Source organism: Cajanus cajan, chromosome 11, assembly GCF_000230855.2.
Source record: "Cajanus cajan strain Asha chromosome 11, NIPB_CcT2T_4, whole genome shotgun sequence".
Classification (NCBI taxonomy): Eukaryota; Viridiplantae; Streptophyta; class Magnoliopsida; order Fabales; family Fabaceae; genus Cajanus; species Cajanus cajan.
The window spans coordinates 33,265,875-33,337,963 of NC_138527.1; the positions used below are offsets into that span (position 1 = coordinate 33,265,875).

General features: G+C 34.0%; 6 protein-coding genes across 6 annotated transcripts; 3 read left to right on the forward strand and 3 right to left on the reverse strand.

Annotated features, from left to right (window-relative positions):
* The first annotated feature begins 13,165 nt into the window (after positions 1 to 13,165).
* Positions 13,166 to 14,414, forward strand: LOC109789115 (Tetratricopeptide repeat (TPR)-like superfamily protein). Its single transcript, XM_020347997.2, has 3 exons — positions 13,166 to 13,692; positions 13,779 to 13,951; positions 14,018 to 14,414. The coding sequence occupies exons 1-3, from the start codon at positions 13,234 to 13,236 to the stop codon at positions 14,127 to 14,129; spliced, it is 744 nt and encodes a 247-aa protein (XP_020203586.2). The 5' UTR covers positions 13,166 to 13,233; the 3' UTR covers positions 14,130 to 14,414.
* A 1,850-nt stretch (positions 14,415 to 16,264) lies between these two features.
* On the reverse strand, positions 16,265 to 19,513 carry LOC109789120 (serine/threonine-protein phosphatase 7 long form homolog). Its single transcript, XM_083066433.1, has 5 exons — positions 19,068 to 19,513; positions 17,652 to 18,497; positions 17,475 to 17,563; positions 16,979 to 17,380; positions 16,265 to 16,873 (listed from the first exon to the last, which is right to left on the reverse strand). The coding sequence occupies exons 2-5, from the start codon at positions 18,475 to 18,477 to the stop codon at positions 16,433 to 16,435; spliced, it is 1,758 nt and encodes a 585-aa protein (XP_082922559.1). The 5' UTR covers positions 18,478 to 18,497; positions 19,068 to 19,513; the 3' UTR covers positions 16,265 to 16,432.
* Positions 19,514 to 21,011: 1,498 nt separating this feature from the next.
* On the forward strand, positions 21,012 to 26,851 carry LOC109789118 (RNA-binding (RRM/RBD/RNP motifs) family protein). The gene is made up of 6 exons (XM_020347999.3): positions 21,012 to 21,783; positions 21,891 to 21,949; positions 22,559 to 22,628; positions 22,753 to 22,878; positions 22,976 to 23,104; positions 25,994 to 26,851. The coding sequence occupies exons 1-6, from the start codon at positions 21,106 to 21,108 to the stop codon at positions 26,426 to 26,428; spliced, it is 1,497 nt and encodes a 498-aa protein (XP_020203588.1). The 5' UTR covers positions 21,012 to 21,105; the 3' UTR covers positions 26,429 to 26,851.
* A 3,399-nt stretch (positions 26,852 to 30,250) lies between these two features.
* Positions 30,251 to 33,346, reverse strand: LOC109791330 (SNARE associated Golgi protein family). Its single transcript, XM_083066434.1, has 4 exons — positions 33,015 to 33,346; positions 31,224 to 31,494; positions 30,969 to 31,139; positions 30,251 to 30,674 (listed from the first exon to the last, which is right to left on the reverse strand). Exons 1-4 carry the CDS (start codon positions 33,212 to 33,214, stop codon positions 30,549 to 30,551), a joined length of 768 nt encoding a protein of 255 aa, XP_082922560.1. The 5' UTR covers positions 33,215 to 33,346; the 3' UTR covers positions 30,251 to 30,548.
* Positions 33,347 to 46,404: 13,058 nt separating this feature from the next.
* Positions 46,405 to 48,111, forward strand: LOC109791328 (inositol-tetrakisphosphate 1-kinase 1). The gene has a single exon (XM_020350617.3). The coding sequence runs from the start codon at positions 46,597 to 46,599 to the stop codon at positions 47,716 to 47,718; it is 1,122 nt and encodes a 373-aa protein (XP_020206206.1). The 5' UTR covers positions 46,405 to 46,596; the 3' UTR covers positions 47,719 to 48,111.
* A 16,747-nt stretch (positions 48,112 to 64,858) lies between these two features.
* On the reverse strand, positions 64,859 to 66,641 carry LOC109791329 (transcription factor MYB41). The gene is made up of 3 exons (XM_020350618.3): positions 66,278 to 66,641; positions 65,277 to 66,029; positions 64,859 to 65,175 (listed from the first exon to the last, which is right to left on the reverse strand). The coding sequence occupies exons 1-3, from the start codon at positions 66,541 to 66,543 to the stop codon at positions 65,145 to 65,147; spliced, it is 1,050 nt and encodes a 349-aa protein (XP_020206207.1). The 5' UTR covers positions 66,544 to 66,641; the 3' UTR covers positions 64,859 to 65,144.
* Between the last annotated feature and the right edge of the window lie 5,448 nt (positions 66,642 to 72,089).

Genomic DNA, 72,089 nt, shown 5'->3' on the forward strand with positions numbered 1-72,089 from the left:
CTAAAATAAATGTTGTGGATGTAAAATTAAAAAATTTAAAACAAAAAGTTAAGAATATTTTAAATTTTTAATATTTTTTTTAAAAGGAGGTGTACTTATAAAAAAAAAAGAAGTGTATATATTATGAACCTTAACAGCGTCCCTCCGACCTCACTCTTTTCAGAGCCCAGATAAATGGGCTTCCCTAAGCCCAATTGCATTATCAGCATCTAACACACAAGATACTAAGCCCCAACAAGTTTGACATAGTTATCCTTATCTTAGAATATTATTTTTTCACAGCAGGGGAAAACCGGAAAAAACATGAAAAAATTTAATTCCTAAATTGCTCTTATCACGTTATCTTAGTTTTTATAAATTATAATATTATAACCCTCTCTTTTATTATTTTAATCCTTATTTAAGAAATAATATTTATGTTATCTAATTTTTGTACTTACATTATCATTTAAACGGAAATTATAATACGAAAAACCGAAATGAAATAAAATAATAATATTAACAGAGATAAAAATAATAAATAATTTTAAGAAGACCAAAATAAAATAAACATAATTTTACATGACGTAAAAGTTTATTTAAGACAATACTAAATCATGACTCCACCAACACGTCAAATTTAATTGAAAGGCATCTTTGAATCCACACTTATGATACACGTGTAAACATGCATTACACCAAAATCGATAAAAATAATTAATTATTATTATTATTGTACTAGTAAGCACCCTTTCGGTTATGCAATAGGTCGAAAGGGGCACCCAAACTAATGAAACGCACCAATTGGCACCCCTTCGGTCGAACAATGGGCCGAGAGGGGGGCCCGAACCAAGAAACCACACCAACTGTCCCCTCAGGACAGGAAATAGACCGAAAGGAACGCCTTAGCCGAATGAAACACAACACCCCTTCGGCCCCATGCTTGGACGAACACCCCTTCGGCCCCAAGCTTGGGCGAGCACTCCTCGGTCTTGTGAGTAGCCAAAAACCCCGAGAAGAGGTATGAAACTATTCAAAACACCCCTTCGGCCCCAAGCTTGGCCGAATACCCCTTCGGCCCCAAGCCTGGCCGAACACCCCTTCGGCCCCAAGTCTGGCCGAGAACCTGAAGAAAGAGCCTATGATAAACACGTGGCAAACCAACTGCCTACTTGGCATTAATTACCATACTAGATTAAGACAGGATTAAGGTTAAATCATGTATTACCCATTTCCCAAGGATGAAGGCCCATCAGGCCCACATATGTCACTATAAATATACAGGTGGTGTGACATAAATGAGGTACGTTACTATTCCCACCAGCACATTTATTGCTCTAAACCGAACACTGACTTGATCGTCGGAGTGCCTTTGCAGGTACCCTCCCCACCCTTCGGAGTTAGTAATTCGGTCGGCACGGAAGACTCGGAAAGACTTGAAGGCAGCTAAGAAGCAAGGAGACAAGTGTTCTCGAACAGGAACATTTTGGCGCCCACCGTGGGGCCGAAGCTAGAACGGTTTTTGACCCCGAAGTTAGAGCGGTCTTCGACCCCGGAGCAAGATGGTACTTACGAGAAGTCAGCAAGAGAACGTTGCCACAGAATACCCCTACGGGATGCCCCGGGACAATCCTAGGCAACAAGCTAATCAGAACGAGGATGGAATGGAAGAGTCATACGTGGACCGATCTCAACAGCCTAATCCGTCGTCGGCCATCGAGCAACTGAAGGCCGAAATGATGGAACTCAGGAGGCTTCGAGAAAAAGATGCTCACGAATTATCGGCCCTGAGAAGAGAAAATGCCGAGCTCAGGAGCGATAATCGGACATGGCACCCGTCGCACGATACACGCAACCAGTCGACCCGGGACCAAGGTGAATCGTCCGGATGGTATAAGGAAGTCAATGTTCCTCGCCCATCAGGTGGACCAGCGACAACGCAAGACCAACAACGAAGACAGGGAAGGACTCCATTCACGCCAGAAATTGCTGGGGCTCGTTTACCCGACAATTGGAAAAACCTGACCTGGAAAAATACGACGGAACCACCGACCCTGAAGAGCATTTGGATGTTTTCGTCACCCAGGTCGGCTTATACACAGACGAGGACGCTATTCTTTGCAAAGTCTTCCCCACATCCTTAAAGGGACCGGCACTCAACTGGTTTACCAGGCTTCCACCCGGGACCGTGGACTCTTTCACGTCCTTGTCTTCCCGCTTCGTGATACAATTCGCTACGAGCCGTCCGCACCAACTCACCTCGATCGCGTTGGTCAACATTCGCCAAGAGAAGAAGGAACCTCTTAGAACTTTCATGGAGAGGTTTGGAAAAATGACACTATCTATTCGCGATTTGGACCCAGCCGTTGCCATGCATCACTTAACCACAGCATTACGACCTGGCCCATTCGTCAATAGCTTGTGTAAAAAACCACCCCGAGACCTTGACGACCTGAGACAAAGAGCCACGAAATACATGCAGATGGAGGAATTGGCTGAGTTTAGAAGTCAAAACCGACCTGACTTGTTTCTCGCCAAAAAAGAAAGTGACAAGGAGCTCCCCAAACCTCGTCCCCGAGACACCACCAACCGAGAGAAGAATAACAGAGGTCCAAGGTACATGCAATACACGCCGCTTAACACGAGTAGGGCCAAGGTGTTGGAACAGGCGTTAGCCACGGAAGTACTAGCTGTTCCCCGAAGAGCCATGACCCCGCCTCATGCCAACACATCCAAGGCGTGTCAATTCCACGGGAATAGAGGACACACTACTGAAGAGTGCTCCGCCCTTCGGGATCGTATTGAGGATCTCGTTAAAGCCGGACATCTCCAAAATTTTGTTCGAGGAGATAACAGGAGAAACAGTTATCGTACAGGCAGGGAGGAGGACCGAAGAGAGAATCGAGAACGAGCACCCCCAAGGCACCGATCCCGTGAACGCAGCAGGTCTCAAGAAAGAAACACTCAACAGCGAGACCGAAACCAACCCAGGCGAGTTATAAACACCATTGCGGGAGGCTTCGCCGGAGGAGGGAGTTCTTCCTCGGCCCGGAAAAGACACCTAAGGGCAATCAAATCGGTTAACACCATAGGACGGGCAGCTGCTATTCGTATGCCCCCTATCACATTCACTGATCAGGATTTTCAAGGCGTCGACCCAGTGCAAGACGACCCCATGGTCATCAGTGTGGAAATTAATAACTGCATTGTAAGAAAAACTCTCGTCGATCAGGGAAGCTCGGCTGATATCTTATACTGGAAAACTTTTGAACAGCTCGGCATCCCCGAACAGGAATTGACGCCTTACGATGAACCTTTGGTGGGATTCTCCGGTGAACGAGTGGACACAAGGGGAACAATAGATCTGTACACCTATTTCGGAGACGACCAACAGAGACGAAGGATAAAAATACGGTACGTTGTGGTAAGCGCTAACACGTCGTATAATATCCTCTTAGGTCGACCTTCCCTGAACAGGCTTAGAGCCATCGTCTCTACCCCTCACTTAGCAATGAAATTTCCGTCGGAAGAAGGCAAGATCATTACACTGCACGCCGATCAAAAGACAGCCCGCGAATGTTACCTGGCTAGTCTAAAGGTACAACCAACTCCGAAGACGACCCGACGCCGAGACGTCAATGTCATTGGAGATATTGGTCAATGCAAAGTGGAGGACTTAGAACTTGATCCCAGAATAGAAGACGAACATAGGGTTGAGCCGACGGAAACGACAGTCCCTTTCCAGCTCGGGAAGGTGGAGGACCAAGTTACATACCTAAGTTCCCAGTTAACAGATGACGACGCGGAAAACATTAAACGAGTCCTGTTGATGTATTCAGATTTGTTCGCTTGGACAGCAGCCGATATGCCGGGCATCGACCCTAGCTTCCACTGCCACAGACTCTCGGTTTGCCGGGATGCCAAGCCTATCGCCCAGAAAAAGAGAAAAATGGGGGGAGATAGATATCAAGCGATAAAAGAAGAGACTGCCAAATTACTTCAAGCCGGATTCATAAGGGAGGTCAAGTACTCCACATGGTTGGCCAACGTGGTGATGGTTAAGAAATCCAATGGGAAGTGGCGAATGTGCACAGACTACACAGATCTGAACAAAGCATGCCCAAAAGATGCTTACCCTCTGCCCCACATCGACGCATTGGTCGATGGAGCGGCCGGCCACCAGAGGTTAAGTTTCCTAGATGCATATTCGGGGTATAATCAGATACCGATGTACCCCCCCAGACGAAACCAAGACCGCATTCATCACAGACTCAGCTAATTTCTGTTACAAGGTAATGTCATTCGGCTTGAAGAATGCAGGGGCCACATACCAGCGCCTCATGGACAAAATTTTTTCTCAACAAATTGGGGCATGTTTGGAGGTCTACGTGGATGATATGGTGATCAAATCCAACTCCGCCGCTGATCATTTAAGAGACCTGAAAGTGATTTTCGACGAGGTAAGGCGGCACAACATGCGATTGAACCCAGCTAAATGCACCTTGGGAGTAGCAGGGGGAAAATTTCTCGGTTTCATGTTGTCAAAAAGAGGCATAGAAGCCAACCCGGATAAGTGTCAGGCCGTTATCAATATGAGAAGCCCTCTTAATGTAAAGGAAGTGCAACGCTTAGCCGGACGAATCGCCTCCCTAGCCCGATTCCTGCCCTGCATGGCTGACCGATCCAGACCCATTATGTCCCTACTAAAGAAAGCCACCAAGTTTAAGTGGACCGATGAATGTGAATCCGCTTTCCAAAACTTCAAAACGATACTAACTGCTCCACCGTTGCTTGCCAAACCCGATCCTCAGCTGGACATGATAGTGTACCTTTCGGTCTCAGATAAAGCCATCAGCACTGTATTAGTGCAAGAAAAAACAGAGCAAAGGCCGGTATACTTCATCAGCAGGGTCTTACAAGAGGCCGAAACGAGGTATCAACATCTCGAAAGGACCGTTCTCGCCCTTGTGCATACAGCCAGGCGTCTCCGACACTACTTCCAGAGTCACCGGATACTGGTCCGAACAGATAGCCCCATTGCAAAAGTCCTACGAAAGCCCGAATTGGCCTGAAGGATGGTTGCTTGGTCCATCGAATTGTCGCAATTTGATATTCGTTTTGAGCCAAGGGGACCCATCAAGGCGCAATGTATGGCCGACTTCATCAACGAATTCACTTCGCCGGTAACTCCAGAGCCACACTTATGGACACTACACGTGGACGGATCGTCCAACCAACACGGCAGCGGCGCCGGTATCATTTTGGAAGGACCGGGGACAATAATAATAGAACAATCATTGCAGTTTGGATTCAAAGCCTCTAATAACCAAGCAGAATACGAGGCCCTTCTCGCGGGACTAAGGTTGGCCGCCGAACTCGACATCACTAAGCTCCAGTGCTTTAGCGATTCACAAGTGGTAACCGGGCAAGTTAACGGCACTTTCCAGATCAAAGATCCGACTTTGCTATTATACTTTCATGCTTTCCATAAGCTAAAAAGCAACTTCGAAGAGGTCCGAGTCACGCACACTCCCCGGGAACACAACCTTCGGGCTGACCAACTAGCTAAACTCGCTAGTAGCAAGAAAACCAGCCACTTGCGTAGCGTGATACAACAACAGTTACTTAGCCCGAGCATTAATGAAACTGAATGCCTGAAGATTGATCAGGGAAGCCCGTGTTGGATGGACGCCATAGTAAACCACCTTCGGACAGGGGAAGTGCCCGAAGACCCCCTAGAAGCGAAGAAAATGAGGACCACAGCCGCGCGGTATACGTTGATTGCCGGAGAAATGTATAAGCGAGACATTTCCTCCCCCTTGTTGAAATGCCTCACTCCCGAGCAGGCAAACTATGTTCTCCGAGAAATTCATGAAGGAGTGTGCGGAACTCATTCGGGAAGCCGGACTCTCGCAACAAAAGTGATTCGGGCCGGTTACTACTGGCCCACATTGAAAACCGATTGTGCTAAGTTTGTACAACATTGCAGGCAATGTCAACAACATGGACCTCTGACGCATCAACCTCCAGAGGAGCTCCATCCTATAACCACTCCATGGCCATTCTCTGTTTGGGGCATGGACATTCTCGGACCATTCCCGCCGGGTAAGGGACAAGTGAAATTCCTGGTAGTGGCAGTAGATCACTTCACTAAGTGGATCGAAGCAGAAGCGTTGGCTAATATTACGGCCAACAATGTCCAAAAGTTCTTCTGGAAGAATGTCGTCACACGTTTCGGAATTCCATACGCCTTGATAACGGATAATGGTCTACAATTCACCGATCGACGCTTCAATGAATTTTTGACCGAGTTAGGTGTCAAACATAAGATGACCTCGGTCGAACATCCCCAATCCAACGGGCAGGCTGAAGCGGCAAACAAAGTCATCTTAAAGGAGTTAAAACGACGACTCGGACAAGCTAAGGGATCCTGGCCGGATCACTTACCGGACATCCTATGGGCATACCGGTGCACCCCACAGAGTTCAACCAGAGAGACCCCTTTCCGGCTGACCTACGGCACAGATGCAATGATCCCGGTTGAGGTGGGCGAACCTTCGCTAAGGCGAACACAGTTCGATGAAGACACCAACCGGGAAGCACTCAACATTGAGATGGATTTGGTGGAAGAGATCCGAGACCGAGCTCTCATCAATATGGAGGCATGTCGCACCAGGTTAGCAAAGAAAGTTCGAACCAAAGTAAAACCAAGGGAATTTCAAGCTGGGGATCTCGTGTGGCGAACTACCGGAGAAGCAAGAAAAGACAAGGCTCAGGGCAAACTTGCACCTAATTGGGACGGCCCGTTTCGCATAATGCATAACTTGAAAAATGGAGCCTACAAGTTGGAAGAGCTCTCGGGAAAAGCTATTCCCCGAACATGGAACGCAACGCATTTGAAACATTATTTCAGTTAAATAGTATGTAATTGTTTCGGTGTACTCTTTTCCTTCCTCAGGTTTTGCCCTCTATAAAAATGTGAAAGAGGTTTTCCTGGGAAAGGTTTTTAACGAGGCACCATATCAATGAAACAAGCTCTTTCGAATCATTCATTTGCCCAATTTAATTACAAGTTAAATCATGCATGCCCTCCCGAACTACCTCGTTCGGCCAAGGACGAAGTAACATACCCTCCCGAACTACCTCGTTCGGCCAAGGATGAACAATCAACTCCCTCCCGAGTACCTTAACTCGGCCAAGGACGAAGTAACATACCCTCCCGAACTACCTCGTTCGGCCAAGGATGAACAATCAACTCCCTCCCGAGTACCTTAACTCGGCCAAGGACGAAGTAACATGCCCTCCCGAACTACCTCGTTCGGCCAAGGATGAACAATCAACTCCCTCCCGAGTACCCTAACTCGGCTAAGGAGGAAGTAACATGCCCTCCCGAACTACCTCGTTCGGCCAAGGATGAACAATCAACTCCCTCCCGAGTACCCTAACTCGGCTAAGGACGAAGTAACATGCCCTCCCGAACTACCTCGTTCGGCCAAGGATGAACAATCAACTCCCTCCCGAGTACCCTAACTCGGCTAAGAACGAAGTAACATGCCCTCCCGAATTACCTCATTCGGCCAAGGATGAACAAGCAATTCCCTCCCGAGTACCTTAACTCGGGCAAGGACGAAGTAACATTCCCTCCCGAACAACTCGTTCGGCCAAGGATGAAAAAACAATTCCCTCCCGAGTACCTTAACTCGGCCAAGGACGAAGTAACATGCCCTCCCGAACTACCTCGTTCGGCCAAGGGTGAACAATCAACTCCCCCCCGAGTACCCTAACTCGGCTAAGGACGAAGTAACATGCCCTCCCGAATTACCTCATTCGGCCAAGGATGAACAATCAACTCCCTCCCGAGTACCTTAACTCGGGCAAGGACGAAGTAACATTCCCTCCCGAGCAACTTGCTCGGCCAAGGTTGAAAAAACAATTCCCTCCCGAGTAATTTGCTCGGCCAAGGTACGAATGAAGGAACAATGTAAATAAACAAGAGTAAAAGGAAAGCCCGAACGGGAACTAAGATTTCATTCAAGTTAAAAACGGCACTAACGGCCGGGGGGGTACAATCAAATTTGGCTCATTCGGCCTAAGGAATCAAAAAAGAAGAACAAAAGTATACCCTATCCCTATACATCATCAACAAAACAGATGTATCAAAAAGACGAGAGCCGAGGCCGCCTAATCAGCATTGGTGGTCTGCTCGGTCTCGTCATCATCATTCAGAGTGGTCCCAGGATCCTCTGCCGGGGCCGATCGGGGAGGCGCCGCATCATCTGGCTCAAGGTTATCCGGCGCCTCGGCAAAATCCATGAATTCCCCCTGGAAGAAGTCCTTGCTCAATTCGAAAGAAAAGTCAGGGGGAAAAACGCCGAAGTGGGTTGCCTGCCGAACGGCATGCCAAAACCCCTCCTCGTGCTCCTTCACGATCTTGCCTTCGCACTCGGCCCGGAAGGCGGCCATAGCAGCTTCTGCCTCGGCCTTGGACTGTTCCTCCCGAGCAGCAGCCTCTTCCGCCTCTCGGACTCTTGCTTCTTCAGCCGCCAAGGCCCGAGCCTCCATCTCCGATAAAGCCCCTTTCAACCGGGCAATTTCAGCATCGGAGGCAGCCTTGTCACTTGTGAGCGCCTCTTGGGCCGAGAGGGATTCTTGAAGGGCCGCCTTAGAGTCCTCCAAACTCTTCTGGAGACTGTGCAGTTCGCCCATCGGCTCCAAAGCCATCTTTCTAAAAATAGCCGTCGCCCGGACATGTAACTCACATGCCATGGCCCATCGCGCCGAGGGAGTGGCCGCGTCCAACATCACGTGACCTTGGGCAGACAGAAGATCTGACGACATCATCCTTGCCGGACGGATCTCCTCGGACAAAAAGTCCTTAGCCACAATGGCCGAAGGGACCGCCAAATCCGACGAAGGACCTTCGACCCTGCGTTGCTTTGGCCGCGAGCCTTCCGGGCCAGCCGCTTCAGGTTTCTTCTTCCCCTTGTCTTTTCTCTTCCTGCTCTTTGGATCGGGAAGAGCAACGACAGGGGGCGTCGGTCGGGGGGCCTCCATGACCTGTGGCTGAGGATCAATCGAGACACTACGATGATCTTCGGCGGAGGACCCAGCCGGAGCCTTGTTCCTCATCAGTTGCCGATAAGACAAGCCTAACCCTTGCTGCGCCATCCAACCTGCAAAAATACAACAAGTCACAAATCAACCTAACAAGCACGAGCAACAGCAAATAAAAACACCACATACCCTCTAGCTCAAAACGAGGCCGAGGCGACTTGGGAAGCAGCACCAGGAACCGAGCCGGGATGCACTTCGGCAATCCCTTAAGAACGCTTAAAGCCGACAGCTCGGCGTCGGTCATCATATCCTCAGGAAAGTCATCGTACTTCCGAGGCTGACGAGTCCAATAGAAGGGGAAAAGAGGCTTCCCGTCGGCATCGTAAAAATAATTTCTACCGACTACAGGGTCTATGATCACCTTCACAAACCCTGCTTTAAAGCCCTTAAAGGACGATGTGAAGGGCGTCAACAACGGTCGGTCAGGATTCCGAATCAGCGACAACCACTTCACGGTTTTATTAGACGGACGCGTACAGAAAAAATGTAAAAATAAACCTACAGTCGGCTCTACATAATGATATTTACATAACACCCGAAACGCTTGCATATAAGCCCACGCGTTCGGGTGCAACTGGGTCGGAGCTACGTTTAATACACGGAGGACCCCCATCTGAAAATCATCAAAAGGAAGCGACATCCCTAACTCCCGGAAGAAACACTCGTACATGTAAAAGAAATCCCCCTGGCCTTCCCGCTTAGCAAGGAAAACCAGATCGAGCTCCCCAGGGCCTTCGGCCCGGCATCGTCGAAGCATGATCGGATAAGGGTCCCAACCTTCCCATCGGCCCAACGTGCAAAGGCCAAGGAGGCGTATCACGGCGGCCCTCTCATGAAAACGGGAGAAGTAGGCCGCCACTTCACCATCAACCCAGTCGTACCCGGGGACCTCACAGGGGGGAAATTTTTGCCTATAATCCCCGGGACTCATTTCGGCATCAGGCAATTCCGACCCAGAGGAACTCCCCGAATCCCCACTTCGCTCGGGGCACGACTCACTAAGACCCCCAATCGCCTCTACTTCGGCGTTAAACGCCAACATCTCGGCATCCGGATTTTGGGTCGATCCCCCCTCGCTGGCCGAGGACCCTGACGACAATGTAACACCTTCGGTGGCCATTATCACTAAAGATCAAAAAACAAAAACCAACCTTTTGGGAGTGTTCGACTCAGTGAAGAAAATATACAGAAGCCGTGTAGAGAAAGCTTGAAAAATGAAACCCCACTTCAACACTTTATATAGACTACTCGAGGCCACCCAAAAGGCTCACAATAAATGCACCTGAGCCCCAAAGGACACAACCCTAGGCACGAAACCCAAAGACGACGGTAACATGCAACGGTCACTATCTTGACGACACAACTCCCCAAAAATGCAAAACCCCCTACGTTCTAAACCCTAAATCTCCCCGAGCCTCTAAGTATAAAACCCCTTCGTCTTGCATCCTTGGGCTTGGGGGGGTAGTGTACTAGTAAGCACCCTTTCGGTCATGCAATAGGTCGAAAGGGGCACCCAAACTAATGAAACGCACCAATTGGCACCCCTTCGGTCGAACAATGGGCCGAGAGGGGGGCCCGAACCAAGAAACCACACCAACTGTCCCCTCAGGACAGGAAATAGACCGAAAGGAACGCCTTAGCCGAATGAAACACAACACCCCTTCGGCCCCACGCTTGGACGAACACCCCTTCGGCCCCAAGCTTGGGCGAGCACTCCTCGGTCTTGTGAGTAGCCAAAAACCCCGAGAAGAGGTATGAAACTATTCAAAACACCCCTTCGGCCCCAAGCTTTGCCGAACACCCCTTCGGCCCCAAGCTTTGCCGAACACCCCTTCGGCCCCAAGCTTGGCCGAATACCCCTTCGGCCCCAAGCCTGGCCGAACACCCCTTCGGCCCCAAGTCTGGCCGAGAACCTGAAGAAAGAGCCTATGATAAACACGTGGCAAACCAACTGCCTACTTGGCATTAATTACCATACTAGATTAAGACAGGATTAAGGTTAAATCATGTATTACCCATTTCCCAAGGATGAAGGCCCATCAGGCCCACATATGTCATTATAAATATACAGGTGGTGTGACATAAATGAGGTACGTTACTATTCCCACCAGCACATTTATTGCTCTAAACCGAACACTGACTTGATCGTCGGAGTGCCTTTGCAGGTACCCTCCCCACCCTTCGGAGTTAGTAATTCGGTCGGCACGGAAGACTCGGAAAGACTTGAAGGCAGCTAAGAAGCAAGGAGACAAGTGTTCTCGAACAGGAACAATTATTTTTTATCTAAATCAACTAAAATAAACATGAATCCAAACACGTTCGAAGAGTAAATAAAAATTGAATTAGGATTTTGTTTTTTGGGTAAAAAATTTAAATCAAGATAAACGACGTAAAAAAAACCATGGTCCAAGTGGCACTTGTTGGGCTTATAGAGTCTTTATCACGTGAGATGAGACGGGCCTGTGAGTACACGTGTCACCCAAATGGAGAAACATCCCGTGGGCTGGGGCTCACTTTCCAAAGTGAATTCATGCAGAAGCAATGAATCGTTAAATAATTTAGCAACTGTATCTTGATTAAAGAAAATCAAGAGCCTCTGCATAATTTAATTTAATATACATCTTCAAATTTATTTGTTAGTGGTATGATAAATTTTAATTGAGATTTAATAATATATTTACACTTGGAATATGTTAAATTTCATTCTGTCCAAAAACTAGAAAGAAAAATCTAATGTATTTATTTATATTATATTATATTATATTATAATTATGTTATCTTGGATAAAAATCAAAACAGGCACAAACAAAGAATATGAAAGGAGATGAACCTTATCCTAGTTGGTCTACTGTTAGAAAAGCAACTAGTTTCCTTTCTAAATTGACCTTTTCTACTCAATTTGTCTGTATTTCGGACAAAACCATTTTCTCTACAAAACCATTGGAGAACATAGGAAACCAACCACTTGTACCACCCTAACAACGACATGCGGAATCTCGCACTTTTCTATTTTTTTTATATAAAAATAAAAAACAATCACAATAAAAATTAAATCTACATCTCCATATTTGTAACTATTTCAATCTCTCCATATGGAATCACTAGATTCTCTCGCACTTTTCTGTTATTACAAGTTTCTACACATTTCTTTCCTTACAAAATTCTTTCATCAAGAGGTGGACTTTATAATTTTTTTGACGAATACTCTGTTGATTATACAGAAAAAACAAAACATATTAAAAAAGTCTACTTATTTTATCTATTGGCAATATATATTATGTATGCATTGCGATTTAATTACTATAATCGCTGTGTAGAAACATTAAGTTTGGTTAATTAGCCCAGCAATCAATATATAACCTATACGGTTAATTACATTTTTATTTCAAATCAAATATTATAGAAACATAAAGTTACTACCGCAACAGAATTGTTGGGAGAATTTCTTTGTTTTTTAACGAGCACTGTTGGTACATTTTACATCAATAAAAATCCGTTTATTTTGTTGACTAAAAAAGTGTAGTATAATTGGCAACACAAGACTTTACTATTTACAAGTGACAACATAACTTCGGAAAGCTCTGATTTTAACTAGGCAGAGGAAATCAGTACATACTTAATTCGGCGATTAAACATTTGTAAAGAAACAATTTCGATTACAAAGATTAAAAAGAAAAAACAAATCGTGCCACTCATCGACAATTCTACTCTTAATCACGTGATTCTTTATCTACGTGGCGTAATATCTTCACTAATCACGATTCAGGTACTTCCTGTGATTCTACTTTTCAATCGCTATTTTTAATCGATTATTGTTTGCATTCGTTAAAAAAAAAAAAAAAAAAGTGATTAAACAAAATTGAAGGTGCCTTTTCGTACGAATGCGTGTATTAATTAAAAAAAAATTATTAAATTGTAATGCTGGAGTGGGGGTGCACGTGCACAGTGGACGCGTGTCGTAATCTGGTTCAGAATTTGGTCAACCCTAGGATCTGATCCAACGGCGAAGATCAGAGTAAAAATTACGTTGGTTTATCCATCAGCACCACGCAATAAATGAGTTGGTTGAACACCTTTTTAGAAGTGAGGGGTGATCACTCTTTCCACACTCAACCTTCTCAGACTCAAAAAAAATAAACTATGCGAGCTTCTCTAATCCGAACCGGCTCCGTGCTGGTCCAGAGCCCGGTCCACACCGGTTCACCTCGAGCCCTTCTCACGCGCCAAGCCTCCTTCGCCGGCGACAACAACCACGCTCATTCGCCCAAGCTCTCAATGCATTCCTGCAAAGCCTCGTCGGACCGCGCCGCCGAGAGTTCCGCCGTTCGCCGGGATCTCAACCGAACCGGATCGCGATCGCGCTCCTTCCCGCCGATCGTACCTGAAGAGGAGGATCTCCTCTCCGACGCCGCTCCGCGCAAGGCGAGGCACGTCGTTCAAGGATTCGGAGGCGACGGCGGAGGCGATCGCGGCGGAGCGACTGTCACCGGCGGGAACGGCGGCGAGCGGATCAGAATCGGCGCGTACTACGAGGAAATGTTGAAGTCAAACCCGAGGGATGCGCTTCTGCTGAGAAACTACGGCAAGTTTCTTCACGAGGTGCGTGAAACAAATTAATTAATCATTCCACAGAAACAAATGAATGAATGTTTAGGAAACATTTGAATTTTGACGCATGCATGCAGGTGGAGAAAGACGCGGCGAGAGCAGAGGAATATTACGGAAGAGCGATTCTGGCGGACCCTGGCGACGGCGAATTGCTTTCGCTGTACGGAACGTTGATTTGGGAAACGCAGAGAGACGAAAAGAGAGCCAAATCTTACTTCGATCAAGCAATTCACGCCGCTCCTCATGATTGGTATATATATCTTACATTTTAGCCAAAAAGGGAATAATAATAATTAATAATTTGTTTTATATGCAGCACGGTGCTGGGATCGTACGCGCACTTCATGTGGGAAGCAGGGGAGGATGATGAAGAGAAAGTTAACGGAGGAGTGACGGCGACGGCGACGGAGATGATCGCGTGTAGTTAGGGGGTTCGAGAATGGCACCTTAGTGTTATATATATATATCTAACTATAACAACACGATAGATAGCAATAATAAATGGTCTTGTTTGTGTTGGTGTGTCTAACCCTCAGCTACATACAACAAAGGCCATACACTAGAAACAACTACCTCTACTACCATGTAATGTAACTTGTTTCTACTTCTACATCTAAATGTAATGTTTTGCGCTATTTCGTTCACATTTATCATACATAAGTGGACGGAGTTGTAAAGTTTTGTTAATGCAGTGCAGCTTTTCATTGTCTTCAGTACCATGTTCCAAGCTCAATTTTTCTCAACTCTCAACTTGATGTGTTGAAATAAGTGTTTTTCGGTTGGAAGCTGAAATTAAGATTTGCCTATTCACTTTCTGCAATTGTAGTGTGCCTCTTTCCCGCAATTTCGTCTCTGAATTGAATTCCTTGGTTTGGGAAAAGCTTTTATTTTTGTTCACCAAACAGAACACACTTGAGGGTAACTTGGTAAGCATGCATGGATTTTGAAACTGTTGTTAATGGCTCGATGCCTTTACCTTTTAACATATTAATTGCAAAATTGAAACTCCCTTTTTTTGAAGCGCAAATTCAAACCAAATTTGGATTAGGGAGTGGCTTTCAAGCTGATTAGCTAACATAGTGACAGTAACATGCCTATAAATTATGGATTTTTTTTTTCTCTACCACATTATTTATTACATAATTTTTTTTTATAAAATATGGACTATTTTCACCTGAAATCAGTCTAGGGATGATTTCTATGATAAAATTGGTGAATCTCTTCTGCTTGGCACGTTAGTCGTGTTGAAATAAGATAGTACTTATAAAAGAGATTTTGATGTTAAAGTTAATTTTAAAAAATGTGTGAATTTCGTATATATAATGTACGTGTATCTTGGTATAAATTAAGATTTTTTTTCCTTAAACGAGAATAGAGTTAAGCTGGGCCTATGAATGACTGGGACTTAATGGACTGTGGCTTGCATGTTGGCGGATGTCATGTAACTTAGTTTGGGTATCCGACATGGATAGTACATGTACCTTTAATTTATTTATTTTTCAATCAAATGTCAGGATGATTAAATTGGGCCTACCTTTTGTACAATTGAACAGTAAACATACTACCGTGGAGAGATCTTTTCGGAAAATATCTGCCAAACTGAGGCTCTCCATTCGTTGCAGCTACAGTAGATTAATTGTATGACCTTGGTGACCTTATGGAAAATAGGAAAATGTTTAATTGTACACCCAGATTGATGTCTTTGTCTGGATTAAAAAGAGATAAAAATAAAAATATAATTAGTTATATGTTGATAATAATTATAAAAAAATAGAATGTTAAAATTACATTTTTTATTAAATTTAACTAATAAAAAATATAACAAGTAGAGTGCTAAAAAAATTGTATTATAGCAGTTTAGCATTGATCTAAAATATTTTTGCCTTCATGTTTAGGTTTTTTGGCTTGAATAAATAATTTTTTTAATATTTTTAGAAATAAATTGTTTAAAATTTAATTTACTAAAATAAATTATTTTAGTCAAGTGAATATTTATAAGTAAAATGTCAATAGGAATGACGTCTTTACTTTACAAGGAAGATGTCAGTACAGTTAACGTTTTTTAGTTGAAGATTATTATACTAAAAATGTCAGTATTGTTGACATTTTCAGTTGAACAAATAAATTGTACTTAAAACGTCAATTGTACTGACAAAAAATGACAGATCACATTCAGTATTCCTGACACGTGAACAGTTAATTTGACTAATTATTTTTATCTTATTCATTCATTTTGTCGATGAGATTTGGGTCGTCCATTTTTTACAAACAGAAAATTATAAATGACAAAACATATTCAGAATTCCTAACACGTGAACAATTAATTTGACTAGTTACTTTGATCTTGTGCGTGTATTTCGTAGGTCGAATCTAGGCCTTTCATTTTTTACAGACAGAAATGACAAATCATACTCATGATTCTTAACATGTGAACAATTTATTTGACTAGTTGCTTTGATATTGTGCATTCATTTTTTACATACAAACATGACTAACCACATATATAAGAACTTCGAGCTAGAAATGGGGAGAAAAATAAAGAGAACACAACAAATTGTTGAAGTAATCAAATATCAAAATGAATAACATAAATTATAAATTATAGTTTGTTACATAATTTAAAGTATAAAAAACAAAAAGTATAAAACAAATACAAATGAATCATCTCCTAGGCCTCCATCGTGAATTTGTTGAATCATGAGGTGTTAAAATACATTCACAGCCATGATGTCTAACATCCAGATGAAGGTAGTAAATGTGTATCAAACGGAGATGAAACATTAGCAGCAGAACTAGGAGTTTCAACACTAGTATCATCTGCAGTATATACATACGGATTAAAACCCCCGGATGGTGTCACTGGATAAGCGTAATAAGTACCCGCAGGGGGGTCATGTGATGGCACAAATACCTCTATAGACTCGTGCTCTACACGCCTACGTCGACGTCCAAGGCCACGACCCTCTTGTCGGCCTGCCCCAATATTTTTCACAACAACTGGTTTAGACTCATCTTGTGATGGTGTTGGAGCACCTATAGAGGGATATTGAAGTCGGTGGAATTCACCGAATACCTCTAGGCAGTTAGCAAGATTATCAGTCAATTCTTTCATCGAAAAACTACTTCTAGGTTCTGTTTTAGCCTTATGATACATTTCCTCAATAATGTCCTCCTATACATAAAAAAAATGTTAATTTTACATGTTCAACGTGATATAAAACACAAATATAAACCAAAATAATTAATTACAAAACATTTATTGTCATATATGACTTACCACATAACCTTGTTTTGCAGTAATGTGCCCAATCCAACGTCTGGTGTGTCTTTTATACCACACCATGTACTCTGAGTTACTACTTAAATGTGTAGTAGTACAAGAGTCTTGTGTCCAAATACAGTCTAACCTTGTTTCCCACTCGTGTACAAAAATAGCATGTTGAACACGCCAATCAATATCATCTTTACCACGTAAAGTTAGATCATGCAAATTATCTGGTTGACGTGGAGGACGAGGAATGTGTTGTACCATGCCAAACTGACGCATCACACGGTCAGGATGGTGATACTCAATTATATGAAAGTCTATCAACGGCACTGACGCCCTCCAAATATTTGTGTTTTCTACACAATATGATGGTAGAGAATAAAAATATTGAAAGTATGGCTGCCAAACAAACTGCATAAAAAAAAACACAAAAAAAACTCATAAATGAATACTAATTTCAACATATTCACTTTAAAACTGTAAATAACAAAAGCTTTCAACATACATCTTTATCCTTCATCTTATCTAAAGCATCGCGAATCTGAACAATAGTTTTCTTTTGTTCTTCTCTTGGTGCATGCAAGGCACTATTCCACTTGAAAATATGAAAATAACAAATTAATTAAAAATGTTATTCTAATGTTAAATTAATATTTAATAAGACAATTTAATTTAAAATATTACCTTGCACCTAATGGAACGCCAACAATATTTAATGGTCTCATTAGGGGTGCAAAATATGGCATCCGATACCATGCCCACAACTGTAGTAGAACACATGCCCCACTAATTTCCTTATGGTCATAATTAGTGGCAACACACAATTCTCTATATAAATCAGCAAGCACGGCTGATCCCCAACTTAGTTGCCCACATCGATCTAAATCTGTTAGCATGACCAAATATCGCATTGGTACTAATGTTGAAGACTTGTCAGAAAAAAGCATACCTCCAAGCAATCGCAAAATATAAGCTCGGGCATATCGTTCCATTTGTTGCACACTGTGCACATGCATGGAAACATCCGAAAAGTATTGATCAACCCAACTCATCTTCAGCCTTCCACCTTTAATTGCATTTGTTGGTGGTATAATTCCCAATAAATCTTCAATAAGTGAAACCCATCTATATGTCGAACAACCAGTAATTGGGTCGCCATGTACCTTAAGACCAAGCAAAACTGAAACATCTTCTAATGTAATTGTACACTCCCCAAATGTCATGTGGAAAGTGTGAGTTTCGGGTCTCCACCGCTCAACTAATGCTGAAATTAAGTGGTGGTCAATAGGAAAGTATGACATCTCAGCCACTCCCAACATCCCCGCTCGTGCAAGAAAAGGTCTAACTTCGTTAGGAATTGACCCATCTCGATGGCCACTTTTGGTAGCTCTTCTAATACGAAGAACTCTATCAGGCTGACCATTCCATATGTGCTCAGAGACGTGAATTGATTGCATACTCAACAATGAATCATTAATGGGTCCCGGATTAACTCTTTGATGAGGCATTATGAAATTATAACTATTAACTATACAATATTCACAATTAGTAAATCAAAGTTAAAAAGATAAATAAATATTAAATTAGTATATATACACACAAATATCAAATATAAACTTCAAGTATATAAATTAATCAACTTTATTATACAAAATCAAGAAATACGTACATAAAATTTAAATAATAAATATTGAAACCCCTAAATAATAAATAAATAATTAAACTTTAAATAAAATAATCTTATACTACAGCACAAAAATCATATAATTAAAATCATAAAAAAAATTTTAAAACTTCAATCTAATTTAAAAAAAAAAATTATTGTAAATTAAATTATATGCCACATATGACATAACAAAATTAATTCTAAATCCAAACTACAATTAATCACTTTTTTTTATCTCTCAACATGGACATCAACATAAAAAAAAATTAAAATCATGCAAAATTAAAATTATTCACTCTTCTATTTCTTAAGACTTAAAAAATCTAAATTTCTAAAAATTTGAATAACAAATTTTTCACATAAATAAATCTAAAGGCTAAAATTATATATATAAAAATTCAAAATACTAATATTAAAAAATAAAAAACTTACCTTGTTCTTCTTCGCACAACTCTCCTTCTCTTCTCTCACACTCAAATGTCTTCTTCTAATTTATATTTTCTTCTTCGCTCGCGGCCGATCTTTCACTTACTCCTTCTCTTCAATTTCTTCTTCTGCTTCCCTCACTCGTTCACCCTCTTATTTAAAGAGGCAATCGGGACTCAGAAGCGTCACTCCAGCTGACGCTTTCTGTTCAACACTGTGGCATCCTTGGCATCTTCTGAAGCCTGCACCGACGAGACCGGACGTGAAGGAGGTTCAGAGGGATCAGAAGCACGTGAATAAGGAACACGCCAACCAAGGAGGCGCAAGCTAGAACTCAAGCATATCCACGATTTTTCTATATATTTTTCCAAAACGTCCGCGGCTCAGACGTTTTTCCGTTTAAAAAATACTTTTTTAATTTATTAAGGTTAAATGCCTCATGTTTATCGCTTCAGCACTTTTGTCGTTGCAGCTACAGTGGCTTAAGTAATTCTACAACTATTGACCTTTTAGAAAGAAAAATGCTTCATTTTCCGAAAATTTGTTGTGAAATTTAATCCGATTAAATAAAAATTAATTTAAATAATAAAATTTTAAATTAAATAATTATTTTATAATAAATTTATTTAAAAATATTATTCAAAATTTTTTTCGAAATATATAACAATGCTCTTTGGAAACAAAAGATACTAAAGTGGCCCTCTCCACTGTGCATCTATGACTATACAGTTTCGTCCTTGCTACACTCATTTGTGCGCTTCTCCTTGCCAGATTCTAACTCCCTCTTGTCATCTAGACATTCACACACCGTTTGGTTGTGTGACTAAATTTGGCAGAAACAAACATTGTTAAGTGTTGTGATTTTGTTCTTTTAGGAGCATTTGGTTACTGGGTAGTGGCTAAGAGTTGGAAGATCTCATCTTTTTCTTTAAAAACTTGTGGTTCTTATTGGAGATCAAGGAAGTGCAAAATTAAAACTATTTGTTTTAAGCCTCTGTTTGCCTTAACAAGTATCATCTTTTCAAAATGAAATGTATTTATTTTGAATTGTGATTTCTCAATTTTCCATAACTTGCACATTTCTTGTAATTTTATATATATGAGGCTATGAATTCGGTGGGTTCCTTTTTTATCTCTTTACAAAAGGTAGTTAATATTTGTTATTCGCTGAGTTTGATGTAGTGAATGAAAAGTGAAAAGTGTTAGCCAATTACTTAAATTTGAATAAGCAATGAGGACGTATCCTTTATTTTAGGAAGTAAATTTACTTGGTTGAATAATTTATATTTTAAATTAAATTTTAATGATTTAATTATTCAATTTAAAATTCTTAATGTATAGATTAAATCTGTAAATTTTTTTAAAAATTTAAAAATTATTCGATACTTTTGTTTCATTAATTTAAATTAATATATAAAATAATTTTATAATTATCTTTTAATTTGAATTTTATTTATTTCTTATAAATTAAAATTAGATAAATAGTAATTAGTAATTATTTGTTATTTTAAACTTATTGTGATATGTAATGTTATTTTTTTAAAAAAATATTACTTTTTAAATTTTATTTTATTTTCAATCAAAATTTAATTTTTAAATTTTAAAATAAAATAATATTTTATAAATTTTTAAATAATAACACATAAAATTTTAAAATTATATTGACCTATATATTTAAATATTATAATTTATTAAATTTTAGGTACTTATAACATAAATTTTTATTGCGTAGAAATTATTAGATAAGATTTTAATTAAGTTATTGATAATAAATGGACAGTATGGATAAGATATTCCAATCTTAAATATTTTTTTTGTAATTTTTTATTAATAAAAAATATAACCAAAATAAAATAATGATATATATATATTTATTTATTTATTGTGAAAATAAATATCTAAAATTTCCTACCTAGCAATTGCATTTACGGATTTACGGATTTACCTTCCTTGCCTCCCTTAAACTGATTTTAGGGTTTCTTATTAGAAGAGCTCTCTGAGTCTGTTTCTGGGAACAGCTCCTCCATCAATTTCCAATTCACCAATGGGCAAGAAGAAATCTAAGGACTCGCCCCAAACCGACACCGTTTCATCCCCTTCCAGCATTTTCACCAAGCTCTTCAGCACCGCGCCGGAACAAAGCACCGCCGCCTCTCTATTTTCCGACGACAACCCTTTTCGGAGAAAACCCGCTCCACTTTCCGACTCAACCAACCACACTGAGAGCCCCAACAACGTTGCCCCCGTGAACCCCGATGCCGATGAAGAGAAGAAGCGGAAGAGGCACAAGGAGAAAGCCCCAACCCCACCCCTCGATTCCGATCCCGTAATCGAAGTTTCGAAGAAATCGGAGAAGAAGAGAAAACGCCTTTCCGATGAAGGAAGGGAAAGAGACCCTAATTTGGCCGCAGAAGCTATTGGGAAGAGGAAAAGGAAAAGGGACGAAGTTGAGAAGGAGTGGGAGGAGAAGAAGTATGGGGCAGTGGAGAATGGCGCAAATGAAGGGATTGAGAATAAAACGGTTGGGAGCAAGAGGAAGACGTTGGATGATCCAGCTGATATGATGGTTTCAAAGGAGGGTTTTGATGATGAGGATAAGCTTTTGAGGACTATTTTTGTTGGGAATTTGCCTCTCAAGGTGAAAAAGAAGACTCTGTTGAAAGAGTTTAAGAAGTTTGGCGAGGTTGAGTCCGTGAGGATTCGTTCTGTCCCAATTCAGGATGTAGGTTTTTCTGTTCTTATGTGCGTGTGTTTTGTACTTTTGAGATTTCAATTTTTTCTGGCGGGATGTAACTCTATTTATGTTTGTTTGTTTTTGTGATGAACCAGACCAAGAAACCAAGAAAAGGAGCTATCCTTGCGAAGAAAATAAATGATGCTGCTGATAGGTAAAGATTCTGAATGGAATGATAACTGGGTATTGAGCTATGACTTCTCCGGATATTGTTAATTGTTTGTAGAGAATGTGGTTATTTTGTATGGGTTTGTTTGGATAAGCTTTTCGAGAAGCATTTCTGAAAGATAAACATAGGAAGAAAATTCAAAATAAGTTTTTATGTGAGTTAAACCTCGCTTATGCATAAGTCAAGGATGAGATTTTGGAAAAGTTAATTGCAAAGAGTTTCTACAAATTAGCTTATAGAGAAACTTATTTTATTTTTCTTTCTTATTTTGCTTTCCTAGAATTGCTTCTGGAAAAATTGGCCAAACAAACCATATATGTTATTCATTTGATCTGGAATGATTCTATGGGAAATGGTTAACTCTGCTTATTTTGGACTTGGAGAAATCGTTATGTTTTGTTTAATTATTTTCAAGGAGAGCTACAAAATTTCCTTTCATGTATTTTATTTTGCAAGTGAATTTTTTTTTTCTTTTTTGTTTTCAGTGGTCTAAGCCTTGTATTCAGTCTGATATTCTGATAAGATTACTAGCATTTTTCTGTAAATGATACCGTTTTCCACATGTTTCTAATTGAAAATTATTGTGTTTTGCAGTGTTCATGCATACGTTGTTTTCAAAACTGAGCAATCGGCCCAGGCTTCTTTGTCGCACAACATGACACTGGTATGGCCCTGTTTCGCTAATTTGGGTTGGAGTGGATCAAATATGGTGTTAACCTTGTATATTTATTGTGAAGGTTTGCAGTTGACATTTATTTAAATGTTATCGTTTATTCATATGGCTGTAGGTTGAAGGAAATCACATTCGTGTTGATAGGGCATGCCCACCCCGCAAGAAACATAAAGGGGAGAGTGTTCCACTTTATGATAATGAGAGAACTGTTTTTGTTGGCAACCTACCATTTGATGTGAAGGTGTGTTTCCAGTAAATAGTTTTATATTTGTGGTGATGAGGTCACAGAATTGCATTATTGTTGTCTAATGGATCTAACATGTGATCCTTCTATGCAGGATGAAGAGGTGTATCAGTTGTTTTGTGGTATATCCAACACAGAATCAAATATAGAAGCTGTCAGAGTCATTCGAGATCCTCATCTTAGTGTTGGAAAGGGTATTGCCTATGTTCTGTTTAAAACAAAGGTATGCTGTTCAGGTACCCGAATAGTTACTTACGTTTTCGCAAAATTTCTTACACTAGGTTCTCTACATATTTAGCTCATATATGTTATAATGATGTTATCAAGTACTTTGATAGTTTGCTTTCGTTGGTGAAATTAATGGAGCTATTTGTGGTTGATAAGGCCATAATGGCTCATTTTTTTTGTTGGAGAAGCCATTGTATTTGTATGATTACTTTTAAAATTGCATGTTATTTATCTCTGAAAAGGAGATATTTTGTGCTATAACCTGGATCATAAAGATTAAAATTGACAGTTGATTGATCTTGTGTTGAGTTTTTGTTTACCTACTGTGGTACGGGTTGCCTGCTTCATATATTGTGGCAGGTCTATAGTGTAACTAGGTACACATCATTTTTAAAAGATACTTTCTTTCAATGTTAGTATTATTAGTTAGAGGCTGATATGTTCGTAGTTATTACTATTGCGGGGGAGCATTGCAATGCAGCCTTGGGTCACTATTCATTTGCTGTCGCAGAATGTTTTGAAATAGCTAGAATATCAGCTGCCAATCATGCCTGCTATCATGGAAATGTGGCATTTGCTTCTGCTGCAGTGCTTCCTCATTCTTCACAGGGCAATGTTCCCTATTTAGCATTTTGTTTTTGTGCATCATTGGAGCCACTTTTGGGGGTATTTTTTTCTTCCATTTCTCAATGTTTTACATCAGAAAACCCATGTGCTTCTGATTTGAGAGTTGAGACTAAACAAACCTTTCTTACACGGATCCAGCTTTCTGGCAGTGTTTCTGGCCAGCTCAAAGCACTCTGGGTGTTGTCTACTACCAAACATCTTATGCATTACCTCATAACCTTCTGTTGGTCTCTATTCCTTGTTTCATTCCGTTTTTGTTTTCTGAGTGGCTGGGTAGCCTCACGTGTCCTGTTTTCTGAAGCTGTTTCCCTACTTTTATAAGTGGTCTCTATTTTGATTCTTTTACATTTATATTCCTTGACTTTGGTTGTTATGTGTTCAGTTTAGAAAATAACTGCATTCCTTTAAAAGACCTTGTTTTTGGACTATTAATTAAAAATGCTTAATTTTAGGTCATTTTCTTATGTTTATATCATACATAAACAACACCAGTTAAATAATATATAATATATAAAATACATTATATCGTAATAGATGTCATCACACAATGTGTTAACCCAATATAGCAGTTTTGTATCTGCGATTGATAATTATAATATGTTGTTATGTACAAGACTGGAGCTGTAACAGTTAAGCTGCATTTTACACTGTTTTAAGTCCATATGATTTGAAATTCTGATTTTGGCCCTCTGTTTACCCGTGCCCTATTAATAAGTAGCAAATATTTAGAACTTATAGATATTTTTATTAACAGACCTAACAATGGGTGACACCCAATAAGACATTTTCTTTCAATGAAGAAACCTATATAACTTTGCAAAATTAGCGTGGATGGACTTGCACATGTTCTTTAAAATTTGATCGTGCAATTAAGAGTAAACAAAAAAATGTGAGAAAAACTGGTTACTTATGGAAAAATTAGCATAATTTCAATACACGTTCCATTTTATATAGCTTAAGTCGGTGATGGGTGATGACCCTCAATTGGCTTGCATAGCTCAAGTCCGATACCTCTGGTGAGGACTGCTGACCTTTCAAATGTTGTTTAGTGTGTGTACAAAAGGAGCATTTTAGTAGGGGTGTTCGAAAAAAATTATTTTGAACTGAATAATTTATTAGTGAACTGAACTAAATTGATCTTCAAAAACTAAACTACTTTTAAAGATTAACTGAACTTTTTTTTCATGTTCAGTTTATAAATCAAAACTGTTCCTTCATTGTTCAGTGCACTGTCACTACATTTTTACATTCTCTTTAAGAACAGTGTTGTATTCTCTGTTTCCAAAACCGACTACTTTTTTCAATATATCGTCCCTTTAATCTCAATTTGTATTTTTTTCATTTCAATTAAAATTCTTCTTCCCCTTCCCCATTCATTTATAATTCATCTCACTTATCAATAATTAGAATTTCAATAAATTACTAACCTTCAATATTATGAAATAGATATGGTTTACTTTTATTATAATTCTGCCAAATTATTATTTTCAAAAACAATAATATATTAGGAGTATTCAATTAAAATAAACATTAATAATTTTCTTTCAATAAAATTGCCTCGAGAAATTTCTTGCATTTGCCTAATAGAGGATTTCGAGAACACTGCACTTATAACCATACTTTTATTCTTTATGTATTACTTTTTTTCCCACTGCTTCATTTTTTAAAATAGAAATTTAATCAAAATTTGTAAAACTAATACTGTTATTTTATAATTATGAAGAAATTGTAAATAGAGAATTTACAGTTTGGTTTAATCAGCACAAATGAACCAGTTAAAAAATGTTCAGTTCAGTTCAGTTTTAAATATAAAACTAGTTCACTAAACTGTAAACTAATTCAGTTCAAAATTAAAAATAAATAGTTCAATTATTTTTATTTTTATTTTTTATTTTTTATTTTTAACTTTTGTTCAACTCGGTTTAGTTTTCTTTCTTAACTGAACTATGAGCAGCCTTACATTTTAGGGTAGGATATGTTGATTGCTAACTTGTGATAGCTTTTCTTTATGCAATGAATTATTCTTTGGTTTACACTGTTAATTCATCATGTTTTCCTGGCATAAAAGCACAGTGTCGTGTTGATATTCAAATTGGTGTTTGACTGGGAATAAATTGAGACTTGTTTGGTTGTTGTTATGAAAGGTAATGTTATCGCACGTGAAAAGAAAAAATGGCATAAAGAATGTTTAATCTTCTTTCTGTGTCTTATCCCCAAGAACTCTTGATTAATATTTATTGATGTCTTGTAAATGCAGGAAGCTGCTAAATTTGTTGTTAAGAAACGGAACTTGAAGCTTCGAGACCGAGAGTTGAGACTCTCTCGTGCCAAAGCAGATGCTACCCCATCGAAAAGGCCAAACCCATCATCATCACAAGCTCCTAGTACCCCTGCAAAGAGGTTGGCTGTGGCTTCAAGGTCTCCTTCAAGCAGTAATAACAGATCAAACAGAAAACCCAATACATCTTACCAGGGTCTACGAGCAACGAAATCTGATGTGCACAAGAAAGTCCCTGGAGGAGAAAAACCAAAGGAACGCAAGACAAAAAGACCTACAGTAGCTGCCAGAAAGGCCAAAACAAAATTGCTCAAGGAGAATGGTCCACCAAAACAAGCAGGGGTAAAACGCAAGCTTGATAGTCGTACTCCAGACAGTTCCCTACGTAGCAAAAAAACCAAAAAGAACAGGTAGCATCTTTAGCTTTAATCGTTGATCAGTGGATATGTGCACATGGAGAAAAAGAATTTCCCAACAGTGACATGGGTTTAAGGCAATGGAAGATGTCTTTCGACATTGTTCAGGAACATTTGGTGGTGAACGGTGAAGAAGGGAATTCAGATATCAGTGACAGGGAATACAGTTTACTCATTCAAAGATATTTAACATTATCCTCTCTCCATTTTGTTTTAAATTTATGTAATTTTAGTTTATACTATGCTTTTATTGGTAGGTTGTAACTTCCACAATTAGGCCTTGCTAAGGCTTGTAGCATTTCCTGCCTTGGAAGCATTTGTCAATTCTTTCGCTTAATTAAACTTTTTTTTTTCCTTTATATTGTGTTCTATACTTTAATATGACAGTGAATTCAGGTGGATTTAATTTTATCATTTTATACATTGTGGTTTGGTAGGCAATGAAAACAAAACTCACCTTCTAAACCTATAATTCAGTTACTTTTACTTTTATTCTTTATTTCCTTACCCATCCAAAGATAGAAGAAAAAATATAATTAAGGCACTGGCGCATTGCTTTCCTTTTTGTTTTTTATTTTTCTTTCTTTCTGGAAGAGGCGGACATAGGACATAGCTAAGAAGAAATATGAAAGGGATAGCGGTGTATAATGAAGGGTTAATTCATGCATTTGCAATTCATAAATTAGAGCCTAATCAATTTAGCTATGCAAAGCAAGGGACTTTTAGTTTTTAGTATCTTTCAACCCTTTTTTGCTACCTGCTTAGGGCCCATTTCTCACCGGTGATCCTTAATCAAGAAGCATATAAAACTGTAAAATGAGGCACTCCGCAAGATTTTTGACAGTGAAAATGCAAGCGTATAAAACTGTAATGATGTGATACCATCTCAACTAAATTAATAGTGCATTGAGATATTAAGCCCGTAAGAGAAGTATCTATTGGATGCAAATGATCCAACAGCTGCCTACTTGTATGAGTAGTGAAGGAACGGACTAGGGTCATTAAATTGGAGGATCTCCAACTAAGAAATATCAAGTTGTTTTCTTTGGAAACTGTACTGGTGGGTACCCCTTCGGTCACGAAATAGGCCGAGAGGGGTACCTAAACTGATAAAACGCCCCCTTTCGGTCAGACAATAGGCCGAAAGGGAGGCCCGAACCGAAGAGCCACACCTATTGGCACCCCCTCGGTCAGACAATAGGCCGAAAGGGGGGCCCGAACCGAGGAGCCATACCAATTGGCACCCCCTCGGTCAGACAATAGTCCGAAAGGGGGGGCCCGAACCGAGGAACCACAGCACCCCCTTCGGCACCATACCTAGCCGAACACCCTCTCGGCCTCAGGCTAGGCCGAACACTCTTTCAGTCCCTTAGGAAAGACACCCAAAGAGAAGTGGTTACTCAAGAACATCCTTTCGGCCCCAAGCTTGGCCGAACACTCCTTCGGCCCCAAGCTTGGCCGAACACTCCTTCGGCCCCTAGCTTGGCCGAACACTCCTTCGGTCCCAAGCTTGGCCGGACACCCCTTCGGCTTCATGCTTAGCCGAAAACATAGTGAAAAACCCATGGTGAATACGTGGCAAACCAAATACCTACTAAGATACTAATTACCAGGCCAGATTAAGACAGGATTAAGGTTAAGTCACGTATTACCCACATCCCAAGGATGAAGGCCCACCAGGCCCAAACATGTCACTATAAATATACAGGTGATGTGACATAAATGAGGTACGTTACTATTCCCACTAGCACATTTATTGCTCTAAACCGAACACTGACTTGATCGTCGAAGTGTCTTTGCAGGTACCCTCCCCACCATTCGGAGCTAGTATTCGGTCGGCACGGAAGGTTCGGAAGGACTCAAAGGCAGCTTAAGAAGGAGTAAGGAGACGAGTGTTCTTACGCAGGAACAGAAACTATACAAAATGCTCGGTATGTGTATTTGGATTACAGTTTACGAAATGAAATTTGGTTGAACTTAACTCTACAAATTTAAGCTTAGATAAAAGTAGGTTTAATGTAACTTAATTTATCTTTGAATACTTTTATTCTAAACGTACATTTATAAAAATGAAACTTGTTTGAGTGATATTAATTAAAAGCAATTTCAAATATATAATTATTAAAAAGCATATGAATTTTATACCGTAATATTAATATTATTTATTTTATTATTTTTAAATATACTTGAATTAATAACATGTTATTATTACATTTAATAAAATTGATTCTAATTTTATAAAAAAAATTAAAAAATGTGAAAATATATACATGAAAGTATAATTTTAATTAACTAAGCACAATATAAAAGACTGATGATGGATTGTTTCTTATTATTATTTTATACAATTAGAATAACAAATTCAATGCAATTATTGAAGCTAGCAATTAATTCTTTGTCTTCTACATGGGTGTCCAGTGTACTGATATTTTAACATTTATTATTATATTTTGATTGTACTAATACCCGAATGTATTAATGCCTCCTTTCATCCTGTCCAAGGTAAAAGCAAGGAATCGAAGCTCTGAATTGATCGGCCATTTTGAGATAAATGATGTTCAACTCAACAAAAAATAAAAATTGTAAAACATACCGATGTCATGTTCAATGAAGATTAAATCGTTGATTCGAGGATCCAAACACAACCAAAGTCACTCTTAGAAGCTTGGAATAATGGTGTTCTTGGGCTTCACGATTCACGAAACCCGTAAGGGCTGCTCAAATCCGTAGACTTTCCAAAAGGTAAGTGAAAGATATACATTGTGAGAATAAAATAATTCACAACTTCATAATTATGAAGACAGTGTTCTAGAATATTTTTCTTTTATAAGCGATGTATAGACGGGACTTTTGTTTTCCTTATTTTGTAAGTGATGCTTACATGCAATAAGTAATATATTGTCAAGGTGAGTAGAAGACAAAAAGCGTATCAAAGCTTCCAAGCTCAGAAGGAAGTTTCTACAAGGCGTTAAGGCTTTCATTAAAAGACATTTCCGTAAGATCCAACAAGTCTACCGAAGCAACAATTTGTTGTCTTTCACGAAAGTGCAACTTTGGAATCACTTTGTATACTACAAAATCACGTAATTAACGTGGTTTTAAATAAATGTTCGCATGCATGTTAGGAAAACCTTATCAAGTTTTACCATTAACTTGCTATTTTAATATACCATATCAAAATACAAATCCCTTCACCTCAAAATCAATTTCATTTAAAATTAATTTTGTAAATACTTGGCTGTTATATCCCTCATTAGAGAAATAGAACAGCTTCCAAAACCACTCTTTTGAACAAACCCTATACACAAATAGTTAATAAGAATTACATCCTATTTAATAATAGATAAAACTTAAAGTACAGTTTTTTAAATGTAATTAATACTGTTTTCTGAATAGTCAAAATTTTACTTTGATATTATACATTTACATTTAATATAAGTCTCACTAATATATATATTTACACATACTAACAAAACAAAATTCCAACCTTGATTGAAAAATAATATCAATCACATAAAAAATACTGTACCTAAATTTTGCTCTTTAGTAACTCTTTTGTTTTTGTGATTTTCAATAAATCATAATCAAGAGGAGTGTTGATAATATACTTCTCTCAACACACTCACATTTATCGGAGAGAGTGTAATAAAAGAAATATATTAAAAAGTGTGTGGCTGACACTCTTCTACTTCATTGTACCATCTGCCACCAGTGCACATGGTGCGCTGATTCCATGGACGTAATATTGTAAAACACTCTGAATAAGTGATGTGCATGTTTGCAACCAAATGATAGGAAATATGAGGATTGACTATGCATGTTAAAAACATGACAAAGCAACTACCATTCAATAAGTGAATGTTTTACACATCAACTCATGAAGAATGTACATAACTAATTCAGCCAAACGTCGTTTCTTGCCACTGGCATAGAACCGACCAATCATATCCTTGTCTTGAACTACTGCAGCTTCAAAATAAATCTATTACCAGAGAACCACAATGCAATCGTTTTTTTTTTCCCCCCTTTTTCTTTTTAAGATCTGTACAATACTGAACTGATATTAGCTGTCAGGAGAACAAGGGCTTCATTCACAAAGATTCTTGGCCTCTGAAATGCTATGACTCGTTCTTGCTCATTAGTGTAGGTGTAACTGAAACAACACCAATGAGGAACAAGGTAGCAATTGAGTTGAAATCATAGAGATCCCCAACGGATTGTAACTCTCCAAGAGCCAAACCAGCCTGCATAAGAAAACCAGAAACTCAAACACAACCACATTGACAGTTGAAATTCTAATTCTCATGATTTATTTTAAGATTTAATAATTAATAAGACAAAAACTCATCAAAATGTCAAAATATTTCGGCTAACATGACCCTTTTCAGAAGGGAAAGGCAGAGAATATTATCCAACATAGGTATAGTAGAATGTGAACGTTATTTCAGTTTCCAATTCAGATTAACTTATGATTTGCAGAGCCAAAAGCTGAAGTGCAAAAACAAATACTTAGAATAATTATTTTGATAGTAACATACCTTGACTGTGACATAAGCAGCAGGAATCAGTCCAATAACAGTTGCCATGAAGAAAATATGATAAGGCACATCCACGATTGGTGAAGCAAAATTAATAAATGTATTGGGCAGGGTCGGAGTCAGTCTCAGAAAAAGCATGTAGTTCAACAAACTCTTTCTTCTTTTAGCCACCTGATGATAAAAAATAGAAATTTAGTCCCATGTGTAGATTGGACCAGATAAGATCCAATGTGATGTGAAATTAAAATAACCAACCTGTGTTTGGAAGAATTTCAACTTTTCAGGCCAGAGAGAGGAGAGAATAGGTCGTCCAATCAGTTTAGACAGGAAGAAGCATGAAGAAGCTCCTGCTGTGGCAGTGAACACAACTAGAGCCACACCTTTAAAGACTCCAAATAGTGCTCCAGCCAGCAATGACATGAACACAGTCCCTGGAATCATGAAAGTCTGCATGAATATATAAACCACGCAGTATCCCACCAAGACTTGTGCAGTGTAGTCACTTGTATAGCTCTCAAGGTTATCTCTACAAAATAGATAAAAGATAGATAAAGCATTGCAAAATTTATACTGTCGACTTCCCACTCTACATTCATGTCCACTACATTCCAATTTCTACAGAAGCACAAACATTTAAAATAAAAAAGTGGTGAAATTAAATCCACACATTGAAATGAAATGCAAAGTCAACACACTATCTAAAAACATAGTAGAGTCCATCATTTAACCTGATCCCATAGTAGATCAAATAATTGAGAAAACAAATATTTGTTTTGTTAACCCTGGAAGAAATTTAGAAGGCTTTGTGTCAGATAGACGCTTCTTCTCCATTTAACCACTCCAAGTGATGGCATTTACTATTGAAGCATTGGTCCAACAATACTTGCACGAGTTGTGATCTATCTATGGAGATCGTAAGGTAAAGTGCTCCTCTCTTTATGCCTACATCCTTGATGCAAAACACACCCCTTGCGTACATTGAGCATGTTTGGATAAAATTCTAGAAGGACTTTTAAGAGTTTTTATATTGAAAAATATTTTTCATTTTTAATATAGAAGCTTTCAAAGACCCTTCTGGGTATCCTAAAAGGCTCATTATCCAGTAGGATGCAAGTCAAACAGAATAAGAGGGTTACACAGTTCACAGTGCTCCCTCATAGTGGGAGGGAAGATGTATGCAGGCTTACCCTTGCAAGTTGCAAGCAGAGACAGTCTTAAGGATTTGACCCGTGACATCCATTTCACAAGGCAACAACCATACCTTGCACCAAGGCTTGTCCTCACAAGTCAAACACAACGGAATTATAAAAAATACATCCTGCAAGTCACAGCCGCAAAGCTGAAGAGTTGGTTGGGGTTGCAACTATTTTTTTATTTATTAAAGATGGAAACAAGTTTGTCAAAAAAAAAACGAAAGAAAAAGATGAAAACAAGTTAGAACCTAGGACTAACTGTAAACTACACAAAGTTGTCATTAATGGAACCCTATACCAGAATAGCACGTGAACCCTCAACCAATATACACTCGCAAGTAAAAATGCCAGCTTGTTGACTCAAAGCACAATTCCCAATTAATTATTATAGCACATTACCACCTATGAATAAAAACAAACCTAATATTCTCATACTCACTCCAAGCTGCTGGATCCACCGAAACCCAAATACCCTTTTCAGATCTGGTTTTTTCCGAAGAAAAAACAAAATTAAAATTGGCACTTATATTTACAAAGAAACCTTATGCACCACATTCCCAAATGATGATTTCACGAAATCATCATCATCGCTGACTGAAATCACAGTTCCGGGTCAGATCTTTTCAATGAACGAACCCAAAACGACAATCAGAACATCCATTAAACGTCAATCACACTTGAAACTTATTAATCGTCGCGAAATTGACACACCATTAGACAACAGAGAAGAGTAGGGAATAAAAAGTGATGGGTATGACCCAAAAGCGATAACGATGTAAAGGTTGTATTTTTATTTATTTTTTCACATTCACTGGTAAAATAACAAAAAGGGTACCGTTGATTTGAACATTACCGTAGGAGCTGAAGGTCCTGGAGGGTGCGGGGAAGCTTAAGGAAACTGTAATCAGAATCGGGCATGGTGAGGTAGACGCAGAGAATGCCTATAACGAAAACCATAGCCACCATTGAAGCCACCGTTGCTTCCCAAAAGGTCAACGGAAACTTGGACGGCGCCGGTTGGTCCACCACCGTGGTGACACCCTCCTTCTCCATCTATGTTTTTTTTTTTTTTTTTTTCTGGGACGAGCCTCTTTCCTCCTCTTCTCTGCCTTATCTTCGGGAGAGAAAGAGAAAAAGAGAGAAAGAGAGAGACAAAGACAAGAGTTTTACAGAGACAAAGAATATTGGTGGTTGGAGGAGTATATGTATCAAAAGCAACCAATCAACTAACTCATCTTTTTTGTATTTTTAAATTTCATAATAATAGCATTTTATCATGTGTAATTTAAATAACAATATTTATTTTATTAACTAAAGTTTAAATTAAATAATATTATTTTTATATTTAAATTTTAGTTATGCAAATTACATTTAATTTTTTCATGAATAATTAATATAATGATACACATATATTTTAATTTTTTTTATAACTTTTATAAGAAACTGAAATTTAATTTAAAAATAATAGTGAAAAAATATATTAAGAGAGATAAGATATTAAGTAAAATCCCTAAAATATACTCTTGTTGATTAAAAAAAGGTTTAAAATTTTAAAAATAATTTTTAAAAATATTCTCATATGATTATTTTAAAGTTTAAATATGATTTTAGTCTTTAAAAATAAAAAAAAAATTAATTTTGATCATATCATTTTTTTCTTTTAAAAATTTGTAAATATTATTTTTGTTTTTATAAAATATTTTTCATCATCATAAAATGAGTAGATTTTAATTTTAATTATTATAAAAAAGATGTTTTTTTAATTTCTCTAAAATCTAAAAATTATTATTTTTGTATGAATAACTATGAGACCCCTTCCGTTTTTCTTTCTTCCCAACTCCCTCCCCACTCACTCAAACTCTCTTCTTCCCTCTAAAATCTTCATTTGGCTGATCATTCTCTCTTTGCTTGGATTCAAGGTGCTGATACCTAGTGTTGGGTTGAGCTGAGCCGTGCGGAGTCCCCCTCAAGCTTATTCTTCTTCTTCTTCATCATTCTCTTCTTCCCGAAGTTCGGAGCCGTTGAACCGAGGTAAGGGAAGTTAGTCTTTTGCTGTGTTTGGCTGAAAACGAGTTCTAGGAACTCCTTGATGGTTTGATTGTTTGATAAATTTGAGCTGAGGTGGCTGTTAAAAATGGAGTTTTGGGTTTCGAATGGAGTTTTGGGTTTCGGGGTTTTGATGAAATTTTGGGGATTCTTGATGGTTTGTGATTGCATGTTGAAAATGAGGCATTTTTCGTGATGCTTGATGAAAATGGAGACTTTTGGCTGGATTGCATGTTGGTTATTTGTTGATTTTTGTAGATTTTGGGCAAATTTTCGAACTTGGGAAAGTTGTTGCTGAGCTTCGCGCTGGGCGCAGTTCTTCGCGCCAGGCGCGAGACCATCAGGGGCTCCATGTAGGCAAGCTCACCGGGCGCAAAGGTGTGTGCACCGGGCGAGCTTGAGAATGGGGGCCTCTAGATGGCCCACGCCGGCGTGACCTGGACCGCGCCGGGCGCGATATCAGTTGTGCTATGTTTTGGGTTTTCTGGTGCTGCGCTGGGCGCCACCATTGTTGAGCTGGGCACGGAGACTCCTTGGGAGTCTCTGCCAAGAGGGCGCTAGGCGCAATACAAATTACACCGGGTGCGAGACCTTGGTAGGTCTCTGCCTTCCCCACGCTAAGCGCGGGTTAGGCCACGCTGGGCGCGGGTTAGGCCACGCTGGGCGCATGAGACTCCTTGGAGTCTCTGCCTGGGCATGTGCTAGGCGCAAAGCTGAATTGCGTCAGGCGCGTGAGAGCCTTGGGCTCTCTGGTTAGGTCACGCCAGGCACGAGTATTCTTGTGCCGGGCGAGATGGCCCCTGGTGCTCTCTGGTTGTGCCACGCCGGGCGCGACCATGAGTGCGCTGGGCGCGTATGATGATGATGATTTAGATGTTGATAGTTGTTAAACCTTGCTGAAATTGTTGATAGATGTTGTTTTACGCTGAACTAAACTGAAATTGATGAATATGATGTGCTGACTAGATGTTAATGCTGAAAGATGATGTTAAGCTGTAATAGATGTATATTGTTGTGCTGAGCTGTGCTGTTATTGATTATTTTAAATGCTGATTTATAATATTGTTGTGCTCTAGAATGATGAGCTAAGTTGTGAGTAGTAAGCTGTGTTGGATACTACTTAGCCGTGTTGGATACTACTTAGCCATGTTGTATGCTGATTTGTTGTGCTGTGTTGTGAGCTGTTTGGCTGTGCTGTATAATGCTGAGTTATATGTTGTTATAGCCGCTAAGTTGGTGCTGTTATTGCTGCTATGTCGGTGTTGTTATTAGCCACTATTGTGGTGCTGTTATTGTCGCTATGTCGGTGCTGTTATTAGCCACTATTGTGGTGCTGTTATAGCCGCTAAGTCGGTGCTGTTATTGCCGCTATGCGGTGCTGGTATAGCCACTAGAGTGGTGCTGTTATTGCTGCTATGTAGTGCTGAAATTGCCGCTTTGCGGTGCTGATATTGCTGAATTGTTGTGGTGTAGTATAAGCTGATTGATGTGCTGATAGCTGTAGTTGTTTACCATTCATATTGCTATATATGTATGATGATTTCTTTTCACTAGCTTACCTTTTTGTTGTCTCCATGATGTTTGGACTGCGATGATCATACTATGTATGGGAGCAGAACATGGATAGGTTGGTGGCTGATGGTGAGTCTGTAGCTGGTAGACAGAGTTGATCTTCTAGGATCTTTTGATGTTTAACTACTTAGTGTAGTAGCCTTTGTTGTATTTTGTACACTTTAACTCTATCCAGACTTAGATCATGTATATGTATATATTCTAGACCCTATATGTATACACTTGTTCCTTTCTGTGTGGTGTTTCTAGTGTGCTGTGCGGTGTGTAGTGACCAGCTGGGTTGTTACAATAACATTCATTTCAAGGACCATAAGATGTCATACATTAAAATAATATAATTAATAGTCATGAGTAATATCTAAAATGATCATTCAATATTTTAATAAATAAAATAATTAGTTAATAATGATTATTAAAACACAATAATTACAAGTTTAAGAGGAATAAAAATCAAAGTAAAATTTTTACAAGAAGTAAAATTAAAGTTTGTTCATTTTGTAGAGACTAAAATTATATTTAAATTATATTTTAATTTAAGGAGTAATATGTGTAATGCACATGATAAATGTTTATTTTATATATTTATAATTTTTAATAAATAAATATTTTCAATATAAAAAATATATTATAAATAAAAATTTTAATAAATAAATTTTTAATATATAAATTATATTTTAAACTCATAAAAAATTTATATTATAATATAAAATTATTTTTAGTTATTAAAAATATCTTTAGTTTAATGAACTAAAGGCTAGTACCATTTATTATATTGTGAGTGTCATCTCATCTAAAGGATTTTGACATAGATAAAAATCAAACATGAGATACATTGAATAGATTATGTGAGTGTATCATTGAATAGATTATGTGAGTGTATCATTGAATAAATTATGTGAGTGTATGATGCCTAATTATATACTAATGCATACGGTTATATTGAAAATTAATTTAAAACTAAAATTTCAAATGATTGAGAAAAAAAAATCTTAAAAATGTTTACATTAAAAAAAAAACTAAAAATGATTTCATTTAAAAATAATTTTTAAAATTATTCTCGTTTAATATAATTATTTCATTTTATATATAAATATAATTTATAACTATTACAAAGATTAAGGATGATATTCACCTTTTCTTTTCAGAGATATTTTTTAAGGTGCAGGGAGATTTCTTCGACGTTGTGTTTTCAAATTTTTTTAACTTCTTATTTCTTTTAATTTATCGTTTTAATTTTATTTATAATTTTAATTTTAATTTCAAAGTAACCAAACATTTTCATTTCTTATTTAACCTCCCTTCTCTTTCTCATTTTATTTTTTATTTTTTAATAGAGATACAAAATATCTCTTTTTCTCTGACTACTTAAAGGGAGGATATAAAAGATATAACATAGCAACTGCATAGACAATTGGGTACTTTTAATCAAAATATAAAATTTTTATTTTATTTTGGGAGGAAATATTTATCGAATTTGATTCCATACACAATACAAAGACTTTTAACTTGTCGATCATTTTTTTACAGAACTTGTCACTTAATCAAAAATATTGTCATACATAAACTTTTGGGGTACTTATTAAAATTCAAAATTATCAAACTTATCGACCCATAATGGAATCACAATGTCAAAAACAATTTTGTATCTATAAATATTTTGTCAAAAAAATTTAATATAAAAATATTTACACCGAACGTTTAAAATAAATTCATTCTTGTATCTATAAATATTTTGTCAAAATACTTCAAATCTTATTCTTTCATAATGTCATGTTTTATTAAGGAAAGGTTTTCGGATAAGGTTGAAGTATAGAAAAGGGATCTTATTATTTTAAAATAACAACTAGAGTATTTTTTATTTTATTTTCCTAAGAGACGTGTCTTTTGAACAAAAACAACATTTAAATCATTAATTGAATGTAAGTTGTAAGTTTGGGAAAAAAAAAAATAAAGAAAATGGAGATTTATTTATATTGTGCTTGTGCAGGTGAAAGGCGTGGTGGGCCCCATAAAACGGGCCAAATGGTAAACCCCATATGGGTGAGTTAATTTATTGTTTTATTGTTTATGTGGTTGGAATGGAACATAACATGGTGTGTTGATTAAAAATGTGAGGTGTAGTGACCCTGAATAAGCACGTGGGGAGTGTGAACATGATGAAGGGTAACCTAATTATTGAATTGAAGGACACCCAATGCGGCATTAGTAATTAGTAATGTTCTTCACGGACCTTTCTCTATTGTCTTCTTTCTCACTTGTCCTTTTCATCTTCTCTTCACCTTCCCTTCAACTTCTCTCTTTCCTCAAATAAACCTTTTTTGTTTCTTTTCTAAATATTTCTCCTAGGAAGACTCTTTTGTTTCTATTTATTTATTGTGGATGTGCTCCAAGGTTTATGTTCCAAAGCATATTCTCTCTTATCAGCTTTACATTATCTCATGCATCATGTTTATTGCTAAAATAAAAATAACATTTAAATAATGATATTATTATCATGTTGATAAATGTTTTGGTCTTAAGTCACTTCCTAATGATGGTATGGAAAATGGTCTATCATCACCACATTTAAAACTCTATTTTTTTTTTTGAGTTTCCAAAGAGATATTAATATTGATTTAGATCGATGAATGATTATCTATTATATAAAAGTAATTTCTGTATATTGTAAAATTGACTTGTATTATTAACACTATGATTTTGTACAGCTGAAGATCATCTTTAAAAGTTTTGGTTTGAATGAAAAAAAGTGTGCTTATCCAAAAATAAACTCAATTTTAAGAGCTCGTCTTATGAGCTCAACATAAAAGATTATACTAAAAGTTCATTTTAAAAAGTCGTCCCGTAAAGATTATTGCAAAACTTCAATTTAGAAAGATCACCCTAAAACGTTATGTAATATAAAAAAAAAGTATATTAACAAGAAACTTATATAGTTAATGTCATTTTAGAATAGAATTATTAAGTTGATGGATTTTTGACATTATATTTTGCTTGCGTTTGGTATTTCTTATTTATGAAATTATTTTTTTTATAATTTGATTTTGGTATGCTAATAGAATAATATTTTTAAATTATTAATTAATTAAAAAATACTTTGTATACGATTCTTAACTAATTAATTAATACAAAAGTTAATAATTTTTTATTATATGATATTGGATAAGAATGTAAAAACGTCATTATATTTCAGTTTAGTTATATTATGTTCTTATAAACTTTTGAAAAAATAAGAAATACTTTTTTAAAGGATTTAATGGTAATATATTGATAATATAAAGAAGTTTTACACATTTATCTCATCATAATCTATATAAATGATAAGTTTATTGGATTTCATAATTATTAACTTAAAAATTATACAAATTGTAATTTTTAATTAGTTAACTTTGTAAATCACGGCTAAACATTCTATCTTTTGTATCATTCACCTAATAGATTAATCAAAGTGTGAAAATGAAAAACAAACCTTGTTAGGTCCACAATTCGTAAGCATTGAAAACATAAGAAACGAATTAATGAATAATTACTGTACATTAATGCAAATAAATTAAGCATTTACCACGGAAAAGCAAAACACTTGCATCATCATCAAAGCAAATCTCTAAAAGCACATATTAAGTTAAAAAATACAAATTTATCAAATTAAAATAAGATAAATGAATGAATATATATAGACGGATTTTATTCATGAAGATGCTCATTCTTGCTGAATCCACTCCAAGCCAGCCCCTTTCACATTGGTTCAATAATCCATATATTCAGTGAATAAATAAAGGATCAGCTTTCATTGGGTGTTGAACTGTTGATATTGATTATTGAACAAAGTCTTTCTCATCTAATAAAAAATACGGTAGCGGATCCATGGAGAACTTTATACATAATCATAATGTATACAAATTGTATAAATTATGCAAAAAAAATAATAATTATTATATATTATCATTATATAAAAACAATTCTATGTCTTATAAAATATTTGTTCATCTATTAAATGCATTGTTTGAGATTCGAATATTGCATTGAACATGCGACCTTTTAACAAAATTATATTTCAAGATTCCTGTAAACGAGACCTAATCAAGTTATATTATTACATTCTATTTAATATAAAATAATAATCTGTTAAGTATTTTTTAACTTATTATGTACGGTTGATGTAAAATAAAACTTATTATGTAATATATGTACGCACACACTATTGGGTTTTGATTTTTTTTTTTTATATTTATTTTTTTATAATTATAGTATTAATATGAAATCTCCATCATAAAAAATAAAGTTTAACATCTATAAAAATCGTAAATATATATATAATAAATATTTTTTTCTAAATATTTTAATTAAAGAACACAATCAACTATTATTTGTGGCAAATGATAGTTAAATTTTGATATAATAGCCCGTACAATATTTAAAAGTAAATATTTAAATCATTTCTATAAACATTTAAAGACATCATGTAATTTCTTTTTAAGAAAAAGGAAAACATTTGTATATTAATTTAGTATTGTTTGATTGACAACTAATTTAATTCCAGAGTACACTAATTGTGATTTAAGTTGAACGTTAATTGTTTAGCTAATTAATTTGTTTATAATTAATTTCTCCAACATATCAATGGCGTTTTACCTAGCATATATGATTTGGAATGTCATTTATATATTTTTTTTTATCATTTTTAAGTACTGAAAAAAATATTAATATAGTTCTTTATATATTTTTATTCATCAAGTTAATTAATCGATAAATTAATGATTATTTTATATTATAAAAGATTGGATGAATGTACAAATCACGATCTCTTTATATTAACAACTTTTTATACATAAAAATTAAAAACTAACTTGTTTCTTTTTCTATGAATATTTTTTTATTAATAACTTAATGAAATGTTAGACATTTTAAATGATGCAATTAATAGGTGGTAACACCGTAATTTTTTTATTTTTTTTTATCTGTGTGGCTCATAAAAGTTGAATCCTATTATATATTTGGTATTTTTTAAACTAAGGTGGAGGAGACTATTGTACTTTCATGTGTAATAGTCTAATAGATAAACTTTGGTTCAATTATGATGGTTGGGGTCCACCTATAATGATGATTAAAAACATGTAGAGTAAGATGCGCTCAATGACATCAACTCTTGTCTGATTTAGCGGTTAAAACGAAGCAAGATAGCAACATAAAGTGTATTATGGTCTCTTTTGAAACAATTAACAAAATGATTTAGTTACCATGATGTCTACTTTCATTTTGTTAAGAAAATAATTGATTTTGAAATAATAAATTTTAAAACTTTGCTAATAGTGAGACATACATTTAAATATATCAAGTCATATTCATTTTGAAATAGTCACTCGCACGATATATTTAAACACATGTCATATTATTATTATAGTATGATAAAAAATTATTTAAAAAGATATATATGTATGATAACTAAAATTGAAAATGGTTAAATGTAAATATTATTTAAAAAACCCTCAGAACTGTTTTAGAAAAATATTATTTAAAAATGGAAACTATTGAGGCTCTCTAATTGTTGAACACTCACATATTTAACTATTTTTTTAAAACAAAATAATTTAATACCTTTTTTTTACGCTAGCTTATGATAACTATAATTAAAAAAGTCCACTACTAATCGTTTCTTCGGTCCAATAACTGTTTGTTTAATGGGTTCAAAGAATCAAAGGTTATGATTCACATCTTACGATTTTTCTGATCACTATATGTCATTTTAATTTGCAGGTTGCTGAGGGATAATGGGCCGCGAGTGAGTACTATTATTGCACAAGTAGTGGGCCTATTGGGTTCAAGACTCTAATAACAATACGGCTCATGATATATATACCTCTTTTTTTTAATAAGTACACCTCCTTTTTTTAAAAAAAATTTATAAAATATTATAAACTTTTTTAAAAAAATTTAATTTTACACTTTCAACTTTCAATTTGCTACTTTCTTCTTCTTATTCACATATTTTTTTTTTCTCTTTCAATTTTCATATATTACCAAAATAGGTGGGGTGAAGGAAAAATAAGGGAGTGCATGTAAAAATTGAAAAAATGAGGAAAGATTTGTTAAAAAAAAATACTAAATTAAATGTTGTGGATGTAAAATTAAAAAATTTAAAACAAAAAATTAAGAATATTTTAATATTTTAATTATTTTTTTTTAAAAGAAGGTGTACTTATAGAAAAAAGGAGGTGTATATATCATGAACGTAACAATACTGTTGATGGAGTTATGTTACATTGGGCTGTCATATGAAGTTGGGCACCTTTGTTTCCAAGTCTGGAATGCGTTGGGCCTGGGTCAATTACATGATGTACTAATTTTTTAAGACACGAGTGATATATACATCTTTCTCTTTTAACTAGTATTTTAGTGTGATATACAAACATATTTATTAAATTTAATTAAAACTTATAATAAATTATATATAAATAAATATTATGTTTGAATATATAAATTATATTTAAAGTTTGTATAAGTAGATATTTTTAAACACATAAATTATATTTTAAATTTAGGATACATAATTTATGTTATAGTATATATGTTTTTCATTTATTTCAAAAATATTAATATTTATTTTTATTAATAATTATGATAAATAAAAATTAAATTAGATAAAAATTTTAAAAAAATTATGCAAAATATTTAGATTAACATATTTTAAAAACATTATCGCATAAAATAGCGATTTATGTTTAATATATAAAAGTTTAAAATATTTTAAAAATTTTAAATATATTAATTTTGAGATTGAATTTTGATACTCCTGTACTTTCTTTGGATGCATGTATAAAAATTAATAAGGAGAAATATATACAATATTAAATATAATATTTAAATAATCACAAAATGAATTTGTCATTTATTCAAGTGGAATTAAATTCAGTTTTTTTTTTTAAATAAGATCTAGAATTTGAATTTTATAGTTAGAAAAAAATATGATTAAGAGTGGAGATTTTATTAAAGATAACCAATTAGATTTTCGATAGAAATTAATCATCAATAATATAAGTAGATATCTTACACCAATAAATAGTTAAAAAAATATTCAAATAATATCATTAACTATCATATATATATATATATATTATATTTATTTACTTTTCCATTCCTATTTTGTGTTGAATAAATATTCATGTTTTGTTTCATGTTAAGAAATTGAGTTTTAGTCTAAAATTGACTTAAAGTTGAAGTTTAAGAAACTTTTAAGTTAGATAAAAAAATTTCAATTGAGTTTTACTACTAATTTACTTTTAAAATAAAAAAACATAAATCAAATTAATTTTACAAACAGGCAAATTATGCAAAGACTAAAGAAGACATTATAGAATCTGCTGTTACTGTAATACTTTCTAGTGATGGGGAGACAAAGATTGGTCCAAGTGATGGTGACCTAAATGGTAGCCAGAATATAAAGATATTTATCTTTTGGCTACAAACATTGGAAGGATCAATCTCATTTAACTTTTTATAGGTGCTCTTCACATCACAGGACCAGTTATATTGGAAGTGGCAACTTGTACGTGCAACTGATGGGAAGCACCTTTTACCATATTCGCATATGATAATGTATGATTTTTGCAAAAGTATCAGCAACCACTCATTTTTTATCGTTGGTCCTTTCGAGGCTTTAAAAGTCACCCTATGGTATACATCTACTTATGTTTTCGAATATTCAATGCTTAGATTATCAATCCTTGTTTTTCACAGTTGGAAATAATAATATTTATACGCAAATCAAATAAATCACACTATTCTTGTGTTTTTTTAAAATAATTACACTACAATAATAATAACAATATACCATCTAATTAGATGAATGAAAATGTCTTATATATTCACTTAATTATATAAGATTTAAGAAGGGACAATTGCAGCGATTTTAAAAAATTTGATCTGACGAATAAATTTGTATTGCTAGTATGTGATATTTTTCTCAATATATTTTTTTAAAACTAATGGTACTATTATAGACTTTTTCATGATGAATGGACATTTATATATAATAATAATAATAATAATAATAATTTAAATTATTACAATTTGGGACTTCCATCCAAAATGATTTAAACGGAGTTAATTGTTGGCCACGTGGATGTCAAGTGGATGCCACGTAGATGCCATGTAGATGCATAGGTGGATGCCAAATTTCTTGAATACACATAAAACCAGAATGACCCGTTCTAAAACTATAACGGCCCGTTCTGGTTGCACTCTTTGTGTGTTAATTTTGTACCTGGAATGGGCCGTTCCAGATGCAAAATTAACACACAATAGTGTAACCAGAACGAGTCGTTTTGGTTCCAGCATGCAAGGAAAAAAATCAAGATACAAAGCATTTCAAACACTAGATTTGGTAATATTGTCATTAAGGACGATGCAGTGTATCACTAAGGACAATGGTAGCAGGTTTTATTTCATTGTTAGTCAAACTGGAGTGAACCACTTACTACCAAATTGACACTATACAGTTAAGGATGAAACGAAACGATGTTTCCCCCTGAAGTGATTGACGATGTACCCCAACAATAATAACGAGGAGGGTACAACCTGAATTTTTGTGGTTTAGGGTTTCCCTTCAGCGTTACTCAGATGATTTCCTTTCTCAGTAATTTCTTTGAACTTTTTAGTATATATTATGTTCTGAATTTTTATTTTCAGTTTTTGAACCATGTTTCTGTCTTTGAATTTATGATATGTTATGAATTTTTATTTTCAATTTTTGAATCACATTGCGACATTTTGGTTAATGCATGCTTGAAGTTGGCGTTCTGAAACGGGCCGTTCTGAATCCGGAACAGGCCGTTCTGAATCCGGAACGGGCCGTTCTGAATCTAGAACGGCCCATTCTGATGCACTCATGGTGTGTTAAATTTGTATTTGGAACGGCCTGTTCTAGTTGTAAAATTAACACATAACGTGTGAAAGCAGAACGAGCCGTTCTGGTTTCAGAACGGGCCATTCTGGTTTCAGGTGTATTCATGAAATTTGGCGTCCACCTATACATCTACGTGGCATCCACCTGACATCCACGTGGCTAACAGTTAATTCCGTTTAAATCATTTGGAAGGAAGTCCCAAATTACAATAATTTAATTATTGGAAATCAAATTAAAACAAAAAATTAAAGTGGAGCTAAACTGAAACAAAAAAATATTATAAGGGACCAAATAAGGATTTTAACCTAATAATAATAAACACTATTTTTGTCCCTATTTTTTAAGATATTTTTTCCACTCAATCATAAATTGGAAAAATGTATAAACAAACATAAATGAAGTAGATATTCTATTTTTGTCTCTATTCTTTTTAGATGTTTTTGTCTACTAAATTATACAATAACTCTCTTCTAATAATATATTTAGTAAACATTTCCTCTATATTTTGTTATAAAGAAAAAGACACATTTTTTCTTAAATTTAAGTGAAATTTAATTATTTTTTTTATCATTTTTTCTAAAATATATTTATTCTAATGCATGACATTTCAGTTATATTATTTATTTTAATATTTATAAAAAAATAATTTTAAAAGAATGCTGTAAAATTAGTAAAATTTATTACAAATAATTAATATCTGAATTTTTTTATAATAAAAGATAGAGAGAATAAAATGAAAAAAATATATAAAATAAAAAACAACTATCTTTCACAGTGACATGCTAGGATCATGTTACCTTCCCATTTCACAATGAATATGATTTAAAGTTTTTATACATAAATTAATGATTATAATAATTATATTACTTTTTATACAAATTTACTATCTACTTTTTTAATAATTACATTACTAATTTTAATTGTAGTAGTTGAATGCTTCTTTTGTTCCATTTTGTTTGACTACGAGACTTAAGAAATTTCATTAATATGTTTAATTTTATATAATAAATTATATAACTTCCATTATATCCACCTTTAGAATTTCTATCAATAATTAAACAACGATCGAATTGAAACAAATAAAAAATGTTAAAATATTAAATAAAATGAAATATAAAAAGTAATTTATGAATGTATAAATTAAGAAAAATTTAATTAATTTTGACATTAAAAAATCAGAACACAATTCATTATAAAATATTCTTTAAATATTAAAACTGTAAAATTTCTTTATATTAATGAATATCAATAATAAATATATCCCTATTAATTACAGTAGTAGTGAGAGAAAAGTCTATCTATTATTAATGGTGTTAATTTTTTTAAGAAATATAATAAAAAGAGTTTATATAATATATTATAACTAAAAACATATATTATATTTTTCAAATGAAGGAACTAAAAAGAAATAAAAGTTGTACGACTATAAAGAAAAGCGAGTAATTAAATGATAACTAAAAATGTCCCATAATGGCTTTATGGTAGCTCCATTCCTATCTATTCCCTGTCACCAAACACCACCAAAATCTTATCACGGTTTGACTTTGACTCTCGAGCCCCTTTGTCGTTTCAGTACGATCCCACACGCGCTTCATTAAGCGGCGCGAATCCACGTAACACCCCAAGCAACATCGCCACGTGTACCCCACCCTCGTCTTTCAAACTCACCCGGTCATTTTATCACCCCCGCCCGCACTAACCCTAGTCTAAGCTATATATATCCTCCCACTCCGTACATATCCTTTCCCTCCCTCGCTCCCTCCTTCTCTATTCTCATATCTGCAAAATTCTGTTTCCCCAAAACGACGTCGAATCACAAAACCCCAATCCAATTCCCCCAAAACCTCGCCAATGCGATTCGCTCGCGACCTTGCATGAGCGTGCGTTCGTTCGTTCCGCATTTCGAACAGAAAAACCAATGGCGGAGGAGAAGCGGTTCCGCGTCGGATACGCTTTAGCGCCCAAGAAGCAAAACAGCTTCATCCGAGACTCGCTCGTTAATCTCGCGAGATCTCGCGGCATAGACCTGGTTCGGGTGGACCCGACCCTCAACCTAACGGATCAGGGCCCATTCGATTGCGTCCTGCACAAGCTCTACGGCGACGATTGGAAGCGCCAGCTAACGGAATTCACCGCCAACTACCCTAATGCGGTCATCCTGGACTCGCCGGAATCGATCGAGAGGCTCCACAACCGGATTTCGATGCTGCAGGTCGTGTCGGAGCTGAGAATCGAAGACCCGAGCGAGACCTTTGGGATTCCGGAGCAGACTGTGATATACGACAAGGAGACGCTTGTCGACCAGCGGAGCTGGGAGGCGCTGAAGTTTCCGGTGATCGCGAAGCCGCTGGTGGCCGACGGCAGCGCGAAGTCGCACAAAATGGCGCTGGTTTTCAACCACGACGGGTTGAATTCGCTGAAGCCGCCGGTGGTGGTGCAGCAGTTCGTGAACCACGGCGGCGTGATCTTCAAGGTGTACGTGGTCGGGGAGCGCGTGCGGTGCGTGAAGCGGAAGTCCTTGCCGGACGTGGAGGAGGAGGAGTTGGTTAGGGTTTCGGAGGACTTGTTGTCGTTCTCGCAGGTGTCGAATTTGGCCACCGATGAGAGAATCGACGATAGGTATTATAAGAAGATGCAGTTGGATGATACCGAAATGCCTCCCCTGAGCTTCGTTACTCAGATAGCTCGGGGGTTGAGGCGCGTGATGAGGCTCAACCTGTTTAATTTCGATGTTATTAGGGATTCCCGATGTGGGAATCGTTACCTTATTGTTGATATCAATTACTTCCCCGGGTATGCAAAAATGCCCGGTTATGAGTCTGTTATGACAGACTTTTTCTGTGATGTGTTGTGCAAGAAACAGCAATGGGGTGATGAGTCTGAGGACTGTTCCGGGAATGCTGGTTTTGACAGTGTGGTGGTGCATGGTTGTGACAAAGACGCGAGGAGGATCATGAGCAATACTTGTGGTGACGAGGATGAGGGTAGCCTTCAAGTGTCGCCACTGGTGGAAGAGAAAGAGAGTTCTGTTCAAGTATGAAGTTTTTGTGTTCAATAATGTGTGTCTCATTTTGTTGCAATGTCATTAATTGGTATTTTTTTGGGTAACCAGAATTTGCTCAATGGACCCATTAGCCAATTGGTGGGTAGTAGTGGTACTGGGTAGGCATGAGTTGCACATTCTATTTAGGCAGCAGTCGAGAGTGCTGAAAATTAGATGGTTTTTTGTGACTAGTTTAACCTCTTAACATGTATATTCCTTCTACCATTGCTTTTGGAGATAGGTGCTTCTCAGATTCCCTGAAGCTTTAGGAAAGATGTATTTTGAGGTTTAAGTTCATGCTGGAAACTCTTTTACTTTGTGGTTTAGCCTTTTAACTCGATGATGCCTTAATTCTTCATTTTGTTAATTTTATTCTCTTTTTGGACTTTATTAATTGTCCCTGATTCTCTTATTCAGCGATATAACTTCACCTGATTGATTTTGTCTATCCTGACCTAAGGTTCCTTAATTGGTATTATCTTAAATTGCTAAATGAAAAAAGAAGTTGCTAATGAATATTCATTAAGATTATGCGAATAAGGAAAACAGGATGTTAATTATTTTTACCACCCACACGGCCACACCTCTTCAGCTGTCTGAAGTCTGAATAACAGAGGAGAATGCTTAAAGATTTGGCACAGTATGATCAAACTCATAAATGATCTATGATGCCAACTAAGATTCAATGTCTGTAAGATACTGTACATTCACACTCTCCATTCATGCTTAACAGCTCACAGGTCTCTCTCTCTCTCCGTGTCTGGCTGTTTCTGTGACTATCAGACTGTCTCTCTGTGACCCGTGTCTCTGTGTGCGCGTGTCTCTCTGTCTATGTGTCTATTTGTGTGTGCGCTATCCTGCCATAGTGCTTTTGGGTTGGCTGTTCCCCGTGGTGATCTAGGGACTAGGATTGGTAACTATGATATATAAGTGGAGTACAGGAAAAATTTCTATCTTGTGCATCGTTTTGTCCAATAATGTAGAATTTTCACCATTTGAACACTGTTGGATTGATAGCATGCTTGGTTAGTTGGTTCCACATATGATTTTTTCTGTCTTGTAAGTAATTTTAGAAGCTAATAGTTATAATGTGTTTGTATTAACATTCATTTCTATCAAAATCAATTACACAACCATTTTGAAGGCTAAAGTAACATGTAGTTACTTCAACTTTTTAATTTTAAACCATGATTTTGAGGGTCAAATTTTATTCTAGGAGGTATCCTAACACAATAACAGTTTCCACATTCCGAAAGTGATTTCTTATTACTATGAATATGATATTTCTCAGGAAGCCTTAGTTAATGCTCATCTTTTAAAATTCAAACCCACTGCTTTACAAAACTGTCTTCTGCTGCGCAATAAATGAAATGTCATAGAAATTGTTCCTAGGATATGGTTGACCAACAAACTTGTACTTGCATGTGTCAATTTTCTGTTGTTTTCAGTTTCTGGCTTGAGACAGGACACAGGTGTAATGTTATTTTTTCAAACAGGTGAAAGCCAAATATTTTGTATCAACTATTTTGTTAACCAAACTGATTTTAGACTTTTAGTTTCCTTTTTTTAAATGCCATGGATGGATTTTCTCCTACTATTGGCAAGAGAGAGCGAAGAGACTATACCGGGTGCCTTGTCATAAGTGGTACTATATGGTATTTGTTGGTATTCTTTAAGAGGATATACAAAAAAGTATATATATATATATATATATATATATATATATATATATATATATATATATATAAGGAGGCATTCACTTACTCTAAAAATAAGTCTATCTATATTTATTTCACTGAATAATTCATGTTTTACATCAAATTTTAACAATTTAACCATTAAATTAAAAATTCTTAATACATGAATCAAGTTCGCAAAATTTTAAAAAGTTTGAAAATTATTTGATACTCTATTTCATTAATTCAAATTAATGGATAATCATAAAAATATTTTGTTCGTTTATTTGAATTAATGAAACAAGGATAAAATAACTTTTAAATTTTTTAAAATTTGTGTACTTTTTTAAAATTTGTGTACTTAATCTGTGAATTAATTTTTTTTAATTTGACAGTTAGATCATTAAAGTAAGTGGATCTTTATATATATATATATATATATATATATATATATATTTATCATCCGTATATTGCGAGTTTTTTTACTCAAATAATACTATTTTAAATTTTTTTTACCCAAATAGCAACTGTGCAAATTTATTTCCCCAACTAGCACCAATTACTGTTCATGTTTTGGAACGGGCCGTTCTGAAATCAGAACGAGCCGTTCTGATTTTAGAATGGCCCATTCCGAAACGTGAATAGTAAATGGTGCTAGTTGAGGAAATAAATTTGCACAGTTGCTATTTGGGTAAATTTTTTTTAAAATAGTATTGTTTGAGTAAAAAACTCATATATTGCTTATGATTACTTTTCATTTTTATCTTTTTAGTAACTATTACAATGCGCTTCTCTTTTGACTTTTTTGTGCTCATGTATCAGATTCCTCCATTGTAGAGAGTAGAAAATAGCAGCGTTACATCTTGATCTGTGCATTGTGTTGTACTCAATTATGTCAGAGTATATGTCGTTGATTTTCAAGCTCTCAAATGTAGTAATAGTATACTACCTTAATCAATATCTATTAGTAGTTAAAATAATACTTAATTTATTTAATCTAATGGATAGATAAAGGAGTAATCCCATAAAAATACATCCCTGTTGCATTTTTTTAGTAGTTAAAATTCTTATGTATTCACATGGGATTATGGATTAAACTAATTACCTTTTGAAATGAGGTTCCTTGATTCTTTCCAAATTTCTTATTTTATTACTCTTTAATCCTAGACATATTGTAACCTATTTCTCTTAGATGATAGTTGGATCGTTTTATTTTGCAGCAGCTGCATCCGGATATAATATGTATGTCATTTTATTGTTTTTTTTAGTAATTATTTTCTTATTTGACAGTGAATTTGATCTTATTTGTATTAAAATCATCGTTATTGCATTTTTTTGAAAGAGGAAAAAAAGTCTTGTGGGTATAATGAAGTTAATGGTCATGATTATAAATAATTACATATTTATGTCACAAGGTACTGGTTGGAGGGTCCTCTCACCTGTTAACAAATATAACGATGTTTGTCGAATAGGCAAATATCGTCTTTCTACCGACAGGGTGAGCTTCGCAGAGTTGTGGGTTTCGAAAAGCTTTGAGTAGCAAGAATTATTTCTGCTTGTGTTTACATTCTCCATTATCCTAATGATATTTACAAGAATAGCGTTCCTATTATTTTCATATTCAGTTTTCTTTTTTGTTGTAAACCTAGACTAGAGGTTTTATTTCCTAGGTATTTATATTGAGGTTTATGTTGGTGACATTTTTGTTTATTTTGTCCTAAACGTTATTTGAATATTTTTGAGCAAATGGTTGAGGAAATTGGGTTGGAAAGTTCGTGAAGGATGTGTTTATTATTTCTCCCGAAATGATGAACGGCGTAAAGGATTAGTTTAGCTTAATTATTCAAGATTCTCTTTTACAAAAGAAAATCTAAAGCTCGATTATGTTTTCTATACAAAAGGGCTCTGTTATCGACTTGGTACTAAACAAAATGCGAATAGGATTGATGACTCAATGATGACATAAGCACTAGGGAGAAATTGTAAGGATTTGGAATGACATGAAAGTAAATATTTGTGAATGTCCAGGTGTAAGAAGTATCAACAGAAAGTAGTGGCTATTTATCGTAATGTAAGATATGCTTGTAATTATCGTAATGTAAGATATGTTTGTAATTATTGTAATTTTTTTTTGACATAAGTTATCATTATATTAAGACATGCTTGCAATATTGCCTGGTGAGTGGTGACACTGTTAACTCAATTTCTTTGGCAGACATGATGATTTATTTAAGTTCTCGAGTGTTACGATTTTTTAAATTTTTTTTTTTAGATTGAATGATTGAAAGCTTATGAATTTATTCCCATACGAGGAGTTTGTTTCTGCCCATGTTAAACATTTTACTGTTTAAATGCTAACATCGATTTGTTAGGAACCAAACATTGGCTGGGGCATGATTGGGGAGGGGTGGATTGTAATCCTGATACAAACAATTCAATCTGAATTATGGTAGATAAACGTTAAAGTATTGTTTTTGGTTTCAATTCAATTATCTCAGAGGCATGCATGACATGATCGATCACCGTTGGGCACGAGAAAGGGTGCCAACCCGTAGTCTACATTTAATTCTGCTATGATCTATGTTCTTTTCATCTTGGTATTCTCAATGAATTATATTGGACTTTATTTTTTGCCATGGCGAGTGATATTGGAGCAGTGCTCTTGGGATATTCAACTTGTCCTTATTCCTTATTCCTGCCCTACGAAATAATATGACATACCACTAGGGCCTGCTAAGGGCATGCCTTGTATGGAATTAGACTTCTTTTTTACTTGTTTTTGTTTGAACTAATAATGCTGGATACTACTATTTCTTTTCGAGATATAGCGATTATTAAAGTGAGTTTTATTTATAAAATTATTCTTATACTTATGGTCAAGCAATTGAATTTCTCTTAACATATTTAAGGAACTCAACAAAAGTGTTATTAGGATATGTGAAATATTATATTAGTTAATATTAGATAATAAAAAAATTATGACTATATGTAATTTAAATAATATTACGGTTGTAATTTAATTTATGCAGTTGTCATTTCTTTAATAGATGAGGAATTATAGAATTCTGATTGTAGATATACTGTACTATTCTTTGAATAAAATCATATCAAAATTATTCTTTGAAATCCTTCTTTATGGTATCAAGAGTCACAGATTGACATCCTCTACAATATAGGAATCGATGCTTCTTTATTTCTTTGAATAATTTTTGATGGCTCCTCTCAATAAGAATCAAATGGAGAAACATGATTCTAGGACTTCTGCTACCCATATGCATGAAGCACTCACACTAAAATAGCTTCACGTCACTAACTATGTCGATTGGTTATTGAATGCGCAGAACAAGATCTGAGGAAGAAAACGTTGGGGTTACATCTCTGGAACAAAGACTACACCAGAAAATAAGAAATCTGATGAAAATAAAGCATGGGAAGACGAGAACTGTCTTGTCAAGTCTTGGCTTCTAGACTCCATGACCAAAGAAATCAGATCCCTGTTTATGGTTAGCTACGATAAAGGACATCTAGGACACTGTGAAACAAATGCACTCAGTCAACCAGGATGTATCTATATCATATCAATTATATCAGGAGGTAATCTCCACTCAGCAAAATGGAGGATTTGTTATTTCATACTTTTGTAAATGGTAGAAACTATGGCAGGAGTATGATACTATTACAAATTGTATCATGGAATGTCCTAAAGATGTTGAAAAGTATAACAACATGATTAATTCTCAATGAGTTTATGTTTTTTGGCTGGCCTAGATTTACATTTGGATGTAGTTCATGGTCGTATCCTTGCTACCACTTCCCTTCCAAATGTTCAATCAGTTTATGCAACTATTTGTGTCGAGACAAATTAACAAGAAGCTATGTTGGATAATGAATCTAATGTGGGGACTATTTTTGCTGTTAAGAAGTATTTTAAGAAGGGAATTCGCAAATGTGCCCACTACAATGGGGATAATCATGTCATGGAGAAGTGTTTTAAACTCCATGGCTACCCAGACTGGCATCGAAAAGGCAAAACTACTCCTAATACCAAGGTAGAAGCTACTTCTGAGAGCCATATTTCTACTATTGCTTTGTGACCAAGTTAGGTATATCTAACCCTACTCTTAATCTTTTAGTTGCTACTGACCATATGACTTGTGTTTCTCATAAATTTATTGATTTTTCCACTAATTGTTCTAAAATTGTCATTATTAATGCCAATGGAGTCTCATCTCCTATTGAAGGCGTGTGTACTATATCATTTTCACCTTCCTTAACAATGCCTAGTGTTTTATTTGTACCTACATTAAACTGTAATCTCCTCTCTATCAGTAAATTAACCAAATCCTATTCTTGTGTTGCCTCATTTTACCAAGGAGAAGATTGGCAGTAGTAGAGAAAGTGAGGGATTGTATTATCTAGAAAATGTTTCACAACAAACTCATAAAGGAACATTGGCTTGTCTTACGAGTGAATACATACAAGATAAAAATAAAAAGGAAATCTAGCTATGGCATAGATGATTGGGACATTCCTCTTTTGGTTATCTAGAAAGATTATTTCCATCGCTATTTCAAAAATGCAATATTTCTGATTTTCTTTGTGAAACGTGCATAATGGCAAAAAGTCATCATGTTGTTTTTCCTTTAAGCAATGAAAAAATCTAATTTTCCTTTTTCATTAATTCACATAGATGTTTGGGTCCTAGCCCCACAATCTATGCACAATGAAAAAAATGGTTTATCAGTTTTGTTGGTGATTGTACTCGAGTAACCTGGGTATATTTGCTTAAGCATAAAAGTGATGTGTGTGAGTTGTTTTGTTCCTTTCTTTAGATGATAGTTACACAATTTAACACATGTATTAAGGTTAGTTGATCAGATAATAGAGGGGAGTATTTTAAGACTGAATAAATAATGTTCATGAACTCTAATGAAATTTTGCATCAAAATACATGTCCTTAATCACCACAACAAAATGGAGTGGTAGAGAGAAAAAATAGGCATATATTAGAGGTGACAAGATCTCTTTTGATAGATGGTAATGTTCCATCTCATTTATGGGGTGAGGCTGTGAACTCTGCAATTTATTTGATTAATTGAACCCCTGCTAGTGTGCTTAACTTTGGAAGACGTCTAGATGTGTTGTCTGATCATTGTGTCCTTCTTTCTATAGTTTATTTACCACCTCATGTTTTTAGATGTGTTATATATATTCACTTACACCCACATCAATGTACAAAGCTTGAAGAACGAGCTATTAAATGTGTATTTGTTGGATATGGATCAACTAAAAAAGGTTATCGTGCTTACCATCCAACATCAGAAAAAATTTATGTTTATGTTTTTTTATGTTGATTCTACACTTCAGGGAGGAAATGAAAGTGAAGTACATAATTATGATGTTAGCATGTTTGACATCTCAGATATGAAATTATATTGTGAAGATAAATTATCTTGTAAGAATTACTTTGGAGAAAGTGAGTCAATCCTAAATATGAACACCTCATATTTGGATAATACAATGTCTTCTAATCATAACCAATTGACTCAATCTTCTTCACAGGTTCAACATGACTCTTTAGAGGTACCTTCTGATCCAACCTCTCATAATACTAATGTAGGTGAAACTAATCATGAAATCGTGTCTCGTGACCCTATCCTATACTAATATAGATGAAACTACTCCTTGTTTGCATGAGACCATTAGCACACCAAACACTGAGTCTACTATTGTTCGATATAATCTTCCATCCTGCTCTAACCGTGGTTATAACCTCCAGCTAGATATGATTCGGACCTCCAAGCCAAAGTTAAATATCCCATTAGTAAATATGTGTCGTCTCACAAGTTATCCAAGTCATATGCATCATTTGTATCTCAATTATCTTCAATTCCTATTCCTAGAGAATATAGGAAGCTTTGGTAGATCTTAGATGGACTAAAGCAATGGTTGGTGAAATGGAAGCTTTAGAAAAAATAATACTTGGGATCTTATTTCCTTGCCAAAACGGAAGAAAACTATGGGGTGTAAATGGATATTTACAATTAAACACAAAGCTTAAGGAATTATTAAGAGGTATAAAGCACAACTTGTGGCTAAAGGTTACACTCAATCTTATGGGGTCGATTACGTACTAGGAGACATTCGCATCGGTAGGCAAGCTTAACATTGTGAGAATACTTCTGTCACTAGCAGCATGCCAAGATTGGGCTCTTCTACAATTTGATGTGAAAAATGCTTTCTTACATGGAGAAATTCTAGAAGAAATTTATATGGATCCTCTACCAAGCATGATAGATTCAAATGGAATGAAGGTTTGCAAATTAAAAAAAAGGCTCTACATGGATTAAAACAATCCCCAAGAGCATAGTTTGGAAGGCTCACTAAGTCTATGAAGGCTTTTGGCTACAGAGCAAGTAACTTTGATCACACCTTATTTTTGAAGAGAGAAAAAGGAAACTTTATAGCTTTGATTATTTATCTATATGACATGATAGTTAATTACTGGAAATGACCAAGCTAAGATTTCTGGTTTGCAACTACCTTGCATTTGAATTTGAGATGAAACAACTTGGAAATCTCAAATATTTTTTGGGTATTGAAGGTAGCTAGATCAAAACGTGGTATTTTTCTATGCCAAAGAATATATACTCTTGACTTACTAATTGAAACTGGGTTGCTTGGGTGTAAAACAATTGATACACCAATTAAACAAAATCATAAGCTTTTTTAATGCTCAAATTCAACTAGCATAGACCAAAGGAGATACCAAAGGTTGGTGGGAAAACTAATTTATTTGTCTCATACACGTCCAGATATTGTCTATGTAGTGAATGTTGTTAGTCAATTTATGCACAACCCATGTAAGTTTCATATGGATGTTGTTGAGAGGATTTTGAGATATTTGAAGTCCACTCCTGAAAAAGGAATTTTATTCTCAAATTAATCATGGAAACTTAAAGGTAAAAGGGTACATTGGTGCTGACTAGGCAGGTTCAAAAGATGGTAGAAAATCTACCTTTGGATACTTTACTTTTGTAGGAAGGAATCTTGTAACTTGGAGGAGTAAAAAATAGCCCGTAATAGCAAGATCTAGTGCTAAAGCAGAGTTTAGAGGCATGACACTTGGTGTATGTGAACTTTTATGGGTTAGAAATGTGCTATCAGATTTAGTTTTCAAACCAAATGAAACTATGAGTTTGTATTGTGACAATATGTCGGTTATAACAATTCCTCACAATACTGTCTAACATGATAGAACAAAGCATGTAAAGATTGATAGACATTTCATTAATGAGAAACTTGAACTAGAATAATTTCGTTTCTCTTCATAAGATCTGAATTGTAATTGGCTAATGTTCTCACCAAAGGAGTGTCAAGTAAAGTATTTAATGAGTTTCTTTCAAGTTGAAAATGTGTGATATCCATGCACCAACTTGAGTGGGGTATTAGGATATGTGAAATATTATATTAGCTAATATTATGCAATAAAAAATTATTTATCTATAATTTAGACAATATCACAACTGTAACATGATTTGTGCAACTTTCATTCTTTTAATAGATGATGAATCATATGATCCTGGTTGTTTATATATTGCATTATTCTTTGAGTAAAATGATCAATATCATAATTATTCTTTGAAATCCTTCTTTAAATGTGGTGCTTCTTTGTGCATAATAACCTTTTTAAGAAAGATAACCGATTTATATTAATATTTTGAGGGTCATTGTATTCTTCCTTTCAACTCATTAGCCCTTTTAAATCTTATTTAAAACACTAAAATCAAAATCAAATTTAAATTAAACAAAACGTTAGAGCTGTCTTAATTTATAAAAGTGGATGCGTAAGAAGTTAAAAATAAATATAAAAAATATTTTAATTATCACGTTATGAAAATCAACCTATCAATTTATAACATTGTAATAATCATGAGAAAGCACAATTTCTTATCTATATATTCTTGACTTTCTTTGTTAGAATTGTGCTTGTGATGGAAGGAGATAAATCGCATTTATCCATTAGACATTGTCATTTTTGTGCGGTGCTAGTTTTCGTATGTGTGCACTCATCTTCAATCTAACATTCGGAACCAGCCACAACATTTGCATCACTAAATTTTGTCAAAAGGCATGTTAATTATGGAGCAAGAATTTGAGCAATAGTGTCCTTGGATATAACAACGAAGAAGCTAACTGGTCTTTCATGTAATTGACACTCAATAGTAACATCATTCTATTTAGAAATAGTAGATGTTGTTAGACATTGTCCATTTGATTATAAGGTATTATACTATATAACCACCGGAAATTAGTTTGGAGCACAACCTTGTTGTCCGTAATGTCCGTAAACTTTTATACAACCATTGCATCACTGCAAAGGATAGGATGGTACACCCTAGGAGTGTCATTATCGACCTCAACTAACTTCCACTTTGAACGAGAAAATCTTGTTCACCAAACGGTGTATTTGGATGAAAAATTTAAATAAAGTAATTTATTTATTTAAAAAAATTTAAATTTTTTGAGGTGAAATATCTTATTTGGATGAGAAATTTATAAGAAATTTCAAATTCAAACATTTATAAAATTTCTTAAAATAGTAGAATTTTAAATTCTCGCAAAAGATTAAGAATTTGAAATTTCTTATTTTTTTCTTCTTATTTCACTTATATATTTTATTTTATCTCTTATCTCTTCATGTTTTTAATTATTAAATATTTAAAAATATTTTTAAAATTATTAAATATTATCTAATATTAATTTTTAAAATTATTAAATATTTAAAAATTAGTTAATATTTATTTTTAGAAAATTTAATTTAAAATCTCAACATATAAATATATATTTAAAATTAATTTTATCATGGTGGAATCAAATTATCATATCTAACCTAATAATTTAAAATTTGAATTGATTTATCTAAACAAAATATTTTTAAAATAATAAAAATTGAAATCAAAGTAATTCAAATATCAAGAATTTAAAATTCCTTGCATTTGTAAAATTTCTCATCCAAACACACCATCAAGAACTCCGGTGATTGAGGAACTTTGGGGTTGGGAGATTTTTTAGTAATTAGCAATGACAAAACTACACTTGGGTATGATTTTCTTCATTGCAAAATAAGGGGTTACACTAAAAAGGCTTTATGGAGAAAAGTAGAAAATCCATACTTGCACAACAATTGAAACACAAAGGAGAGGCAAGATTGATTGAGTGCAATGAGAGTTTTTGCTGTAAACACAAATACGCATAAAACGTGTAATTGAAAAAAAAAAAAAAAAAAGAAGATGAAATCTTTATACGTGCGAAGCACAAAAAAGTATTAACTATAAATGTTTTACAGTTGACACATTTGTTGGTGTTAAACTTTTTGAGTTTTTTTTATAAATAGATTCCCAACCTATAAAAATTTATAAGTGGATCCTTATTTATTTATTTTAACTTTTTAATTAGATCCATAGGATTAATGGTCCGTTTACAAACCATTGGTTATATCTAGGATCTACTTAATTAAAAAAGAAAAAGAAAAGTAGGACTTCTTTTAAAAAAATTATAATTGTAAGTCAAAATACTTTTTTTAAAATAACCATATTATTGGGGTGAACTGTGAAATGTTTATTAACTTTGTTAATGATTAATTTTCATTAGAAAATTTAGTTGACTACTTTTAATAAGTTTTCCATCACAATTTTATTTTTCTTATATTTACATGAGTCGACCTAAAATTTTGTTTAAGAAAAATGAGTCTAATTTTTCTTGAATTAATAATTTGTTGGTAATTTTTTTTATTTTATTTTAAAATGGAGAAAATGATATATTCTAAACCAATTATAATTAAAAAAATTATAATCCCGTTTAAAAATTAGTGCTGTTGAAATTGGCTGGCTCAATGGCTTGGTAGCTCATACTAGATTGATTCTTTTATTTTAAAACCTGAAAAGAACAATTTGGCTTAACTTGTAAAGCTAGACTAGAGATGATAACGGAACAGAGTTAGTGTATACTCATAAGTTTTTTTGTTTTTTTTATTATAAAAATTATTATTATTATTTTTGTTTATTTATTTATTTAAATATTCATGATATCTATGGATATTGATTAAAATATATTTTTAAATGAAAAAAGTAAGAAAAGTAAAAATAAAAATTTTAAAACATGTATTTATATTAAAAATGATTGTATAACATATATTTATACTAAAAATAAATAAATTTAAAATACATTTTTACACGAAATGTTTGCTCCACATAAGATATTAAGTTATATAATTCAACAAATGTTTGCTCCTTCCAAACAAGGTTGATTGACTAATTTGGGGTACTTTTCAAAATTATTTACGTAAATAAAGCTGTTTTGAAATTATTTATACCTTTGGGGCATTTTGCTATGGTGTCGCTATGATCTACAGAGATACCAGTGACACGTGTACATTTTTAAATTCTAAGAAGCCATGAACGTCATATTATCAATGTCATTACAGCCCATGACGACAAAAAACAGTTTCAATGAAGTTGCTACAATGCCACCATTTAAATAATTTTTTTGTAATATTTTTAACAAAAATAACAAAAAAAATAAAACTAAAAATATTTATAATATACATGTAACAAAAATGAAATTTTATTAAAATTAAAATTTCACATAAGTATATAACAAATTAAGAAAATAAATAAATAATTAAAAAAAAAAGAAAAATAGAAGTTACTATCGGCCATAGCACCTCCTTTGTTAAATATTTAATATATATAAAATAAAAATTAAAAAATAAACTTAAGGAAAAATGATTTAAAAAAATATTTAAAAGATATAAATTAAAAGTAAGAAATTAAATGAAGGAATAAAATTAAAACAAAATGGATAAAATAGAATAATAAATTTAAATTTATATTAAATTCATAATATAAAATAAAATAACAAATTAAGAAAATAAGTAAATAATTAAAAAAAAAGGAAACTAAAACTAACAGCGGAACCTTGAGAATGTGGAATCTAATATTATGTGTAAGAAGCTTTAATACTAAAACTAAAATATTATGTGCTAGAAGCTTAAAACATTGAAAATACCCGTTTCTGTCTACCAGGAAACTAGTCATACTAGGGTGTTCACAAAACTATTTTAAACTTAACTTTTTAAATAACTAAATTAAACTAAACTAAAATAAACTAAATTATTTTTTAATAGTTTAAACCAAACTATTACTTTTAGTATAGTTTATAAAACTAAACTATTAAAATTAATAGTTCGGTTCACTAAAAGAAACCAAATACAAGCACTAAAGCACATTCGTGGAGATTACCAGTACTAGACTACCACATTCGGACTCGCAGAGATGGGATTTCATTTTACCCCTATAATAGTCTGGCTAATAGTCTGGTTAATAGTTTTGTTTTTACCATTGGTGGGCCTTTCATTTATTTTTCCAGTAGAGATGGGATTTTGGGCTTAAACAATATAAATAAAGGTTTTGGGCTCCTGGTTGAGTTGGATTTAACCCATGCATGCATAGCTTGTATATTATTAGGCTGCTTATGATAATTTAAAATTTGGCACTGTGTATTTTAAATTTAATTTATAATTAATATTAATGATTTTGTAGCTCAATTTAAAAATGTTGATTTTAAATTTATTTTTTTAATGTAGTTCAATTTAGTTTATAGTTAATAATAGTTTAGTTTAGTTGATATTATAGTTTAGTTTAAATTCCTAGAACTATAGTGCACTAATTTAGATAATATGTATTACATTCCATCTCAGCAGTATTGGTGTACCCATTTATTTTAGAAAAATGATATCTATTTGCTTCTCTTGGAAGACTGACTATTCATTACTCGTTCATAAATTAAAAAACATGTCGCTAGGCCCATAGCGACATCCCTTTTTTCTTATTTTTTTCATTTTTTTTCATATTTTTATTTTATTTTAAATACTTATTTTTTGTCAATTTTTTTAAATTAACATAAAAAAATCTTAATAATAGACTTAAACAAAAAATTTAATTAACACTACACAAATAATTATTTTTAGTTAAATTTATAAACAAAAAACAAAAAATATAAATTTAATTAAATTAAACAAAAAACTGAAAATATAAATTTAATTAAATTTATTTATTTGTGTAGTTTTAATTAAAAATATAAAAAAAAGAAGTATTTAAAATAAAATGAAAATATTATAAAAAAAAAAGTGGTGTCGCTATGGCCCATAGCGCCTTTAGATAAAATATTATTTTAATAATAAAAATATATATTAATTATATTTTTTAAATAGTGATGTAACCTATAGCGACTTTGCAAAAATCACTACAGCCTATAGCGACTTTTACTAGCTAAATTTTAGCCGTTCGTAATTACAAAAAAAAAGTACACGTGTCACTAGTATCGTTATGGACCATAGCAACACCATACTAAAATGTCCCAAAGGTATAAATAATTTCAAAACAGTCTCATTTACGTAAAAAGTTTTGAAAAGTACCCCAAATTAGTCAATTAGCATCCAAACAAATAATTATCCACCTCCGTGTGTCCAAAGACTCCATTTGACCCGGGCCTTATGCCTACAATTATTATTTTTAATTACTATTTCATATTATAATAAAAAGAAAATACAATAGAGAAATCATAATATGTTTATTTTAAGATATAAAATTTTATTGTAGAAAATCTAAAATTAAAAATATATTTTTCTCTTATTTGGCATGAACTTAAAAAAAGCCTATTCTCGAGTATTGTTCATGTGAGGGAAAATAATAATATCTTTCATTTTTATTTTTATATGATCAAAGATAAGAAAGAAATATTTTTATGGAAATATAAGGAAGTTATTTTATGATTTCATTTCCAGAGTTTTTTACTCAAATAATATTATTTTAAAAAAAATTTACCTAAATAGTAACTGTGCAAATTTATTTCTCCAACTAGCACCATTTACTGTTCACGTTTAGAACGAGTCATTCTGATTTCAAAACGGGTCATTCTAGATTAAAAAAATAACACATGACGAATGGATCAGAACGGGCCGTTCTGGATTAAAAAAGATTAGAACATAAAACGTGGATCCGAAACGGACCATTCTGCATCCGGAACGAGCTATTTTGGCCTATAAATAAAATTTTTTTGGTTTGATTTTCACTTATCAAATACCAAAACTCAGAAACTAACATCAAATAATTAAATTTATTGAATATTAACATTATAAATATGACTAAATAAATTTATTAAAATTCAATACAACAATAAATATCAATGGTGGCAGAAACTGATTATGTTGTTCTCTAATGTCCATTTCTATTTTAATCCTGTTGGACTTTGGCCGACTCGCTGGGAAACTTGCCGCAATCACACCACATTATATTTAGCCTTGCTGTAAATCTCCCAGCGAGTCATGCGAGTAAGGGATATGAACTTTTTGGAACTTGCCGCAATCACACCACATTACATTTAGCCTTACTATAAATCTCCCAGCGAGTCATGCGAGCAACATAATGAGTTTCCGCCAATATAATCAGTTTCCCAACGAGTCAGCCAAAGTCCAACAGGATTAAAATAGAGATGGACATTAGAGAACAACATAATCAGTTTCCGCCACCATTGATCTTTATTGTTATATTAAATTTTAATAAATTTATTTAGTTATATTTATAATGTTAATATTTAATAAATTTAATTATTTGATATTAGTTTTTGAGTTTTGGTATTTGATAAGTGAAAATCGAACAAAAAAAAAATTATTTTTAGGTCAGAACGACCCGTTTCGAAATCAGAACAGCCCGTTTTGGTTCTACTTTTTATGTGCTGATTTTGAATCCAGAACGGCTCGTTCTGATCCATTCGTCATGTGTTATTTTTTAATCTGGAACGGTCCGTTCTGAAATCAGAACGGTCCGTTCTGAAATCAGAACGGTTCATTCTGAAATCAGAATGACCCATTATAAACGTGAACAGTAAATGATACTAGTTGAAAAAATAAATTTGCACAGTTGCTATTTGGGTAATTTTTTTAAAAAAAATAGTATTATTTGAGTAAAAAATTCTCATTTCCATGTACTCTTACATTTTATTCCAATCATTTTGAATTTTAAAAAAGTATTTTAAAAATATATTAAAATCTAACCAAACATATTTTTACATTTACTTAGAAACAACATTCGAGTTATAATATTCACGATAATTCTATTCTCAGAAATAAAATTAGATAACTTCAAAGAAACACTTCCATGGATTTGTGGTCATATTAGTTACCTTTATTTTTAGAAAGAAAAAGAGAAAAGATCTTTGTTTCCAAATATGTTTATTCCTTATACTGAAACTATTGAAAGACATTTTCTAAAATTAAAATTGCTTAAATAATGACTCAAATAAAAAAATGTTACAATTGAATAAATTAGCTATATTAAGAATGAAATGTCAGTTTTACTTTATCATAAAACTTTAACAAATAATTTTACAAGAAGAACAAGTACTAATGATTCACATTACACTAAAACTCTCTAATTTTGCCTAAGTTCTAAATTTTCTAGACACGACTCCACATGTAAGTGTTCGTTGAGGTTTCAGAAATGTAAGTGTTCGTTGTTGCTAAAAAATTTAATAGATATGAAATAGATAAATATTTTTTTTCAACTTAAATTTTTTGTATTTCCAAGAGTCTTGATTTAAACTCCAACCACTTAATTAAGAATATAATTATATAAGTAAAAAAACTTGCATTATAATTTACTGTATCGTGTCAAAAATATTTACATTTAAATTAATCTACATTAGTTATCTATAATTTTTAAATCTCATAATCAAGTAGTGTTCATAACATTATCTTCCGCCTTTATATGAAAATGACATTAAAAAATGAGTTTTCTTGTTAGAATAAAATAGCTGGACAATGTTTAAAGTCCCGATTGTTCTAGAAATAAAGCTTTTGAAGGGAGGATAACTTGTGTCGTGTCCATGATTAATCACTGCTTGCACAAAATTCCCCACCTAAAACATTATCTCAAAGGAGGCTGCTTCTTTAGTGAACTTGAAAACAAAGGGGTGGTTGCATTAGATGTGGCCCTTCGCAACATTTTTTTTTCCGTTCATTTCTTTTTATCTTGTTCCAGACGTAAACAATTAGTCTGACCTAACAGTTGGTCTGGAATCTGTACAAATTTAATAATTCCAAAGACAAATTGTCATTTGGATTAGCTTCTATCTTCTATACGTTCATCATTTGATGTGATGCTTAACAAAGAAATATTTCTTTAGTCGGCGAGAAATTGTGGTGACAAGGTTGACTTATAGATTATATACTAAAGTCAAAAGATTAACTTCATTGGTTAATTAGACCTATACAATCTCACTGTAGAATGCATCTAGAGTATTTTTAGTTTGTTACATATTTCAATAGAAGCAAAGCAAAAATACCTAACTCATATATAGTCCCCAGAGATGAGAAGAAATATTAAAACAAATCCTTATAATTTTGAATTGTAATTATAAAACATGTTTTATTTAGAATATAGAACCAATCTGGTGAAGTACAAGTTTGTGTCTAAAATACATATAACTAAATATATATGCAACTCTCCATATAAATATGCATGCATGTACGTATATATGTTTTGTACCCATGTTAACATGTATAAAAATAGAAATGAATCTAAACAATGAAAAAACCATGAATGAATAAAACTACATATATATTTCTTGAGCATATGTGATATCCATAAGTTGATGGGATCATCCTGAAAGAGAATCAATGGTCTTCTACCACAAAATTGGTGACGCAGAAGTGGATCTACAAAAAAAAAAAAAGGAAATTAAACATATTAGTTTTGAATATTGATGAAGCTGCATGCAAGCATAAGAAAAATAAAACTGTAGAGAATAGGATCTTACTCTAGAATCTCTTTCCAGTAGGAACCGGTTGTTTCATCTTCAAGGAACTTCTCCCAATCATCAAAGATTGTGTTGGAAGGTGACTTTGTGAACGTTTGAGCCATGTTGCATCCATTGTTCATTTGGTTGAAGGTTCCCATCCTTGGAGAAGATACAACTAATGCAGGAAGAGGTTCTTCTGCTTGATTTTCAAGTGAAGAAGTGCTGTTAATTTTGTTGTAATCAGGATCTTGTGGATTAGATCCACCCTCTACATCTGCACATGATTTTGAAACTTCATGCTGAGAGCACTCACTTTGTGCTTGAGAGTACATACCATTTACATGGTTAGCATATTCTTCACTACCACTCAACACCACAGGCTCCTTAGGTTGGAGGGGGTTTAATCCGTTGAGAAATAAAGGGTTGAGGTTGGGATTTCCTACTAAGAGGTTAGGGTTTCCCATGTTAACAAATGAATTGCTGTTCATAATTTGCAACAGGCTTTGCAGTAGTTGTATTTTGGCTAGTTGAGTGATATCTGCTGGCATACCAAAAGGGTTATTATTGCCCCAAGTAGTATTCATAGCACTGCTCAAGTTTGACATGCCAAGCAACTGCGAAAGATTCATTAGGTGATTGAAGTCTGTCCTTGGCTTGTGAGTTTCTGGATCAATACCCATCTTGAGAAGCTTTTTCCTTATGCTAGTGTTCCAATAATTCTTGATCTCATTATCAGTTCTTCCTGGCAGATGTGCTGCAATCTTTGACCACCTACAAGAAAAAATAGAAAGAAATATTACATAGTTTTCAATTAGTTAAGGGACTTCACAAAATTCTATTTCATTTCTAACAAAAATACCACCTTATTTTCATTTTGTTTGTTATTTTTAAGATTTGGTTTCATTATTTGCCATACAAAATCCTTAAGAAATAAGATAAAACTTTTATAATTATTCATGTAAATAAGAAATAAAAATACAATCATATATATAGAAAAAGTAAGCAAACATGTACTATACTTGTTTCCAAGAACTGAATGAAGGTTGATGATAAGTCTCTCTTCTTCCTCAGTGAATTTGCCTCTCTTGATATCTGGCCTCAGATAGTTTGTCCACCTTAATCTGCAACTCTTGCCACACCTATTGAGACCTGCACGCTTTGGAAGGGTTCTCCAACTGCCATGGCCTTGTTTGCTGATATATTCAATCAGCTTCTCATCTTCTTCCGGTGTCCATGGTCCTTTCTTTACACTACTACTCTCTTCACAACATGGTGACCTACCCATAATGCAGAGGCGCAATGAATATATGTTCCAAGATATAACAGTTAATAAGCGTTCGATCTCCGAGAAAAGCTAAGTTAGGACCTTATAGTATTGGTTATGCTTGTCATGTTTGGTTTTATAGGTGTAGAGGGGATGTGCAAATTCAAGAAATGATGTCATCATTTTTAAATGCCTTTTTCAATTACATTTAATTGAAAAATTAACCAAATGGGAAACAAGTAATTACAGGAAAGGACTTAATTTGGCAGTGTCGTGAAAGAAGTTACCTAGAGATTACCCTTTGGCATGTTTCAGCCACGGAGATAACTTTATTGGCAGATTATAACGAAAATCAGGATTAGGTAGGGCATGTGTCGTCTAAGCAGAAGGTAAGTTCATTGAATTTCTTAAAGTGCCTTCATATATGGTTTGAATCCATTCTTTTAATTAAAAAGTTATTGTAGTTTGACCCGATGGTTCAAATATATTTTGAAGATTTTCGATACAATCGAGATACGCGAATAGCAAAGGTTTTTTCTCCTTTTCTTCTATGGAAGCAGCACAGCAGCATGCCCATGAACGTACGTGATGATACACAGTTGAATTGGGAAAACTACAAATAAAAAGTTTCACCGAGTGAAAGGAGTCGGTGAAAGGAGTATTCTAGCGCCATGTGAGAATTTAAAACTAGCGTAGGTAAAATTTATCTGATTCGTTGCTAGTTAAATGAATAAAAATATGAGATGCCTCAGTTTTATCTGGTATTGATGCAAGAGTGCCTATTTCGTACATTGTAATCAAATGATTTTTTGTTGTTTGTTTAGTTTGTCATTAAATGACTGATAAATTAGCGTACCATACCTTTTCAGTAAGTCTAAAGTTTTATTGTATAAACCTGAAACTGAAATATATATTAATTGCACCGTCAATCATTTTATAATTGCAATAATAATAATAACAACAGAACTTAAAAACTTTGTACGTGAAGAATCATTATATATTTGCAATCATGTGCGTGAAGGAACATGGGAAACATCCATGTTAGTTACGACAATGATCTAGCAAGGTCTCATCGTGGGTCCTCCCTAGCGTGTACGTAGGGCGAGATCATTGTCGTAACTAACATGGATGTTTCCCATGTTCCTTCACGCACAACTTGAGTTATTCATTTTCTTCAACAGTGTAGTCATCAACTTTGTCATTTTCTTCTTATATTTGCATGCCTCGATTGTGTTGTCATGACGAACGTCTGCAAGATAATAATTCTCAACCAAGAAGCATTCTCCACCTGCTCCACATTCATTCATTGTACCCGTTTCAGGGTTAAAAGTCTTTCTCGTTCAAATTTCGAAGACGACGAAACAGTGTTTCCTCCATAACTACATAATAAAATACACTTAAAAACCAAAAGGGAGAGATTGTGAGCCAAAAATTCTCCGATATTGTCATTCTTATGATACCATAAAGATGATGATCCTCTTGATATTATAGTTTTCTTGTTAACTTAAATTATTAAGTAGGTTTTGAGATTTTTTTTGGAAGTTACCTCTCCCTTTAGACTTTTAAGCCGGTATTACTTTCATAAAATAATGTGAGAGGAACTGAACCAAGATCATACTAAATCCTTTTTGTAAGATAAAGATTTTCCATCATTTGTAAACTATTTAATGATTTGGGGTTTTTTTTTTTTTTACAAAAAATAAATACATCCCTTAGCACTATTAGCCTAGTAGGAAAAATTGAAGGCTTACACCATTAGAGGTAAGACAAACATATAATATATAGTAGAAAAATTTTAAGGCTTATACCATTAGACATATAACAAATAAATAATAATATAAGTGGAAATAATTTTTATCTTAATTTTATAAGATTTAATTAAATTTTAATGAATAAATAATATTATATAAATAATAAAAATTATACAAAATTATTTTTGTTTTTGTCTATCTCTCCATCATTAATAATTATAATATATAAAAGAAATGACAGGGAGATGAACACAAATACAAATTACTCTACAATTTTTGTTGTAGGACTACATTAAGTACGTTAAAAGAACAGTCTATATCAACAACAATTAAGAGAGGGGATTTTCAATAAAAATTGTCCAAATTAATTAATGATATTTAATTAACCCTTTTTGAGGCTCACGAGAAAGAATTAGTCCTGAAATTAAATATTAAAGTTAATTAATGGAGTAATAGTAATTAGCAATCAATTAAATCACGTTCTATCATTACCAATTGAAAACGTTGAATTAAGTCCATCGAATTAAATATCACCTTTTTTTCCTAAAAAATAAAGAATTACATATCACTGTTATGTGAAAAATAATACAGTATTCATTTATTTTTAATAGATAGTGCTCCCTCTGAACACATATAAATAAATAAAATGCTTAAATTTCTTGAATTAAATTAAAATACAAGTTCTTAAATAAAAAATATCTCTAAAATAATAAATGGGAGCATTATCTATGATAAGTGTAATTAAAGATATTTTAGTAAATATAATGTATATTTTATATGATGTCATAAAAATTATGCATTTAATCATATCTTTTATTCTATGTAAAATTGATTTTTTTTTGTTACTTATATATAGGTCTAGAGAGAGTACATAAATAGGATACTATATTAAAATTGTTAAAGTGATACTCCATCTAGACATATATATATATATATATATATATATATATATATATATATATATATATATATATATATATAAAAGAAAATAACTAATTTCATGTATATAAAAAGAAATTCATTAAATGTCTTTGATTTTCACAATTTAACATAAAAATATATATATTACATTTGTTAAAATATCTTTAATCACATTTATGATAAATAGTATTTTTATTTATTATTATAGAAGTATTTTTAAATTAAGAATATTAAATAATGTTAACTTAATTGAAATTTTTTTATATTTAGATCATCTTATAAATTTTAATAATTTCTTTTTTGTTTATATATAGGTCTAGAAGGAGTACTCATTTTAGACTTATATATAAGCACAAAAAAAAATCATTCAATTTTTATGATTTCATATAAAATATCCATTATATTTACTAAAATATCATTAATCTCATTGATTATAGATAATGTTCTAATTTATTAGCTTGGGAGAATCTTTAGATTAAGAGTATTAAATAAGACTGACTTAGTTAAAATTTGTTTATATTTAAATCTAAAATATTTATATCATCTGGCGGGTGAAGGACATGAGGACTTGGAATTGAGTTGTGGAGATTTCTTGGGTTCCTCGAGAATGCAACTCAGTGGCACACAATCTTGCTTGTTGGGGTGTTCGAAACTTGGTTGATATGGTGAAATGGAGGAGTCCTCCTAGTTTCGTGTTTATGGCTTTAGGAGTTGATTCTTTGTCAAGTTTGTAATCTCGTTTTCCTTTGTTTTTATTTTTCATTAATTTACCCAAAAAAAAAAAGGGAGTATGATAAAAAATATATTATAAAAATAATTTAATAATATATTTTTTGAAAAATGAAAAAAAAATTATAAATTGTCAAATGTTTCTTTTTTGGCCAAAAAACAGTTCTTGATCAATAAAAGTTATTATTATTATTATTATTATTATTTTATAGAAAGTATAAAATAGTAAAAATTGTGGTGCTGTTTCGTCTATTATTATAATTTTGATGGAATAAAAAAGAAGAGTATATTATTAACACTCCTCACTGAAAGTTGTTTATCAAAAATGATAAAAAAAAAGTCATATATCATATCTAAATATTATGTTATGTGTGTGAATTTATGTGATTCAATAAATAACTTATTAACTTAGTATTTTAACTAAGTCAACTACGGATTTAATTTGATAACATCACTTCCTACGTTTCACAATGATGGTAATTTTAACACTTGAAAAATGTATCCAAATAAATAATTTTCTTACTTTTCAATGTAATTTTTTTTTTCTTCATAACTTGTCCATCCATAATTACTTAAAAACCACAATTAAAACTAATGTATTTATTGAGAGAGCAAACTATTTATTTTTAATCTATGCATAAAGATCTTAAATTATAGTCATTATGAAATGAAGAAAGTAGTTTATAACAACTCACATATTGTTCAACCAAGTTACACTTCATGTGAACCTACATGTAAGCAAAATAACTTTATTTCACTTATATTAAGGAAGATACCCCTTTTATATATAAGTATAGAAGAAGTACCCTTTTATTCAACCTAACAATTTAATTGAACTAAAAGAAATAAAAATGAATGCATGTAAAAATTATAAATGTGAGCATATATATATATATATATATATATATATATATATATATATATTTATATATGTGTGGTCCAATTAATAAAAGACAAAAGTGGAGACAGATGATTATTCTTTTGTACTTCAATTTTATTTAACACACCATTTTAATTAAACACATTTTTTTTACGGTTAAAATTTATTAAAAATATAAAATTAAGAGAGAAAAATATAAACTTTACATAATTTTGTGATTTTCTATAAGTTTAATCAATAAAAGAGAGTTTGTTGTTAACTATTTATATATATATATATATATATATATATATATATATATATATATATATATATATATACTTTAATTTATATTATACTTTTCTATAATGAAAAACGGCGACAATTTTTTCTTCTTCTTTGCTTTATTTTTTTTTTTCCGGCATAAAAGGGCATGAGTTTAGCTAGCTATAGAAAGGATAACATTCCCCACATTTACTTTCTGGAAATGTCATTTAACCCAATGATAGGGTGATAGGCATGAACTCATTCGAAACCAAAGTTCAACATAAATTGTGCACGTGGAACACCATATACTGCAGAAATATTGAAAGCACGTATCCATGCAGGCACATCACACATCAGGTAGAAAAGAAGTGAACAGATAAAATATCATTTGAGTTACGGATACGAGATTGGAGGGACACGTACATTTTTTTTACTGAAAAGAGAAAATGTTTGACATTTTGTATGATCACAATTTGATCCTGGGTTTGATATGCTAGTCAAAGAGGTGTAACATTATAACCTATATTTGACAATTAGCAAGTGTGAACTTGTTGAGATGTGTCGGAATTTGTTACCTCATTAATTTACTTTCAAATTATTTTACACTTATTTGGATGACCAACCATATATACGATCAACAAAACAATATATAACTAGTCAAAAGATAACAATATTGAAATTAAGGAGCAAGAAGCAATCAGAATCTGCCAACATTTTTAATATATTAATGACATTTATGAACTGATTTACTTATCAAACATGGTTTCCTATCCTCCAAGAAATTCATTTATTTTAAGAGTAAATTAGTTTAGATTTATTTCTTTCAATAACTTATATCTTAGAATAAATTTTAATGATCCAATTTTTAAATTAAAATTTCTTAATGGATAAAATAATTATACAAATTTTTAAGACATTTTAAAACTATTTGATATTTTATTTTATTAATTCAAATTAATGTATAAAATAATTTTATGATTATCATCGATTTAAATTAATGGATTGGAGTATCAAATAATTTTGAATTTTTTTTAAATTTA

Bases quoted from the DNA above. Each gene is read 5' to 3' on its own strand.
- LOC109791329 (XM_020350618.3), bottom strand. From the start codon at position 66,543: ATGGGTAGGTCACCATGTTGTGAAGAGAGTAGTAGTGTAAAGAAAGGA. The intron at 66,030-66,277 runs GTATAGTACATG...TTTTTCTTGTAG, and splicing joins CATTCAGTTCTTGGAAACAA to GTGGTCAAAGATTGCAGCAC. The intron at 65,176-65,276 runs GTAAGATCCTAT...TTTTTTTTGTAG, and splicing joins TACTGGAAAGAGATTCTAGA to ATCCACTTCTGCGTCACCAA.
- LOC109789120 (XM_083066433.1), bottom strand. From the start codon at position 18,477: ATGCCTCATCAAAGAGTTAATCCGGGACCCATTAATGATTCATTGTTG. The intron at 17,564-17,651 runs AATATTTTAAAT...ATATTTTCAAGT, and splicing joins CGTTCCATTAGGTGCAAGGT to GGAATAGTGCCTTGCATGCA. The intron at 17,381-17,474 runs GTATGTTGAAAG...TTTTTTATGCAG, and splicing joins ATAAGATGAAGGATAAAGAT to TTTGTTTGGCAGCCATACTT.
- LOC109789115 (XM_020347997.2), top strand. From the start codon at position 13,234: ATGCGAGCTTCTCTAATCCGAACCGGCTCCGTGCTGGTCCAGAGCCCG. The intron at 13,693-13,778 runs GTGCGTGAAACA...GCATGCATGCAG, and splicing joins ACGGCAAGTTTCTTCACGAG to GTGGAGAAAGACGCGGCGAG. The intron at 13,952-14,017 runs GTATATATATCT...TTTTATATGCAG, and splicing joins CACGCCGCTCCTCATGATTG to CACGGTGCTGGGATCGTACG.
- LOC109791330 (XM_083066434.1), bottom strand. From the start codon at position 33,214: ATGGAGAAGGAGGGTGTCACCACGGTGGTGGACCAACCGGCGCCGTCC. The intron at 31,495-33,014 runs GTAATGTTCAAA...TCTATTTTGTAG, and splicing joins CAGGACCTTCAGCTCCTACG to AGATAACCTTGAGAGCTATA. The intron at 31,140-31,223 runs GTTGGTTATTTT...TTTTATCATCAG, and splicing joins TGAAATTCTTCCAAACACAG to GTGGCTAAAAGAAGAAAGAG.
- LOC109791328 (XM_020350617.3), top strand. From the start codon at position 46,597: ATGGCGGAGGAGAAGCGGTTCCGCGTCGGATACGCTTTAGCGCCCAAG.
- LOC109789118 (XM_020347999.3), top strand. From the start codon at position 21,106: ATGGGCAAGAAGAAATCTAAGGACTCGCCCCAAACCGACACCGTTTCA. The intron at 21,950-22,558 runs GTAAAGATTCTG...TGTGTTTTGCAG, and splicing joins ATAAATGATGCTGCTGATAG to TGTTCATGCATACGTTGTTT. The intron at 22,629-22,752 runs GTATGGCCCTGT...ATATGGCTGTAG, and splicing joins TGTCGCACAACATGACACTG to GTTGAAGGAAATCACATTCG.